Source organism: Corylus avellana, chromosome 2, assembly GCF_965113065.1.
Source record: "Corylus avellana chromosome 2, dhCorAvel1.hap1.2, whole genome shotgun sequence".
NCBI classification, from domain to species: Eukaryota; Viridiplantae; Streptophyta; class Magnoliopsida; order Fagales; family Betulaceae; genus Corylus; species Corylus avellana.
Window position 1 is genome coordinate 43,820,484 of NC_142491.1, and position 60,948 is coordinate 43,881,431.

The window sequence follows — 60,948 nt, forward strand, 5'->3', positions numbered from 1 at the left end:
GACTCAACCTATAAATATTATCATCAGTGCAGCGCATGTCACATATGCTCGTGGGAACAATGCTTTTACTATGGCTGTAGTCGGTGCCATTTTGTGATGCATATTGATTGCGCTCTATTGCCCTCTACCCAATCTAAAAGTGATAAAGAAGAGATTCTCCATTTCCTCCACGGGCATCCATTGTCACTAATCTCTAACATCAACGCTGATGAATATCACAATTGCTATGTATGTGGGAAAGGTTGTACAGATGATCCTGTTACCTATGCTTGTGGTTGGGCCAAAGCTAATTACTACGACTGTAAGGACTTTTACCTTCACAAATCATGCGCTGAGTTGCCGCAACAGATTTTCCATCTCTTTCATCAGATTCCAAACCACCCTCTCATTCTCGGTGATAGAGGTTATAGACAATGCAATGCGTGTACAAAGTGTACCTCTGGCTGCGCCTACGATTGTCAGAAATGCAACTTCTGCTTGGACATAAAATGCAGTGCGGAAATGGCTGCCGTAACATACGAAGGCCACGATCACCTTCTACAATTCAAAGAGATTTTAAATCTGGGAAATAAACTTCACTGCAACGCTTGCAATAAATCCGCTTATGAATCATATGCTTTCAGTTGTCTAGATCTGGATTGTGGGTTCGATCTCCATCATACGTGTGGTCCATTACCATATACCATTAAACACAAATCCCACGTTATACATCCCCTTATCCTTACTTCTTCTCCCCTTGAAGATGAAGAGGATTGCGAGCCGGACGAATTCTATTGTGATGCTTGTGAGGAACAAAGAGTAGACCCATTCTTACCCATTTATTATTGCAAGGAATGTCATTTTGTTGCTGAAGTTAAATGCGTCATCTCAGAGGTAATTAATTAAGCTTTTTAATTCAAATACAGGTTTGTGTCATTTGAGTTCAATAATTTTATATATCAAGATTTTCATTTTACAATTATAGGTGGTATCGTCGCTAAATGGGGAATATGGAGATGTAGAGTTGAGGAATCCTCTTGGACAGTTTGGTAAGGTTATCACCTGAAAATTCTAAATCGACTCCAATTATCACCAACTCAAACGTCTATGAGTTTTACAGAAAATAACCAGAAAGCAGATCTAACTTAGCAGTTAAAAGATCAACCAAATACTGATATGAAATATGCAATCAAAAACACAGAAATTTGGTTACGAAGAGGAAACCATTTAGAGAACTCTCTAAATGTAAAACCTCTCCGGGGCAGCCAAACCCAGGAAATCAATTCACTGTAAGAAGAATAAGGAATACAAGAAGAATTACAAAACCTTTGACTCTTCCTTGTACACGACAAGCGACCCACTTGACTTCTACCGCAGTAGCCCTTTCCAGAACATCTGGCACAATTCTTCTATATGATTTCCTTTCACCGGAACTCCGATTGGCTTCACGTATTTTCTCTTCAACAATAATCTAGAACAAATTCTCTCTCTCAAAGCACTCTAATTTTTCTAAATAAAATACGTAAGTTACAATGGCAAACTCCCGTAGCTTAAATAGAAAAATACACAACATAAGACTGCCATGTCCGGACATGGTAGATCTGAGGTCCGGACATGGCTAGGATTACTTATTCGTAACCTAGTGATGTCCGGACCTCCAATTCGTGTGTCCGGACATCTCAACAAAAACGTGTTCTCTGGAACTGATGTCCGGACCCAACTTCTGGAGGTCCGGACATCTCCTTCAAGCATCACTTTCTGGAACTGGGGTCCGGACCCGGGGAATTGAGGTCCGGACCCTGCTTGAAAAATCAAGTTTCTGGAAATGGGGTCCGGACCCGGCTTCTGGAGGTCCGGACCCGGACTGTCCATTCTTCATCAACAACTCCGATCGATGGGCGTTTGTGGTCCGATTGAGCTGAAATTTTGCAGGGACATTCATAACACATGAATCTACATTATGAACGGTGGAGATTGGATTCTGAGTATTCTATATCAGTGTTTGAGCCGTGAACAGTAGCATATGCATTTTGGAACTGAATTAAGCCAACACAAGAACTAACAAACTCCCCCTTTGGCAATTCAGTGACAAAACCAAAATGTCGAGCCAATCCCATCATCTCCCCATATTTACTCCCCCTTTTTGTCACAGAATGACAAAAGGTCTTCATGTTTCCTGAAACACTTCACAAAATACATCAAGGCATATGTGGAACAAGAAGACATAAATAAAACTCATGAAAAAAATGATGCGTGATTATAAAGAAACATCAGCAAAACTCCCCCTCAATGTATGACTCAATTAACAACAAGAAACTGGAAAGGCAAAGCATGTTTCTCCCCCTTTAAAAGTTAAATGAACACACATGATAACACATCAATGACTCATGTATTGCACAATGAATATCCAAAAGCTTTCCTTTTTTTTTTTTTTTTTTTTTAAAAAAAAAAAAACAAAACACCAAAGAAAACTTGTATAGATAAGCAATAGATCATGCATGCTCGTATGAATATCTGAACAATTCGGAGTGATCAACAAGCTACACTTACACCGTAAATGTACCATATGCATGACACAACCTTGGTCTGTGAATGCAGTCAAGTAGGCAATAATCAGAAATCTCATGTGATGGTGTAGTGTGTGAGTACTCCCATTAACTAAGATTTCATCAATGAAAGGTAAATCTAGGCAGACATTTTGTAAAGGAAGACCAGCAGTCTGATTCAAACCACAGTAAAACCTTATAATGTTAGGACCTAGATTCCCTCATCCGATACACTCCCCCTGAGACTGATCATTTTCGTTTACCATGTCCTTTAGTAATCATCTATTTCCGCAATGATTTGATCACTGATTCTTTCTTTAGGGACAGACAGAAGCAAAATGAAATCATCTGAGCTTATTTTATGCCCCTTTTTTTTTTTTTTTTTTTTGGAAAATGGTGGAATTTTTTGGAGCTAGGTTCAACTAACGAGTTGGTCAAGTGGCAAGATTCTACACTGCCTATCTTCCAAACAAAATGTTTTCTCCAAATTTCCAAACATATAACAAAAATCTAAACCTAATGGGTGCAAAAAGTGCACAATTTCGAACATGAGAAAAACTGACTCTTACTCCTTCAACAGTCTTCAGAAAAACAAGGTATATCAGAAACATATGGAGCAATAGATGTAAATTGCAGAAATATTGACCCCACTCATATGTAAAATATTCATTTGAGCACAAGACATGAGAAACTGAGTATCTAACAATTAAAACAATCTAAAAGAATAAAAAATAATCAAAGAAAATAAAAACAAAGCAAACAAAAATTAAGAAAAAAAATGCCCTAGAACAGCTATAGACAAATATCAATATGCTCAATTTCTAGGCATGGTCTATGTGCCCACCTAATCTAGGTGAGTCCATTACCACTCCCCCTCAATGGGTGAATGGTATTAATCTTCTTGACCCAAACTTTCTTCACATCAGGGACAACTGTGTGACTCTTATCCAAGACATCTAACCGTGTTACTACGTCTCTCATCATATTGAATAATTTCTCATAACTATTTATAGAATGGAAATATTCTCTTTTAGGCTCATGACTGTTAAGCTGAAAACACTTAGGACGAATATGTCCAATCTTACCACAGTTATGACACGTAGGAATAAACCTTTGAGAAGGTTGGTTTCTTAACATGTGCATACTTCTCGACTTAGAATTAGACATATAGGAATCAGTTAGAGTTCCCTTACCTTTTCCATCTTTGGAAATTTGAGGAGAAATTACCTTCTTTTCAGCCAAGCTATCTTCTTTGTTCACTGGTTTCACAAAAATCATCTTTGAAGAAGAAGCAACATTAGTAGATAAAATAGCAGATTTATCAAAACCCAATCCAGTTCTATCAAACGAATGTTTCTGATTATGTAGCATTTGATTTAGCTTTTCACTAGAGAATTTTGTTAAATGATTCTTTGATTCATTCAGTTCATTCTCTAAGGATTTCACTTTGGCAATTAGCATTTGATTTTCAGACATCAAAGTATTATGAGTAGCAAGAGAATCAGTTAAGGTGACAGAAAGTTGATCATTTTCAAGATTAACCTCATTGAGTTTCTTCAATTGCTGCTTATTCAGCTTTTTCAGTTTAGTGTATTCCACAAAGAGATTATTATAAGCATTTTGCAAATCATCTTCTTCTTCCGAATCATTATCGGACACACCTTGTTTGTCTTGAGAATTACACTCACTATTCTCATGCTCACTCTCATAACTAACTCCAAATGCTAAGTAATTAACTCCTTGTTCAGCATCGTCCTTGTCTGACTCATCACTTTGAGTCACATTAAATGCCTTGCCATTTGACTTTCTCAAGTTAGCACAGTCAACACGAATGTGTCCATGTCCTCCACATTCGTGACACTTGATACCTTTAGGTGACTTTCCTTTCTCAACATTCTCATTTCTAGATTTTTCAGAAAATTGTGAATTGCTATTTCTAAGATTTCCTTTCTTGGCTCTAAAGAATTTCCTAAACTTCTTAGCAAACATAGCAATTTCTTCCTCATTTCCAGAATCCTCATCAGATGAACCACAAGAGTCAACCTTAACATTTTTTGCCTTAAGAGCAATATTTTTGGTGTTCTTGTGTTTAGGAAGAATTAGCTCAAAGGTCTGAAGGGAACCTACAAGTTCTTCTACTCTCATAGTATCTAAGTCCTTGCTCTGTTGTATAGCAGCAATTTGGGGAATAAACCTCTCAGGCAAAGATCTTAAGATTTTTTTCACCACTTTAGCATCATCCATTTTCTTTCCCAAATTAATGGTAGAATTTCTAATGACACTAAGCTTTGAATAGAATTCATCAAAAGTTTCATCTTCCTGCATTCTAATCTCCTCAAACTGAGAAACCAACATTTGAATTTTTGAAGTTCTAACAACCTTAGTTCCTTCATGTGTGATTTCTAAAGTTTCCCAGGCTTCCTTAGCTATTTCACATCTAGAAATTCTAGAAAATTCCTCATTTGAAACAGAGATGTAAATAGCATTTATAGCTTTGTCATTCGCAGTAGCATTATTCTTTTCCTCTGTTGTCCATTCAGCTATTGCTTTTTCTGGACGTGTCCATCCAGATTCGACAATATGCCAAACATTAATGGATTTAAAATATGCTCTCATACGAATTTTCCAAAGCGTATAATTTGTTCCGTCAAAGACGGGAAGAGAATTAGGAGCAACAGTATGAGACATTTGATATGGAGTCTCGGATCACACTCAGGAAATAAATCCTTCACAGAGTGAACCCGCTCTGATACCAATTGAAAATTCTAAATCGACTCCAATTATCACCAACTCAAACGTCTATGAGTTTTACAGAAAATAACCAGAAAGCAGATCTAACTTAGCAGTTAAAAGATCAACCAAATACTGATATGAAATATGCAATCAAAAACACAGAAATTTGGTTACGAAGAGGAAACCATTTAGAGAACTCTCTAAATGTAAAACCTCTCCGGGGCAGCCAAACCCAGGAAATCAATTCACTGTAAGAAGAATAAGGAATACAAGAAGAATTACAAAACCTTTGACTCTTCCTTGTACACGACAAGCGACCCACTTGACTTCTACCGCAGTAGCCCTTTCCAGAACATCTGGCACAATTCTTCTATATGATTTCCTTTCACCGGAACTCCGATTGGCTTCACGTATTTTCTCTTCAACAATAATCTAGAACAAATTCTCTCTCTCAAAGCACTCTAATTTTTCTAAATAAAATACGTAAGTTACAATGGCAAACTCCCGTAGCTTAAATAGAAAAATACACAACATAAGACTGCCGTGTCCGGACATGGTAGATCTGAGGTCCGGACATGGCTAGGATTACTTATTCGTAACCTAGTGATGTCCGGACCTCCAATTCGTGTGTCCGGACATCTCAACAAAAACGTGTTCTCTGGAACTGATGTCCGGACCCAATTTCTGGAGGTCCGGACATCTCCTTCAAGCATCACTTTCTGGAACTGGGGTCCGGACCCGGGGAATTGAGGTCCGGACCCTGCTTGAAAAATCAAGTTTCTGGAAATGGGGTCCGGACCCGGCTTCTGGAGGTCCGGACCCGGACTGTCCATTCTTCATCAACAACTCCGATCGATGGGCGTTTGTGGTCCGATTGAGCTGAAATTTTGCAGGGACATTCATAACACATGAATCTACATTATGAACGGTGGAGATTGGATTCTGAGTATTCTATATCAGTGTTTGAGCCGTGAACAGTAGCATATGCATTTTGGAACTGAATTAAGCCAACACAAGAACTAACATCACCAAAGACACGACAAAAGAGATGATGCAAAAGAAAGATCAAAAACAACTCAAGCCGACTTTAACCTGGGGCAAATATTTACGTACTTTGAGTGAAGACGAGGAAAAGGAAAAGAATCTCTTAATGGATAGAATAAAGGAAACAATTACTGCCGAAAAGATAGAAGCTTATGACCATGAGGAAATTATAATGTTTTCTGACGAGGCTTATACACAATTCATGAAGTTTCTGAATCATTCTGGGTTCTCCAATGACAAGTTTCGTTATCCTTGGGATCTTTCTGATCATGAAAACAAAGAGGCCGTTGTCAATGTTGGGGATTACATGACTACTCGTAAGTTAACTCCCATCTTAAACCACTTGCTTTCTAACCATGGAGATATCGGTGCCCAATCCACGTTAAGTACTCCCAAGTTCAAATCGCTTTATGTTTGCATGCTATGCAAGTGCATAGATCACATGAGAAACACCATGGTTGTGGATATCACTCACGAAATACTTCTCGATTGGTGGACATGCTTGAAAATCTTGCAACTTGAAGGATTTCAAATTGATTTTGCCTTCGATCGTTTGAAGAGAGTCACACATGCTTATTTTGGTCGTTATGTTGAAAAGGAAGTTGACGATGTTTTAGATCAACTTGAAAAATTGACAAGGAAAGTCAAGCGCATAAAATCTGCAAAATCTAGTCTTATTGAAGAATGCTTGAGAGAAGCTTCAGTACTGAAGAAAGATAAAGCAGTTACATCTAGACTACTATAGATGTCAACCGTGTTAAACGTCTATTTTCATTAGGGGTGCAAAGGCGGCCGGTTTTTAACCGCCCGCTAACCGCTAACCGCTATAACCGCCAACCGCCTAACCGTTTAACCGTTTAACCGCATTAACCGCATTAACCGCTAACCGCCTAACCGCCATAACCGCCTAGCGGTTAGCGGTTATTGGGTCTACTAACCGTAACCGCTAACCGCTAACCGCCTTTTTATATAATATATTTTTATAATTATACATATAACATAATCACTTGATCATTAAATCACAATTTTTTTAAAAAAATAATTAAATCACAATTTGAGTATTAATATATTATCACTATAATTTATATGATTATATCATATAATCACTTGATCATTAAATCACAATTTTTTTTTAAAAATAATTAAATCACAATTTGAGTATTAATATATTATCACTATAATTTATATGATTATATCACATGAGATTGATTATTAAATCATTTGATTATATAATAACAAATTATACATATATAATATGACATAACTCATAAGTATACTAATTCATACTAATACAACAATTAAATATCTAGAGACTTATTTCCAATGTATGTTATAAACCTATAAGTCTATATAAGTCTACATATGTATATGAATAATATAAATGTATAATATCAATAGTTAATCATATGATTCAATGACAATTCAAATACTTTATTCAAGACTTCAAGTGAATCATATTATTAATGTACAATGATGATATGATTCGTATAATATCAAATTAAGTAATTGACATTGGATTAAACAATGACCAATGTGTTACTTATAAACATAATTTAAGTATTAATGTATTATCATTATAATTTTAGTAATTTATATATTATCACTATAATTGATATGATTATATCACATGATGACTTGATCATTAAATCATATGATTATATAATAATAAATAATACATATATAATATGACATAACTCATAAGTCATAAGTCTACAAGTTAATCATATGATTCATGTACAATGATAATCACAATTGATTCAATTGAATTAAACAATATGTTACTTATAACTACAAGTCTACAATTTAATTAAAGCATTATTAGATACTTTAGGAATTTAGGATTTAGGAGTTTGAACATTACCATTTACCATTAGATATTAAGTTCAATTCAAAGAAAAAAGATTATAAGTAAATATGATAAGAATTTAAATAATTAATCATATGAATCATATGATATAATTTAATGAGACTATATGATTATATAATATCAAATTAAGTAATTGATATTAGATTCAACAATGTGTTACTTATAATCACAATTGAAGTATTAATGTATTTTTTGAAAATTTTTTAGAAAAAGAAATTTAACCATTTTTTGAACGAAAAAAAAAAAAGAAAATTAACAATTTTGAACAATTTTGAATTATATATATATATATATATATATATATATATATATATATATATAATTGCTTATAGTTATATTATATGCATATTGAATAATATAAATGTATAAGATAAATATTTAACTATATGATCCAATTACAATTCCAATACTTAATCAATTATTCATGTACAATGACAATGACAATGTGATTCATATAATATCAAATTAAGTAATTGACATTGGATTAAACAATGTGTTACTTATAACTACAATTGAAGTATTTTTGTTTGTTTGTAAGTTTATAAGATCAACACTTAATCATATGATCCAATGACAATTCAAATATTTATAGCAATTGGGCCCAAGAAGATATTAAAAATACAAGAAAAAAAAATGAGGGTAAAAAAAAGCCCAAAAAAAAGGCCCAATTTTAAAAAAGCGGTTAGCGGGCGGTTATCTATTTCACTAACCGCTAACCGGCCACTAACCGCTAACCGTTAACCGCTAGGCGGTTAGCGGTTGCGGTTAGTGAAATTTACTAACCGCTAGGGCGGTTACGGTTAGCGGTTATTGCCACTAACCGCTAACCGTAACCGCCTTTGCACCCCTAATTTTCATGCATGTATGCTTATCTCTATTGTATTAATTTGTCTTATTTTATGCATCTTGAAGTTAATTGTGAGTACTCATTGTGCTAATTGTTATATGTTTACAGCATGAATGTGTAAGTAATAAAATTCACGATATGAAGTCATGACATGCAATATAATTAAGAAACTGTTTGTATTCAAGTATTTATCATTTTTTGTTAATTACGAGAATTAAATGCATGATTTCACCATTTTCTTTGTGATTAATCTATTACTGATCGATAGCTCATCTTTTGTGTTTTATTATTTAAACTTTAATGCCTCGTTTGGTTTACGAATGGGTATTCAGTTAAGAATGAAATAGTTATTCATAGTCTTTAGTTTGTTAACAATATATGTGTTCTAATTGGAATTAAATCACAATTACAAAAAATCAAATCAAATCAAAAACTCAAATTAAAATCAAAATTTATTTTAATAAAAAATTGTTGAATTTTCACATACATTTTAAAAATGTATGAGAAAGTTGCATGCTCTAAAGACATCAGTTGCATAGATTAGGTTAACAAAAATTTCTTTCAACCTAATTTAAAAAAAAAAAAAACTTTGTTCATCACTTATTTACTTGAAACACGCTTCATGTTACACCTACAATTATTTTACAATTTTTATAACTTGTTCATGACACGTGTCAGCACATAATTAGAATCACAGTAGCCACTAAAAAAAATTTAACAACATCCAATCACATTAATTTTGACACATGGCAACAAGTTATAAAAGAGTTATTAAAAAAAAAATTGTAATTCTAGTATTTTTTTCAAAATATATAATTGAAAAAGAAAAAAGAATATACAGCGTTAATTTGCATGTCCAAGAAGCACATATACTTCAAATTAAAAACCTGCTGACTGTTGTAACCCGTTTATTAATTATTGCAAGGAATATCATGTTTGTGGCGGAATTTCTTGCGTCATCTCTAGAGAGGTACGTAAGCTGATATATCAAATCTTATTGTTAAAGATTGATTTCAAAGTTAGAACAATAACTTATAAATAAATAAATAAAAATTAAAAAATTAAAAAAAGAAAAAGAAAAAAAGTTGAAACAGTAATCTATAGCTACTAGGATCGATCTTTTTGTTTTAGAAATGCAATCATCACTATGAGTTAATGCATAATCAACCCATATATACCCATATATATATGGGTTGATTATGCATTAACTCATAGTGAGTATATATATATATATATATATATATTGCTTTACTCTTTTTGATTAAGACAAAAAGGTAATAGTCCTCAAGAGGTAGCTCAATCGACTGGAACCACGCTTAATGAAGCGAAGGTCACTAGTTCGAATCATCCTCCCACCTCTTGTACGGACATGTCCAAAAAAAAAAAAAAGACAAAAAGGTAATGGATGGAGTTATCACAAGTAAATAAATTTTGGATACAATGTCGAATCAAATACTCTTTAACGTTAGTTTTTCGAGCCCTTATCAATAATTAAATCAATGGGCATAATTAGATAAACAATGCTTCTTGTCACGTTAAGCTGATCTTTTGGAAAATTGCTTTCAAAAACAAATATGGTTGGCTAAATCACTTAATTAAACAATCATATTCCATGACCCAAAAAAACATATGATTACTAGTTTTTTTTTTTTTTTTTTTACATGTTCACACAAGAAGAGGGAAAAGAAAATAGAGATTCGAACTAAGAACTACCGCTTCATGATGCGTAGTCTCAATCCAACTAAGCTACCCTTGAAGACAACTCTAAAAACTACTTGATTCCCAAGATTTTTCAAAGTTACATATGTTTTTTGTTTTGACATGTTCACACAAGAGGGGGAGGGGGATTCGAACTAGTGACCTCCGTTTCATAAGGCGTGGTCTCCAACTGATTAAACTACTCATTGGGGACTCAAAGTTACATATGCTTGTTGAATGAGCTTGACCTAAAAATAATTTATGTGAGGGTGTTTGGCAAACAACAACCCCCGTGACACTGTTCATATTTAAAATTATTAAAAAATAAAATAGTGATTGATATAGGAAAATGAAAAAAGTGATATTGGAAAGTGGAGAAATTTTGTTTTGTAATGATTTTTTTATTTGAATAGTAATAAAAAGTCAATGATTTGATATAAAAAATGAATGATGTGGTATAAAAGTGAGAATATTTTGATGTTGATTTTTTTAAAAAAATGAAGTGAATAGTGTGGGAGAATGTGGTGTTGTTGAACAAACATGGCCCATGGAAAATGTTGCTTTAAAGATATTATTGGTCAATTATCAAATTAGTAAGTTCGAAACGTCACTGACAATTGGTCTTTCTTATCGAACAATGATATTATTTATTTTTTTTTAAAGCTTTTTATACGGCGATTTGTCGAAAATATTGAGCAACCAAAGTAGTGACTAAATCAATTTTGTATTTCTCTCATGGTCTTTAATCTTTACACGGCGATTTGTCGAAAACATGGTCTCAATGACCGAGAATAGAGATAAATGCAATACAAGAAACAGGGGAGTCCAATTTCTGAAGTGATTCTATAAATTTCTATGGAGCTGAACAATCCTCTACAGTCTAAGTCGCTCCCATTTCTTCTACATTGGAGGCTAAAAGGCAGGAATAAGAATATGGCAAACAATTACAATGGCCTGAGATGGACATGTAAAGCAAAGAATTTGCCAGAACCAATACCCCTAAAAAGTTTCTAAAGAAATGGAGATTATCTGCTTGTAATTTAGATTATATCCAGAATGAGGTAATCTAATGAGGTGAGGGGAATCGTCGGGGACCTATGCAGTGCCGGCAAATTATACAAAAATATACAGACAAGCTGGGAGTATTGTTCATGGTGAGATGTTCAAGTTTGATCTTGCAGATTAATGTTCATGCTTGACACGTGGTTTGAGTATTCCGGGAATAGGCGGTGAGGTGGGAGGCCTAACCGCCGTGTTTACACTGGAGGAAGAGGGAGCTGTGGTTGATACATGCCAGACATGCTAGAACCTTCACCTCCATCTGACGTAAAATTGTGTGCCATATCATCATCACCCTGTGGTCTTTCACAAAATTTCATTGCCTTTAGAACGTAGTTGTCATCATGGAGCTCAAATGGGGTGCTGCAAATACGACCAAATAAAATGAAACTGTTAAAAACCATTAAATACAAGAATTTGAATATCTGGGCAAAAAAAAAAAAATTCAGTGTCTGGAGAATATGCTTGGTTGGTTGCCAACTGAAGGTGGAAAATATTTTTTGAAACTTGTTTTTCTATACTTATATTTTCGATTATATAAAAATTTTAAATCAACCATTTTAAAATGATTAGGTGTATTATTTAAGTTATCACTCACTTTTGCTTTCTCCTCTCAGATTTCAAAGCGATTGAACTAGGCGGCCAGCATGCATGAGTTTAATTAGGAGATTAAGATCTACTAGAATTTCTTTTAAATTTGAGACTCTCAAATTCATAAACCCCAGTCGTTCATCTCATCTAACCATCTAAAATAAGTCATGTTTCAGCATTTAATGTGTAAATTTAATGAGAAAGCTACCCTAAAGGAATTTAATAAGCCATTTTTTTCATTAAATACTGAAATATGGCTTAAATGGTTAAATGAGATAAACAGTTAAGATTTATAAATTTGAGAATCTCAAATTTAAAGGAAATTATAGGGGATCTTAATCTGAGTTTGGGAGGGGTGTGGAGTTATTGATTTGTTTCTTTATGGCTTTATTGTGATAATGTTTTGATTTAGAACTTAAATTTTATTTATGTCATATGCCTAAAGATTAACAACAACCATAAAAAATTATTGTCCCACCATAATTAATTTATATCAAATTAATGATTTGTTAGATTTTATTATGCCTAGATTCAATAAGCACATTTACGGCCTCTCTTTTTCGTTAAGGCATATTTGCAAAAGTCGCTTATAGAAAAATTCTCTTCTAAATTGAGTTGAAAGAAATTTCTTTAATCAAATTTTGAAAACTGATATTTGTGATTCTCACATGCAGTTTTAATTGATTCTTGCGTCAAAATCATATAGTACTCTAAGTACATAAGTCAGTTTAATAAATTAAGTTAAAATTTTCTTTAACCAATTTTGAGAAAAACTTCTTCGTCACCTAATTATATGAACGCGGTTCATATTAGCTTAAAAATATGTAATTGGAAACAAATCAATAAACTACTAAATAAAACACACCTTAGCTAAAAAATTTATTGTTCCTCCCGTTCGAAAAATAAGAACAAAATAAATAAAATGAGAAAAAAGCAGGAGACTTAATTTATTCGTCGTCAACAAATAAATTAAATAGGAAACCAGCACATGATTATCTACATAAATAAAACTTTTTTTTTTTTTGAAACATAAATAAAACATTAAAACAAGCTAAATTGACCCAAAATAATTTCTCCCCCAAATCCAATGTGCTCCACACCTTCACCATGACATGCTTTTGAATAAGTTTATAAAGTTCATCTTGTCTCAAAACTATGCCACTTAATTGTTAGCAGCAACAATTTGATCAAACCAGAAGTTGTATTTGGTGCTGGTTAATTGAGAAGTGAAAAATAAAGACGGTTATCTGGATTTGTTTGGCGACCTATTGAGTCATGGGACAAGCATTTGACAGTAATGAAATATTTGCCTCAAAAGCAAGAAGCTTCTTTGACAACATACGTACATTTGAGTGGCCTGGGACGTACACATCAAACACATGAATAAAGCACTCAATATTAATAAACACATGATACAAAAGTTGTGGATATCACCATGTATGATCTTTTCGACTGGTGGGCAAGCTTGGAAACCTCAAAATTCGGAGGATTTAGAATTCAATTTGCCTTTGATCATTTGAAGAGAGTTGCATATGCTCATTTTGGTCTTTATGTTGAAAAGCTCTTGCTAAACTCGATAAAGATATCATTTAATTTGTTTAAGAAGTATGTTACACAACCATCTTTCAATTATATTTTAACCATGTATTTTTGCAAATTCAATTAATCAACCGTTAGATTTGTAGACTCAAGTGGATCTCACACAAATTCAATGGTAGATTCATCCGTTTACTATATAGAGATGGTCGAAAGAATGAATTTTATAAATTCTCTTTCAAAAGAGATATATAATTGTCAGTCTAGTACACATACTCTCACTTCTTTATACCCACTTTTTTACGCCTATATAGATGGTATTTAAAATCACCATTGGATTAAAAATTTAATAAGCATTCATCTTAAATTTAATGGTGGTTTTAAAAGCCACCTATCAGTCTAATTGTAATAACTCTAAGATAAGTACATAGTCCAACTAAAATAAGAGTCTAGATCATAATCATGTGAATTATGGATCGTTGGATTGACGCTCATTCTTTATTTCTTTCTTTGGAGATGGACTAGCTAGCTATCTCCGATCACTCCTTGACACTATTTCTGTCCTACGCAAAGGATTTTGTTCCTTTTTTTGCTTATAACTTGTGTCGGGGGAATTGAATCCGCTCAACAAAGTTGTGATTCTTTTCCTCAAAACAGAAGGAAAGAATTACAACTGTAATTGTTTTACAGACTAGTAAGTAAAAAGAAAAATAAAATAAAAAGGAAAAATAAATCCTTTGGGATTACAAGTATTTGAGAAATTGAAGACACGTACAGGGGAAAGTTCAGCAGGAAACTTAATTTGATTTTGACTCAGAATTTTGTATGAAAATTAGGGAAAAGATGTGAGAGTATAGAGAATAAAGTTGTATTCTTAGACTAAAATCGTTGGCACATTAATGATCAGGCCGGGATAAAATTAAAAATTTAGTGCTCATAGGAATTTTGAATTATTTTTGGCTGAAATTGTTGATATCTTTTTAACCGTACGTATATCAATATTTTTATTTGGAGAAACTTCACAAAGCCTCCTGAACTTCTATGTGTTTTGAGGGACCCGGTTTTTATTTATGTTTTAATCCCTCTATCTTAATATATTTTTTTCTTCATATATATCAAGAATAATTGTAATTTTTAAAATTTAATTATAAATGGAGTATGGACAGTACGTTGAAGATTACACTTGATAAATGTGAAAAAGAGAAGGTGTGGCTAAAAAAGCAGAAAAGAAAAGAAGATCGAAAAGTAACCAAAGAGGACCGTTCGATCTGTCTTTATCTTTTTGATTTATAATATAAAATTATTTTTAATTCTCTGATCAGTCTCCAGTCTATCATTATAATTGTAAGAAACATGTTGAAGAGGCCGGCACTTACTCGATCTCAAGTCTCAACGCCAACGTACGTATATTATATATATTCTTTTTCGTGAGATAAAAAACACAAAAACAAAAAATCTCTTAGTGATTTTGGTTAGTTCAAACGTAGAGAAAGACAGAGAGATGGAGATTGAGCATTTCAGTCACGAGCATGTGTTATCGCTGGGTGAAAAGAAGAGAGAAGATGAGGTTTTATGCAAAGCATGCAATATATATTGCGTTGGTCCGACCTACAGTTGCAGGGAATTATGTGGGTTCGCCCTGCACGAATCATGTGCAAAGCTACCGCAGGAGTTGCACAACCCCCTTCACCCACACCCTCTTGGCCTACACCCACAAGGCCAGTTTCGCTGTTATGCTTGTGCCCGGGATTGCTCGGGCTTCACCTTCCGCTGCGACAAGTGCGACGTCAACCTTGATGTTAAGTGCGCTTTTATAAGGCCAGCGGTAGAAGAAAGGGAGGAGCCAGTTGGGATACATTTTAGGCACCAACAGCATCCATTGCTACTCTTCCAGAAGATTCCTGTCCATCGCATTATCTGCCGCGTATGTGATGCATACTGCTCGGACCCGACCTATGGTTGCTTCCCATGTCGCTTCTTTCTCCATCAGTCGTGTTTTAACTTGCCGCAACAGATCATCTGTCCCTTTCATCCGTACCACCCTCTCACCCTAATAATATTCCTGCATGGAGGTCGATGCAATGTCTGTCGCCGGGATATCCGCAGTGACAACCTCGCCTACGTTTGTCAGTGTAACAATTGCAGCTTTCGCTTGCACATAAGATGCACTAGTGTCATAATGCCTGCCGTAACATACGACGCCCACGATCACCTTCTACTATTCAACGACAATATCCAGAACATAGGTTACAATCTCAAGTGCAGCGCTTGCAAATCCACTTGTGAATCATATGGCTTCAGTTGTCTGTATTGTGACTTCAATCTCCATCTTACGTGTGGTCCATTACCTTCTACCATTAAACACAAATCCCACATTCATCCCCTTATCCTTACAACTTCTCCCCTTGAAGATGAAGAGGATTGGGAGCCGGACGAATTCTATTGTGACGTTTGTGAGGAAAAAAGAGTAGACCCATTATTACCCATCTATTATTGCAATGAATGTCATTTTGTTGCTGAACTTTCTTGCGTCATCTCCGAGGTACGTACGTAATCTCTTATAAAATCTTATTGTTGAAGATATGAAAGTTAAAACAATAGCCTATAGCTACTAGAATCTTTTTGTTTTAGAAATGCAATCACTATGATGAGTCGATGCATAATACATCTATATATTGAGCCCTTATCAATTATTAAATGCATGCGCATCATTAGATAAACAGGGCTTATTGTCAAGTGCTGATGATTTCTTTGGAAAAATTATTATAAAAAAATGAGAAATGCTACTAGTACACTCTCGCTCTCACATTTTTAAATGCGCACTCCTTACACGTCAAGGAAATTATTATTAGACTTTAATATATTACTATTAAATTTTGGATTAATTTAATGATAATTTTCACTGTCATATTAAGAAATATACACTTGAAATTAAGTAGTGTGGGTAAAACATTTCGATCTCTTAATAAATATAAACTAATCTTTTAACCATTTACAACATTAGAAAGTATGCAGATGGTTTAATAATTTTGCACCAGTGTGATTTCCTCTGAAAAATATTTTACAATGGGTTCATGTTGGTGACTCAAATCTTTGGTTGGTTCTCAGGTAGTATCATTGCTAAAGGGAAAGCATGGAGATGTGGAGCTGAGGAATCCTTTTGGACAGTTTGGAAAGCTGATTCGCGAGAAACAAGAACAACTCGTGATCAATCCGGCTTTAACCTTGTATGATATTTTTAATTCTTTGAGTGAAGCGGAGAAAAAGGAATTGAGTAATGCTTTAAGGGCTAGGGGTTGGAAAACAAGTACTTCTAAAAATAGTGAATACATAAAAATTTTCGGGGGTGATGACGCTTACACACAGTTCATGAAATTTGTTGATATTGGGACAGAGATCCCTACAGAATTCCTTTGCATTTCGCATTTCATCAACTTTCGTTGTAAGCAGCCTCCAAAAGAAGAGGTTGTCAATATTGGAGATTACAAGATTACTCGAAAGTTGGCTCCTATCTTGAAGGACTTGCTTTCCAAGCACGGGGATGTTAGTGTGGAGTCCAAGTTAAGTCCAAGGGTGAAACTTTATTTCTTCCACATGTTAAGTGAGTGCATATATAGCATGATAAATACCAAAGTTGTGGATATCATCATATACGATCTTCTCAACTGGTGGGCAAGCTTGGAAATCTCAAAATTCGCAGGATTTAGAATGCAATTTGCCTTGGATCATTTGAAGAGAGTTGCACATTCTCATTTTGGTCTTGTTTTTGAAAAGCAAGGAAGCAAGGCTATTGATAAACTCGATAGAGATATTGAGGAATTAAAAAGGAAACGCGAGCACTTAACATCTATAAAATTCAGTTTAATTGAAAAATGCTCGAGAGAGGGTTCGATACTGAAGCAAGGGAAAGCAGGTGTTGGACTACTATAAGTGTTTTTGGTAATTATATATATCCTCTCTCTTCATTCTCAGAATATTTTGGTGATAAATCAAGATTTATTGTCCACTGATTCATATATAGTTTCATGAGTTTCTTTTATCATCTTCATTTGTCGTCTCAAAGTTCATTTATCTTAAGTTTTAGAATGTAAACATAGCAGTTTACAATATAAAATATTCTCATAACGACTTCCGTGAGGTTGTAAAGTTATTATTCATATCGATTGCTTGTTTCAGATCAATACATGTAGATAATTACACACATATGTTGGAGTAATGTTATAAGTCTTTTTAGAGTCATCCTAGAATCTTCCAAAATGTAATGTGGCTTTTAAAATTATCGTTAAATTTGAGATGTGATGTATTGAACTATGATATATTGGTGATTTTAAAAGTCGCATCACATTTGAGATGATTTCAGGAGAACTCTAGGAAGACTTATAGCATTACTCAATATGTTGGATATGCCCAACGGCTAATTACGAACTGTCAAACTGCTTTAAGGCTCAAGAGACCTCTTCATAAAATGTGATTTGTCCGAACCCAAGACCGCAGGGATACATATGATCCTCTCCATTTATTGAAGAAAAAAAAATGACGTTATAACATATTTATTATGTGGCATTATGTACACCATTAAATGCAACAAAATATAATAATCATAAAATAGCTTATTTCCATTTCAAATGATTCTAGCCCCTCTTTTTTCGCAAAGGCATATTTTATTATAGTTGCATTTTTAAATAATTTTCACATACATATTAAAAATGTATGTGAAAATTGCACGCTCTAAAGACATCAGTTTCATAGATTAGGTAAACTTTGTTCATCACTTATTCACTTGAAACACGCTTCATATTAACTTAAAAATACGAGTAATGCTACTAACTGCTCTTTTATAATTCTTATAAACGGATTCGGCTTCGGTGGTGTTAAACAAAACTAAGCATGTATGCTGTTAAAAAATGGACTCTGCAGATTAAATCCAAGAGATTTTAAAAAGACGACGTCGTCTCTTAAAGGAACTAATAGATTCGATTTAGACGGTTCTAACGTCTGGTTGTAAATGGCTAACGTGTGGACTTCCTATAGCTTCTACCACTCAGAGACACGAATAAAAAATAATTGAAGTGCAGGAAATCTGTGATCCAACTGTAAGAGTTGTTGCAGTCACTTGCATATTTACACCCTTACTTAGTTGCTTTGCACAAGAATGCCAGAAGCACTACAAAACGCCTACACCATCACCATCACTGTAATGAGTAAATACATGTCCTCCACGCTGACATGTGATTAAAATAAAAAATAATTCATATCAGTGGCTTCAAAATTTTGGAATTGCTATTCCTATGCTGTCCTGTCCGCATTGACTCTTATAACATCTTAGGAAAAACATGTTAGCTGTGATTATATTGATGAGGAAGTGGTGAAATTGTTGTTCCTTTTTTGCATCCAATAAATTTGGAAACAAAATCAACCAGGCATGAGGCATCCAAGTCCATTTTTCCCTCTGTTCACCTCTGTTTCAATGTTCTAAAACAGAGCATTCATTCCCGCATCAATCTCCCACATATTTTGTATTTGGCTTCCTAAAACGACGTGGTCTAACTAACAGAATCCGTTAGTTCCTTTAAGAGACGACGCAGCCTCTTTTAAAATTTCTTAGATTTAATCTCAATCGTCCATTTTTTAACGGCATACATATGCTGTAGTTTTGTTTAAGAGCACTGAAGCCAGATCCCTTACAAATTACTGACACATGTCAGCACATAATTGAAATCACATTAGCCTCTAAAAAATTTTAAGCCCATTCAATCACATTTTGACACATGGCAACAAATTATAAAATATGTTACCGCAGAGTGATCAAAAGAATGATGGCGTTTACTGCGAAGCATGCCAAGAATCTTTCGATGGTACTCCGACCTACAGTAGGGAATGTAGTTGGCTCAACCTGCACGAATCATGGGAAGAAGAAAGAGACCCATCATTACCCATTTACCATTGCAAAGAATGTCATTTTGTTTCTGAAATTTCTTGCGTCATCTCAGAGGCACATAAGCTCATATATCAAATCTTATATATTGTTGAAGATTTCTAAGTTAAAAGAATAACTTACAAAAATAATAATAATAATTTTAAACAGTAGTTACTGAATTCATCTTTCTTATCGAATAAAGATATTATTCATTTCTTTAAAAGCTTTTTATACGTCGAATTGAACCAAAGTGGTGACTGAATCAATGTTGTATTTCTAATGGTCTTTATACGGCAATTTGTCGAAAACATGGTCTCAATGACCGAGAATAGAGATAAATGCAATATATAGAAGAAACAGGGGAGTCCAATTTCTGAAGTGATTCTATAAATTTCTATGGAGCTGAACAATCCTCTACAGTCTAACACACTCCCATTTCTTCTACATTGGAGGCTGAAAAGCAGGAATAAGAATATGGCAAACAATTACAATGGCCTGAGATGGACATGTAAAGGAAAGACTTTGCCAGAACCAATACTCCTAAAAAGTTTCTAAAGAAATGGACTGATCTGCTTGTACTTTAGATTATATCCAGAATGAGGCAATCTAATGAGGTGAGGGGAATCGTTGGGGACCTATGCAGTGCCGGCAAATTATACAAAAATATACAGACAAGCTGGGAGTATTGTTCATGGTGAGATGTTCAAGTTTGATCTTGCTGATTAATGTTCATGCTTGACACGTGCTTTGAGTATTCCGGGAATAGGCGGTGAGGTGGGAGGCCTAACTGCCGTGTTTGACACTGGAGGAAGAGGGAGCTGTGGTTGATACATGCCTGACATGCTAGAACCTTCACCTCCATCTGAAGTAAAATTGTGTGCCATATCATCACCCTGTGGTCTTTCACAAAATTTCATTGCCTTGAGAACGTAGTTGTCATCATGGAGCTCAAATGGGGTGCTGCAAATACGACCAAATAAAATGAAATTGTTAACAACCATTAAATACAAGAATTTGAATATCTGGTAAAAAAAAAAAAAAAAAATTCCAGTGTCTAGAGAATATGCTTGGTTGGTTGCCAACTGAAGTACAGTATTTAAGTATATGCACATGGAGGACTCCCCCCAACCCCCTCTTCTTTTCCTACTTTTCAAAGTCTAGTGGGGACTGTCCCAGCATTCAACATCCCCACTACAAAATGGCATATAAATGCAGCAGGCAGATCAATTAATGATTCATGGGGGATGAAATTGCATAGAATTTAGGATGCTCCCAGGCCTCATTTACCTGTTGAAGTCAAAATGTACCAGCTGCATATCTTCTGATATTTCCACTTCGACAGTTGCATGAGGCCGTGTCTACAGTTCAAATGTCAAGAACAAGGGAAATGAGAGACATGAGGAAGCAACTGGAATATCTATGAAAAGTTCAAATTCTCACTATGAGAAGGCACTTCGCATGAAAGATAAATGTCAACAAACTAAAAATACTCTGCAGCTGATCATGCATAAAAACAATAGCCTTCTAAAGATTGAAAACGGAAAATACAAAGAGTGAACACACTGAGTAGATGTAGTACTTAAAGATAGCCTACGTAAAGTAACAGCTTGATTAGAACATCTGTAGACCCTCACTTTCTTCAGACTAGGTGGGCTAACTCTACACTCATAATTCATCCATCTCAACATCTTCATATCATCGACATTTTTTCCCTTGCCAAAAAAAATCCCTTACAAAGGCAAACGCTGGTCAATATTCTGTTTTAACAAGCTCGAATCCCATAGAGACAGGAAAAAAAAGAATGAAGGTTAGGATCCATACCCAGTCAATCTACTCTCACCAGTAGTTGAATCATTAACTATTTATCTCATCCACTCACCAAGTGTTCTTAGTTTAGATTACAAAATAAGTTAGAACTACATTGTCATCATGATTTAGATCAATTAGAATTGATTCCATTTATTTCAGATTTACCTCGAACCAAGCATATCCCAAATTTGATTAAAAGAAAAACCCTAGCTCGGTCATGATCAATTTAACTACACAGTTCCAATTGTAGTTTGAATCAATGGACCAAATCAATTGACCGAAGTATAATCATATAATCCATACAAACATCTCATAAATATCCTACAAAGCTAAGCTGACAAGGTCTAATAACCATTAGATTTTTTCATTAACAAATTAACAATGGCTTATCCAAAACCCTGCTGCCACATTAAGCTTTGTGGGATATTGGTGTGGTATGGAGCATAACTCAATTGGATTTAATTTGTGTTCTTTACTCTACAATATGTTGAGAAATAATAATAAAGTATTAAATATAAATAAAATGCGCATCACGACCATAATAAGAATAAGTGTGGTTAGGTTTAAAAGTGACAAAACGCCAAACGTTAGAAATTAGGCTCGAAAAAGACTTGGGCTATGTCCATGATAACAACAGCATGATCCGTCATCAACTTATATTGTGAATAAACATATTACCACAAAAGAAAATTTGAAATTTTAGATCACAATATCATAGTTTTAAATCCCTGTAGCACCAACAAGAAAACTCTCAAGGTACAACAGACCACAGAAATGAGTTGAAACTTGAAAAGCATCAATCAACACATAAAACATCAGTTTAAACAGAATAAGAAAATCAAGGAAAAAAATGTTTAAACCTTAGCAGCACACCCAATCTTGGTTGAAAACTGTAGTGAAATAATAACCAGAACAAAGTACTTGAAAGGTAAGCCTGATATACAGCCTTGAGTAGCAAGAGGGTAAAACTATGGCTCTTCTAATTCGTCCAGAATACGCCAGTAAGTTATGTCAGGCAATGATCTAAATAAATCAGCAAACTAAAAACTCATCCATGAACAGCAAGAAGGTTGACATGTCTGATATCATGATTTCATGAATCAAATACAATTCATGAGCCCAGTTAAGCAACCACTGACTGACACTCTGCACCAACCAAATTACACCTACATGCTTTTTTTTCTTTTTCTGATCATTTAGTTACACACCCAGTGCCCACCTACCCCATTCTCATAGGGGAAGAAGTACCATTGGAGCAAAAGCTTATTGGCCAAACTACACCCAAACCTTAAGTAGGATTTATTATACAAATTTGGAGAAGTCATTCATGGCAAAACTTCAAAACATAGCAACTTTCAAATCTACTCACAGAACAGATAAAATTATGATACAAGGAAAATAGTGAGGAGAAATCTACCTGAACCAGAATAAAAGGTAAAGCCACACCCCCGCTGGGAGCATCTCCAGAGCTGTACAATTGCTCATTTCGTTCTATCAGGTTCTGAAGACCTATGAACTTGATGGAAGGAGATAAGAAGTTAGAGAAAAGACATAATCAGTAGTACCTAGAATCAGGTTCTGAATTTTTTTTTTTTTATTTTTTTAGGGGTTGGGGTGAGGGGGGCTACTATATTACTGAACTAGACATAGTAAAAAAATAAAAATAAAAACACGAAAGTCAAAAGTTGTCAAATAAAGCATTACGCAAAGAACAAATTCAAGCCAAAGTGATGATATACATAACAGATAGAGAGTACGAATAGATAGCCATACTTGTTCCTCCAGTTCTTGCAAATATGCAGATTTCTTTTCAATTCTATTTCTGAGTCCAAGACGCTCTGTCTGCATCCATTAAATTTAAAGCTCATATTAAATCTAGGACAGTGAGTACAGAAAAATACATTTAATATACATACAGGAAATGAAAACACAAGCTGCAGTCAGACCTTTAATTCTTCAATATCATTCAGGCTAGTACGAGGTAGACCTTTCCATTGTATCTCTTTTTTATCTTTAGATATAATATCCATCGCCATGAGAACATTCAGGGCATCATACACCCTGCGCCGGATGTTTTTCTCATCATATTGTTGCTGCCAAAAAGAAGTTCAAATTTTTCACAAAAAAAAGGAGCTACATCATAAGTTCCAGTTTCAACCTTGAGATTGCATATTTTTGCAGATTTGCAGATGGAAAACATATTTATCTAACTGGCAAAAGAATAGCAAACCTGATCTGGGGATGTGACGCCATTACTAGGATCAGCAAATTCCGCCACAAGCTCATCTGCTACCTGGATATTACTTTAAACTCTCAGAATGATAAATGAACTGCAAGATAATTAGTTACATAAGAAGATTCCAACAACTTTTTCTTTATGAATGATAAAAAAAAAGTTGTGATCATCGTCAATTTTGCTTGGCTACTGAATGGAGCTTTTCAGAGAGGTAAAAAGAAGCATGCCACAGTGCACATTAATATGACTAATACCAAGTCAATGAAAATTGGAATAATATGCTCAGCCAAACAATTAACTTTCAAATTCACACATTCCAAGTTCTAAACATAAATTTGATGGATCTAAACGCACCTAAGTGAAGATTTTCATAAAGTCACTGATTACTCAAACTTAGAATATTTCTTAAACAACTAATATCACTGCCATTTTCCTATTCAAAGACTGGATTAAGAAAATAATTGTGACACTTTGTGAAAGTGAGAAAGAGAAACTAATCCAGCTTCATTAAGCAGCGTATTCCCAAATTCCACTGATGTAACAGAAGGTAAAAAAATAAAATCCTCATCTACTAATTGTCTAGCCAAAATGAAAAGAACGAACTTAACTCGATATGCCTAACTAAAGTGTTTTTGTTAAAAAAGATCAGGGTTGTAAGGATCAAACTCTGATATGCCTAACTAAAGCAATTCTGTTAAAAAAGATCAAGGTTGTAAGGATCAGACTCTGACATGCATCAAAGGTCTAATTTCATCATCTAAAACGAAAAGGAGAAAGACGATCTAAAGGCAGAGAAGTGTTCATGTGAGTGTCTAACACGCGCGCGCACACACACACATGCATAGAGAGAGAGCACAACTAACTATATCTTCAATCTTGGATTTAACAAAATTTAAATAGACAAAATGCATGATTACACATGTTGACAAAGATTTGTTAACTAAATAGTGCAGAGTTATTCGCTCAAAATTCTTAAACAGGTCAATCAGAAATTTTCATTCTAGAGTTTAATTGATGCAATAAAAATTAAAAAAGAAGAAAAAGGAATGTCAAACAGGCCACTCCTTAAGTAAAGGAGATGAAGAACAACAAAAACAAAGTAGTGGTCCAACCGGAAGAAGTACCATAGAAAAGTACAAGTTTCAACAACAGAAAGTCAAATGAAGGTGTAATATTACTGGAAGACAAAGTTATGAAAACCGACTTTAAGAGCAAGTATATTGAATTATGAAGTCCATTTTGCCAATGACCAAAGAACAAAGAGCTCCATCTTCAGCACGTGCACATCAACACACATACACTCAAACCATATTATTACTACGATAAATGCAAGCATTAAATAGCATCCTGATAAAATAAATAGGAATAAGCACTCATACAGTGAATATCATAACTTTCACCAAACACAATAGACAAGAATAAATGAATGACTTCAACAAATCACCTCACCTCATTGTAAGTAGTTCTACCCTTGCTTTCGACTTTCTCACACACTGTAGTAACAATGAAAATCATAAATGAGATGAGTCAGAAATTTATTGCCGTTAAATTTTTTTATTTTTTTCATTAAGGTTTATAACAAAAATAAAAATATTGCCACTAACTCATACAAAACAATGCCCATCCTGGGGAAAGAAACCAAACAAGAATACTTTCCGCATGAAAGACTTAAAGCTTGTTGCCTTGTTGGGCGGTAGATTTAGAGGGACAAAGAGGGTTTACAGGAAAGGAAACAAAAACCCATTCTCCATATGTGTTTCAACTCTTTGCCCAAAAGTGGCCGATTTGGGTTGAAAGGAAAAGCTGCTAGCATTACTTTTCTACAATCACCAAAATACCCATAGCACGACAAAACGGCAAATGTAAAATAAATGACACGGTGATAAATGAAAAGGATAGAGCTTCGTTTACTTTCAGTTGTATAAAAACAAAAGATAACTAGTACATCTCCTTCCCTTCAAAACATCCAGACAAGTGGAGAAGAAGTCCCTATCTTTTCCTCTGTCTAAGAAGAGATCATATCCTCTCATCTCCTCTTTTTCCTTCCTAATATCCCAAAGATAGTGTAGAATTTGGCTTCTCAAGATTAGACATGTGCAATGAAATATTTGCTTAATGATTTCATAAGTTGCAAAAATTGCAATATTTTATCAGGGAAGACTAAAGCAATGAAAAGGGGAAACAGAGAGATGAGGACAAATCTAATACCTTTCATGCTAAATTGGCGGAGTCCTCTTCCACTCTTATCACCTCCAACAGCTCGTTGCCCTCTCTTTTTCTTCTTGCTACTGTTTAGAGACTGATACTTAGTAAGTATTGAAAAGAAGTAAAAGTTATATTTGTTCCTTATTGATAAACAATGTTAAAACTACAGCCCTAGAGAAACAAAAAGCAAATAATCATCCATTAGAACTATAGAATGAAAAAAGCTCACCTCCAGCATCAGACTAGAGAATCGTAGAAACTAATACATCACCATAAAAATATCATAGATAAGTTTAGTTTTCTACAACATAAAATCCACAATTCTCCAATTTCAAATTTCTCAAAGCTTACCCAATTATAAATTATGCCAATTAAATGACCCATATAACCAATTTATGAGAAATGAAGTTATCAACATAATTCTTTTGTAGATGCTCTGAATAAGAATGTAAAAAAGTGACACATTTTAACACCTCGCACAGTTACAATCCCAATAGCACTCAATTCCCTGATAATACACTATTTTACATAAAAACCTTAGACCCTCAGACATGAGAACTCCCATCACACAATCAATTCAGCAGCTTTATTTGAATTATCACCAAATTTCACAAACACAAGCTCAAAAGAACAATAAGATAAATGGACTCACCCAACCGCTCCTTGCGATCCGGCATCATCACCATGTATGTCGAGATGGTTTAGTCTAAATAAAGTGCTATCACTAGCGGGTGTAGCCATCGTCTGCTCGCTCCGGCTCGACGGCGACCCTACGCTACGGCTTGTTGACACCGACTGACCCGAAATCGTGGCGGCACCACGGCCTGGTGGCTCCTCTTCCTCCTCCTCTCGACTCAATTGCTGGTTCCTTGTCCCCATGACGGTTCCTTCCAGTTACAGTTCCTGCTGTACCCCAATTTTTTTTATATAAGAAATCTAAATTTTATTAAAAACGAGAGGGCGCAACGGAAAAATAAAAATAAAATCAGGAAACTGTACCCCAAAATTAAACACCAACAAAACAATAATTAAGCAAGCAATCGTCAGGAATTATTATTTTGGAGGAAAACCCAGATGAGAACTGACCTCAAAATGATGTAGGTGTTTTTAGCACACACCAATATTGAAGCAAAATAATAAATAAATGAACAAATAAATAAAAGAAAGAAAGACTCTGAAATTTTGAAAAGTGTTTGGGTTTTGGAGGGCAACCCATAAGAGAGCTGACCTTAAGGGGTAGTGGGTAACCAAGAAGCAAAAGGGATGAGCACCAGTGAAAGGAAGAGAGGCCTCAGTCTCCGTGATTGTGTAGGCACAGAGAGTGGATTTGTGAAGTGGGTTTTGGCGTCTAAGGATTTAGCAAAGGGTGGGGAGGAATATTGCGGAGGTTAATCATAATCTGGCGATCTAAGAACGGAGGTCAAAGGTGGAAGAAGATGGAGCCAACTGGGAAGAAGAGGTTAAGAAAACGCCAGGGTTCAAGCGCTCGCGAAAGAGGGAACAAAGTAGTAGGAGGGTTTGGCTTCGGTTGGCTACAATTTTTGCTACCATTTGTTGAGTTGGGAGTCAGGACCAACAAAATACTTAAATAAATAAACAAACAACAAAATGGCTCCAACTTTTTGTTTTTTTTGTTTTGTTTTTCTTTTCTTTTTTTTTCAAATGATGAGAGATTTTTTTTAAAAAAAAAAATCGTTTATTAAAACGTTTAATTAGATTGGAAATTTTTTCTCTAAACTAAATTAGAAAGAAAAAAAAAAAAGTGTCCTATCAAGTAAGTCATTGTGCTTAACAATCAAAATGTTTACTCAAATAGGCCATGTTTGGTTAAGATGGTTGAAAGAATCAAAATGAGTATTAAGATTAAGGCATATATGAATTATATTTGATCAAATATATCTTATTATATATTTATCAACCTAAAGTTTAACTTTTTTATATACATAGTCAACTATAATTTTTTGTGTAACGGAAATAGTTACAATAAGACGATGAGACATGATTATTAATGAAATATTCTTCTTCTTTTTCCTTCGTGTGTTTTATATGAATAATGCTAGACGTTTGTTTTATATCTTCAAAATTGATGTGACTTTTAAAATTACTATTAGATCAAGATATAGATTTATGTTTTAGAGCATCTCCAACAGTGTAGCTAAAAAGGAGATATTAGCTACATTTAGCTATTTTTGTCATTTTTTTTGCTCCAACAGAATAGCTTCATATTAGCTATTATACCTTAACTGCTACAATGAATAGCTTCATATTGCTATTCACTGTAGCACACTAGATTGTTGAATATAATATTATTTCCACATTATTTTCTCTCTCTTCTTTCTCTCCCTCAATGTTTCTCTCTTTTTTCTCTTCTCTGTTCATGAATTTATGATACAAATTCAAGTATTTTGAATCACTAAAAAAAAAAAAAATTGAATAGCATGCATATAATTGACAAACTAAAAATGAAAAAATAAAAATAACACACAGGTATGCTGCGTGAATCAATTCTATTACAATTTACAAGATGATGCAAAAGCGGTCGTGGATCAAAACAAAAAATAAAAGATTAAAAAATAATATTTAATAAAATAAATAATATGTTGGAGTTGGTATTAAAAAATGAGTAGCTAAAATAGAAAATTGTGCTTTTTGACTAATTAGAATACCTCTTACTGCTGGAGATGCTTTTATATGTTATGATAATAGAGAGGTTTCTATTGGTCTTTGGTTTCAATTGTTAAGAGGAATATGTGTCCATTAAGGAGTGTTTCTCCAATTAATTCTCCACTTCAATCGATTGAATACTAAAAAGTCATGCATAAATCTATCCTCAAATCTCTTGTTTGTTAAGAGGCTTAAGAATTCTTTAATTAGATAGGTAGGAAGAGGAAGCTGATCGAACTTATTTTTTCGTCGATTATCAAATTTAATTGCTCGGTTATAAATTATAATAACACCAACTTGCTTAAATTTTAGATTTTACCCGAGAAGCGTACCTATAAATTGTACATGCCTAATCTTTTTAAAAAGATGAATTGACGTGACACAATTATCGGGTTTTCGAATATCTTTTATTTTTTATTTTAAAAAAATATTTTGATGTAATGTAAATGTTGAAGTTGTTTTCATATTTTTAGAAATGTTTTGTATTTTGATTATTTGGTATCATAAAAAGCTATAATGTGTTGAAATTAATGGCAATTAAGATAATACTATAAAGAAAAAGAGAGAAAGGGGATAAAAGAAGAAGAAGAAGAAGAAGATAATACAACTCTTTTCTTTTTCCCTTTATTCGTCTGGGTTATAAGATGCCCACATAACTGGCTTTATTTCTTTTTTCTTTTTTCTTTTTTCAGAGCTTTTTTTAAACAGTAATTATCAATGTAGAATAGTGAAATCTTATATATATTCTTAATATTCTTGTTATTCTATATTAGGTTCTTAATCTTTTAGACAAAGCAAATTACCAAAAGGTATTTTCAAGACTCCAAGACCCTAAAAGATAGAAGAAAAACAAATAAGTTTGAGTTCAATTTTGGTTGAAGATTACGATTACGACACGTATCTTATAACATAACACAAAAGACACGTGTCATAATCCTATGAATCCGGTTCCCAAGCCAAACCCAAAAAAAAAAGAAAGAGAAAGGTGAAGGGGGGCATTAGAGATGGAATTTGGATGAGGAGGAGGAGATAGATCCCTTTGATTTCAGAGGAAGCTTCTGCATCACGAAAAGGTTAGGGGGAAAAAGGGGTAATGGGGTCCAAAAGATAGTACTTGAACCAAAAGGACAAGCCATGATTCAAAGTGTGACATGAGGGATACACTTCAATTATTACCATAGGAAATGAAGAACTACCCTACCTTTTGGCACATGAATACAAAGCCAAATTAAAGTTGCATAAATGTGATTATTATATAACATCATTTTCTATTCGAATGTTGTCTTGTAAAACTGGGAACTTGAATCATTACTGCACATTCTTCTTTTATTTGTGTGAAGACAGACAATCAATATTATTGAATTCTCAAAAAGTTGAGCTTCTTCCCAAAATACACTCACCATTTGGGGAACTTGAAAATTTAAACTTCAATGGCCTTTTCAAGGCTTTCTAGTCTTGTCAAAGATTAACTCTATCAGATGGGCTATGGACAGTATTAGTGGCCTATAACTTAGGATAAAGTTTTATTATAAACTGGGCTTTGAGAAATTTCTTCTAATTTAATTTATTAAATTGATATGTATCTAAAATGTATATACGAATTATATGCTCTATTCAAAATATATATAAGAATAAAAAAATGCATATAAAAATTGAAGTACATACAACTCAAAAGGTCAATTGAGATCTAAGGATTCCAACCTATCCAAATTTATTTCCTCAAGGGTACAAGAGCAATGGACCTGCTCCAGTCTGCAATGGGCCTCTAGCATATATTCAACATATAGTGTTGGACTGTCCATTTGTAACAATTATTTGGTAGTTTTCAGAAATCAGCCCATTGAGGCTTTCCATAGGCCCATTCCCTGCTAGCCATTCCTAGGTGCGAAATTCAAATCTATGCTGCTGTTACCATGGACCAACTTTGGCTGCTGACATTTGCCCTGAAGTTTCCAAAACTTTGAAATAGGTTGCTTCTTTCACAACAGCCCAAATTGCAATGGCCTCCCAACTTCACATATAAAAAATTAAAAAGCCACCTCATGGATGGTTGGGGTGGCCCGCAGACCCCCTGGGGTGGCCGCAGGGTGATTTGTCCACCTATGGGGTGGTTTGTGGTCACCCCACGGAAGTGGGGAGTGGCTAGGAGTGATAGCTGCTCCTTTAATTTTTTTATTTATTTTTAAATTTAAATTTTAAATTTTAAATTAAATTAATAAAAAATTAATATTTTAGTGAGGTGAAATAGTTCGTTTTGATTGGGACTTACGGTTGTTAAAAAAATTTAACGGTAAGAATATTATTGTCATTTCGATTAACTCAACAAGTAAAATTTGAAAATAAAAACTAAAATATTTTTAAATTTTGAAGAGTTGGTTCATAAACTTATTATATAATTATCCTTTTAAAAAATATATAATTTTAAAAATTAAATTATAATTTTAAATACTAAATTATAATTTTGTCATGCACTTAACTTCTTTTAAAATTACTATTTTTAAATCGTAATTTAGAATAAGCAAAGATAGATGAGCAGGGATATTTATCTAACTCAGTGGATAAGTGAAATGCGTCTTTGCTTCTCGGAACTGAAAACTCTGCAACTTCTTCACTGTCTCAATGACTATGAGACTCCTTTGAACCAGCAAGACTTTCACGAGAAAGTTTGAACTTTACCGCGGACCAAACACACTACCAGCACCAGCACAAGTGAAGAGATGGACGCACTCAAATCCTCCTTCCTTCTCACCACCACCCCACTCCTCCCTTCTCCAAACGCACCCTCGACAAAACCCAGAATCCCCATCCACTCCTCGGTCACCCCGGACCCCTGGTCCCTCAGCGACGGAAACGACCCGAGCAAGCCCAAGCCCAGGTCGAAGAACTCCAAGAACCCACTCTCCGACGACAACGCGCGGCGCATAATCAAGGCCAAGGCCAGCTACCTCAGCCAGCTGCGCAAGAACCAGGGCTCGCGCGTCCAGACGCCCAGGTGGATCAAGCGCACCCCGGAGCAGATGGTGCAGTATCTCCAGGACGACCGGAACGGGCACTTGTACGGGCGGCACGTGGTGGCGGCGATACGGAAAGTGAGGGCCCTGGCAGAGAAGGGTGAGGGCGAGTACGATATGAGGCAGGTGATGGCGTCGTTCGTGGGGAAGCTGAGTTATAGGGAGATGTGTACGGTGTTGAAGGAGCAGAGGGGGTGGAGGCAGGCCAGGGACTTCTTTGATTGGATGAAACTTCAGGTTGGTCATTACTTGGATTTTTCGGGAAAGTTTATAATTTTGGCTTGATGTGGTGAATTTCATATCTGGGTTTTTGTGAATTTTTGGAAAAGCAACATTTGACATTTTGTTTGGGAATTATTTTGCTTTGTGGGCGGGTTTGTGAGTGGTTTCTTTTCAGTGGGTCTTTGAAGTTGTAGGTAGTCTTGGTGAATTACTCACTTTTGGTAATAATGTAACTGTTGTATTGAATTTACTCAATAGGTTTTATTTGTATTGGATTTGAAAGAACAGCATCTTTTTTTTTTTGTTTTTGTTTGCTTGTTGGTCGGGTTATGTGTTGTTTTTGGTTATGTTGTGGTTTTATTTGTGTCAATTTCTCCAATCCAATATGCAGTGGTTTTATAGCAATGGGTGGTCTTAAATTAATGGTTTACTGTAATGAATAGCTGAAACTCGATGCCTTTAGTATTATTTTCTTCCAAAGCATGGAGATTAATGTAGTGTAATGATAGATTTGCGCTCAAACAGTTAAGCTATCGCCCTAGCGTTATTGTCTACACAATTATCCTGCGTATATATGGGCAAGTTGGAAAGATCAAGCTGGCTGAAGAGACCTTCTTGGAGATGCTTGAAGCAGGATGTGAAGCGGACGAAGTTGCTTGTGGTACCATGCTCTGTACGTATGCCAGATGGGGACGTCATAAGGCTATGTTGTCATTTTTTTCTGCTGTACAAGAAAGGGGAATTATACTCTCTGTTTCGGTTTTCAATTTCATGCTGTCCTCCTTGCAGAAGAAATCACTTCATGGAAAGGTCGTAGAGGTTTGGAGGCAAATGGTGGATAAAGGGGTAGCACCCAATAATTTTTCTTATTCGGTAGTCATCGGCTCACTTGTTAAAGAAGGTCTTCATGAGGAGGCTTTCAAGACTTTTGCTGAGATGAAGAATGCTGGGTTTGTTCCAGAGGAGGTTGCATATAGCCTACTTATTAGTTTAAGTAGCAAAAGTGGTAACCGAGATGAAGCCTTAAGATTGTATGAGGACATGAGATCCCGGGAAATAGTTCCAAGTAACTACACCTGTGCTTCACTTATAACGTTGTATTACAAAAATGAAGATTATTCTAAAGCTCTTTCTCTCTTTTTGGAAATGGAAAGAAAAAAAATTGCAGCTGATGAAGTAATCTATGGTTTGCTCATAAGAATATATGGAAAACTTGGTCTTTATGAGGATGCCCAAAAGACATTTGATGAGACTGAGCGTTTGGGCCTGCTTAGTGATGAGAAAACATATTTAACGATGGCACAAGTCCATCTCAATTCAGGGAATGTTGAGAAAGCTCTGAAAATTATTGAGCTAATGAAGTCCAGCAACATTTGGTTCTCGAGATTTGCTTATATTGTCTTGTTGCAATGTTATGTTGTGAAGCAAGATTTGAACTCTGCCGAAGTCACATTTGACTCTCTATCCAAGACTGGACTTCCTGATGCTGGTTCTTGTAACGATATGCTCAATTTGTATGTAACACTGGACTTGATGGATAAGGCTAAGCATTTTATTGCTCGAATAAGGAAAGATAAAGTAGATTTTGATGAAGAGCTTTACAAGACGGTTATGAAAGTCTATTGCAAGGAGGGAATGCTAGAAGATGCTGAAAAGCTAATAGAAAAGTTGGGTACTGATAAATCGTTCAAGAATAATTGGTTCATTCAAACATGTTTTAGAACTGTGTGTTACCATAGAGGAGATGAGCAACTTGATGAAAAGGATTCAACCTTTGACCATCCTGACAAAATGGCTCTTGTGCTGATGCTGAATTTGTATTTGGCAGATGGAAATTTCAAGAGAACAGAAGAAATACTAAAATTGTTGCTTGAGACTGCTGGTGGCTTGTCAATTGCGTGTAAGCTCATTAACAACTATGTTAGAGAAGGCAAGTAACTCATATTAATGTTTTGTTGTAAGGATAAATTTTAATTATTTTATGCAAGTCGCTTTATGATTTTTAATCTATGTTTATGGTGAAATTGAAGTATGGCTGAGATTGATTTCTACGCAGGTGATACAATTAAAGCTGAAACTCTTACTGGTAAATTGATCAAGCTTGGCTACAGACTGGAGCCTGCCACAATTGCTTCTTTGATTAGTTTATATGCAAAGCAACACGATCTGAAAAAAGCCCAGGAAGTCTTTGCAGCAGTTGCAGATTCTTCTACGAATGAGAAATTAATATATAAGTCAATGATTGATGCATATTCCAAATGTGGCAAACCAGAAGAGGCATACTCACTTTACAAACAGTTAGCTGAGGAAGGGCATGATCTGGATGCTGTCACCATCAGCATAGTTGTGAACGCTTTGACGAATAGTGGTATGAGCGGAAAACTTAGTCAGCTAACTCCTAGTTTGTTCCTTTCTCTGTATACTTTGGGGCAATCAGATAAAAGAGCCCCCAATAATGTGCAAAACTCTTGGATGTTTCATGAATGATGCACTCTCACGAATGTTTTTTTTAATAAGTAATCAAAATATCTTTTAAAGTGCAATTCAGGTACACATGAAGTATACAAGAGAAACGCCTATCTAGAAAGAGAGATGCACTCTCACAAACTACTGCGCATGTTTTGCATTTGGTTCAAAATTATACATAGCTTTATTTTTATATATTCTAGAAAACTTATCTTAATAAAAATGCTTTTATCAATCAAATGTAAGCAGTTAATACCAGTTTCTGCATAAATTTGTACGTTATAGCAACTGTAGAGATACATATGATAGACTTCCGGCAGAGCTTAGCTTATATCAGCTCTTTGAAATTATACCTTGTTGACTTGAAGGGCCAGTTGCCAGATCAAAAAATTCCTCAAAATTGTAATTAATATCTACGACAGTTCAGCAAAAAGCGCTGGCCTCTATTGACCATCTGAAGTGCCTGTCTGAATATGACTTTGTACCAACTTTTACGTTTCTGGAATAGCCCATTTTATTTGAAATCAAATTTCAACCATCATATTAAAAGGCATACAATGACCATAAACAATTAGGAAGTATAGAGTGTGGCATCCAATGCTTGGTTTCCTTTGCATTTATTCTTGTGGCAGTTCAGTTAGTGATAACAGTAACCCATCGGCAGGCAAACATCGAGAGGCAGAAAATATTATCCATGAGAGTCTTGAAGGCAGCTCAAAGCTTGATACTGTGGCATACAATACCTTTATCAAGGCCATGCTAGAAGCAGGTTTATACAAATCATTTAAATTTGTTTTTGAAGCAACATATCCGGAAGAAGGCTTGCATTGAGCCATAAACTTCATTTTGCAGGTAAGTTGCATTTTGCATCTAGCATCTATGATCGCATGCTTTCCTTGGGGGTTTCTCCTTCAATTCAGACATATAACACCATGATCAGGTACGAGTTCAATGTTCTTTTGTTTATTTGGAAAGTAATTCAACAAGAAGGTATATATGCGTCATATCAGTGATATGTAGCAGTTCATACTGGTTAACTATGTGTGCAGTGTGTATGGACGGGGTCGGAAGTTGGATAGGGCTGTTGAGATGATCAATGCAGCGCAAAGCTTGGGTGTATCTCTGGATGAAAAGGCATACATGAATTTGATTAGCTATTATGGGAAGGCTGGTATAGTTCTACTTCTAACTCTGTTTTGAAGGAAAATAAAAAATAAAATAAAAATTGTGGACATTGTTAACGTGTCAAAAAAAACTTCATTGCTCTTGAATTGCAATACTTATATTGGTTTAGTTCATGGTGAGAAGAACATGAATAGAGTGATGCTGATTCCATTACTTTTGGTGCTGGTAACAGTTTGTGAGATACACAGATACTGGAAAAATAAGATAAGTTAGATTGTTTAAAATTCTGATTGTATCTAGAATTGTATTTGTAATGGCATATGGCGGATTTTCCTTTTTTTTTTTTTTTTTTTTCCTTCTCTCCTTTAATTTATAGAACAAAAGGTTGTGATACTGCCAAACCTCATAAATTTATCCCCTTTGCAGGTAAGAGGCATGAAGCTTCTCTGTTATTCACCAAAATGCTGGAAGAAGGGATAAAACCTGGGATGGTATGCACATATGTCGTATATATTGCCCAAAACTTATGAAATCATGATTAAAAGGAAATCTAAATAGCACATTAATGGTAGTTAGAGAAGAAAACAAAAAGATTTGTATTGCTGGTAAAATGATTTTATAGTTTTATAGGGTGAGGTATGTCATAATGTTCCTTAATACTATGACTCCAATTCACTGTTTGTAATCTTATTTGACACTGATTCGAGATACATGATGTGTTCTCTCTCTCTCTCTGTCTCTTTCTCTAGCTTCTAGAATTAGTCTATATTGTGGCGCATGATGTTTTTTCTTATTTTGAAAAATGGCAGCATTTCAAATTGGTAACAACTTTATTTATCAGTCACAATACCCTCCACTTCTGTCATTTATCATTTTTGGTTGGCTACAATGCTGGCAGACATTCAATAAGGTCATATATGCATATGGTCTACCAATGACCCCTTTCCCATTTTGAACTGCTCAATTTAATCAATTAGTTGAACACTTGAACAGTTACATGATATGTTGTCTGCAATAATTTGTATTTGCCATCACATAAAATTTGTGAGAAAATTAGACATATAAAGTAGAGTGCTTATTCCTTTTCTTTGCTGGGGAAATGCAGGTCAGCTACAATATTATGATCAATGTATATGCTACTGCAGGACTTCATCACGAAGCAGATAAACTTTTTCAAGCCATGCAGAGAGATGGTTACTTGCCCGACTCCTTCACCTACCTCTCCCTCATTCGGGCTTACACTGAGAATTTGAAATACTCAGAAGCCGAGGAAACCATTGATTCTATGCAAAAAAGAGGCATTTCTCCTTCTTGTGCTCACTTTAACCTCTTACTCTCTGCTTTTGCAAAAGCAGGTCTGATAGGGGAAGCCGAAAGGGTTTATAAAAAGATGCTCACAGCTGGTTTATATCCTGACCTTGCATGCAATCGGACTATGCTGAGAGGTTACATGGACTATGGGCATGTGGAAGAAGGCATCAAATTTTTTGAACGAGTTTTTGAGTCTGTGCAAGGAGACCGGTTCATTATGAGTGCAGTTGTGCTTTTTTACAAGTCTGCAGGAAGGGATCTCAAAGCTGAAGGTGTGTTAAATTCAATGAACAGTTTGGGGATCCCAATCCTTAAAGACCTTGAAGTTGGGTGGAGGCTTAAAACACCCTAACATAATAGTAATAGGCCCTCATATTGTTGAGTAGAGCAAAGGGATAGAGAGATGTCCAAGTATTTGGTAGTGGAACTGGGTTACAAACAAATTCCACATTTGTATATCGGCAGTGCCGTTGGTTAAGTCAATTGATTGGTAATCGTCCCTGCCTTGATTGAATAGCAAAGAGTTCCTCTAGCCTATCAAGACTCAAATTTGGGGGAGATGCTGAATTATTGTCTAAACGACTATGGTGAACAAATGTAACATAGTTGCATACCAGCAGTATGCAGCAAATGGTTTAGGACTGTTATATTGCTAATCCTCTATGATCGAGTAGCCGAGAGTTTCTGTTGTATGAAGACTTCAAATTAGTGGCTTGATGACACTTCGACCATGAAATTTATGTTCAGTGAGTAGGGGAACTTGGCAATCTTGCTGGGAGGGCCATCGTTACTTAAATGTCCATCTTGTATGTTGCATGGAACCCAAAATTGGTGGCATGAAGCTGAAAGGATATACAGAGAACTATTCTCCACTGGCTTTAATTCCTGACCGTGCATGTTATTGGACCTTGCTGAGAGTACATGGACTACTGACATGTAGAAGGCGGCATCCACATGTTCAACGACACCGGCACGCATGCGGAATGCCGGAAGCATACAGGTTTGTCACGAGTACAATTGAGTATTTTTTGTAGTAGCAAGGAGCAGCAGTGGGATGATGGTCGTTTGAGACTGTTGTGTTTTGCTAATCCTTCTCATGCTAGAGTGGCAAAGAGCTCGTCTCGTGCGTGAGGACTTGGAATTTTGGTTGAATGAGAAATGTGTCGACTATGAAATGTTCTTGGTTAATTATTATGGGAACTTGACAAGCGAGTTGGCAATTTCTGTGGCTAATGGCCTTTGTACAATTTCCTTCTTTACAGATCTGTATGAACTAGTGTCTCTCAGTCTATTTTCCTTCTCTTTTATTAATAATTGTCGTTGCATACAACTTCTGGGAATTTTTTTGGAAATAAAACCAAATGGGGGCTTCTCTTCATTTTATTGTATAAATGCAACAAAACAAATTCTATACTATACAATGATTCTTCTCCATTTCATTTAAAATTGAGATAATCTTCTTAGTAAAAATATATTAGTGGGTCTCTCTTATGAAATGGAGATCTTTAGCAAATTTATTATTTAAATTGTTAGCCGTTCGAACAACAAATATAGAAGAAAGCTTTTACCAGATTCACATGTCAGAGCATATCTTGAGCAATTTGGTGAGCAATTTGGAAAAGTGGCATATATGGGTTTTCTCACATCTAGCAATCCTTATTGGAAATCCGGATCTCTCACGTGTGATACAGTAATTATCCCGTACGTGTACAAAGATTACACGTTTCTGTAATTGGTTGGGACTCGTTAACCATGGATCTGGTATTTTTGTGGGCTTTACAGTAAGCCCAATCACAAGCCCAACTCTACCATTTCCTGATCGTAGTCCCCGTTGTCTCTCTGACTATACAGATTCCACTGGTTTCTCTCTCTCTCTCTCTCTCTCTCTCTGTGGGAATGGCGTCGAGTCTGTTCAAAACCCTAATCAGATCGTCGAATTCTCCATCATTGGCCAGAAATCTCAGCCTCGTCAGGGTACAAGTCGGCAACCACACCGCCAAATGGATGCAGGTACCTTCTAATTCCCCATTGCCAATACCTAAAATTTCTGAACCGAAAATTGTATTTTCGTTTTCTCAATTTATTGTCAGATTTTTTTTTTTTTTAATCTCTCTATTCGGTATTACCGAGGTGGTGCTTTAGTTTGTCGGCCGAGAACATGTTAAGCTAAAAAAATATTCGAGTATTATAATTTTAATTATAAAATTTGGATTCGATGAGCTTAATTTTTAGGTTCTTTTATTTGTTATAATATGTAAAAGGAATTTATAGTTTTGGTTAATTTTTTTTCGTTTGTTAGTTATTTTTCAGAGCATAATTTGGTTTCAAGATAGTTTGGCAATATAAACACTGCTCTGAGTGGATTATTGATTAATTGAGGAATATTTCTCTAAGCTAAGAATATCAAAATCGATGTGAGATTTTTGCAGAGTTTGAATTACTAATTTGGTGAACAGAGGAAGGTTGTGAACCACTTTTTAGCCAGATTCTACTGGTTAATCAGGTAGTCTTGATGTAGCTGGCAGTTTTGGATGGTAGACTTAGATGTCTATAAAACAATGAACAAACAATAAAACAATGAACAAACATTACAAACAATGAGAAAACAATGTGTCTTGCATTACCCTTTGGGTAGTCTCCTGCCTGCTGCTTTCTTTGAGAGCCATGTTATTGGGGTTTCGATCCATTTAGGGAGGTTCAATGTGGTTTTGATTAGAAAATTAAAATGAAATTATGTACTGTTGTGATTTAGTTTCTTTAGCAATTATGAGAGAGCAGTAGTATCTTATGAGTGGCTCAATTCCAGTTTCATGGTGATGGTATTTTATTGAGTAGTATAGATATAAATCAATTGGGACTCTGAATTATGCAAAATTCAATGATGGCCAGTTCCTTTTATTGATGCATTTAACTGGCTTGTATTTAAAGTTGATCCCACCATTTTATGTGAAAACGTGAAATAATCCTTCATGTTGGGCTGCTGCCCCATATAGATCATCATTATAAATGGTAAGCCAATTTATGTGTTCTTCATCATTTTCTTAATTGGATGTTTCTCTTGATATTAATTATATCAATTAAATAACTTAATTAAAAATCATTTTTTTATTAAATGAAAATATATACACGCAAAGTAGTTGGGTTGTGCCCCTTTGCGTTTCTTAATGAGAATGGATTACTTATATATATAAAAAAAAAATGGTAGGCCAGATATTCAACAAATTTTGGGATGTGTTGATCTATGGTCAACCATAGGAGGATTCAAAATTGAACTCAAAATGTTTCCAAGGATTCTTATTAAGATAATTGGACATTTCCAAACTTCTGCACACTGGGCGTCACCTATATGTGCATCTTGTACATCCCTTAAGCCTGTAAATATTCATGTAATTGGTTTTTTAGTTAAGTACTTGAGTATGCTGTTCCAATAAATCATTTGGATGGTATGATATTATAAGTTTCTTCCTCTTGGCCGATTCAAGACATGCGTACTGCGTAGTATATAGTGCTTGTGTCTTGCACAATTTTGTCGCTTATAGTTTTTGAATATTTTGTTTCTGTTGGTATTGTGGTTTTCTTTGGTTCTTCTTTACTGGAACATGCTGTCTAATTGGATGGCGTGCGTGCGCGCGTGTGTGTGTGTTTGAGAGAGAGAGAGAGAGTTTTGATGGCTCTCTGATTCACAAATCATCTTTGTTTTTTTTTTTTTTTTTTTTGGGAAGTTTGATTTTACCTTGAATTTATGTGAAAAAAAAAAATCCTAGAGAAAGATTTCTAGAGAGAGAGAGAACCCTACAGAAAGATTCAAGATTTGATAATAAGGAACTAGTGGCCTATGGAAAGATTTCAAGATTTGATCATAAGATTTCAATCATAAGTTGGTGAATTTCTTTGCACATTTAAATTGTTGAATGGAAGTACATGTGTTAGTTCTCAAATGTTATCAACAAAGCCTACTATATTTAAGTAACTTCCCTATTGTCTATCCTATTGAAATAGTAAGTTTGATGATCCTATTACTTATCAGGACAAAAAAAGAAGTTAGATTACCCTTTCAGAATTTGAAAATTAGATTGCTTGATTTTTTCCGCAATGCTCACAATGAAAATTCTTTCAAATGTGGACTTCCTCCATCTTTTTTTTTTCTTCAATTTTTTCATATACTCTTCGTTTTCTTTAGGTTTGAACATGTTTCTTTCAAACATTTCTTCTCTTTTATTCCATCTCTTTCTTTGTTGCTATGCCTCCATGTATGAACATGCTTGCTCTGTCTTCAAGTCCTTTGAAGGTTAGAACTTTTTGATTACTCCCACATAGGAAATTTGCCGGTAGGTTTTAAAAACATTTTCTATGGAGCATATGAATATTCATATCACTTTTATTTATAGGATACGAGTAAGAAGTCCCCAATGGAGTTGATCAATGAAGTTCCACCCATCAAGGTTGAGGGCAGAATTGTTGCTTGTGAAGGAGGTTAGCTTGTACTCTGATTGTTTTAGCTTGTATCACATATTTTTCACTGAGGCAGCTATATGTGGATTCTCTGTTCCATGGCCAAGTCAATTCAACACTTAACAATGGATATGATTTGTAAGGGATTTACTTGTTTCTGGTTGCAGACAGCAATCCTGCGCTTGGGCACCCAATCGAGTTCATATGCCTTGACCTGAGTGAGCCAGCTATCTGCAAGTATTGTGGCCTACGCTATGTTCAGGACCATCATCACTAGGATTCTGAAGGTGATTATTCTGCAACCTTACGATCTGCAGTGATGAGTTCCTAGGGGATACTTGTGACGTGGCAAGGTTCATGTTTGTAGTGCCAATATTGTTTTTTTCTCAGACAGAATCATGGTGTAATGATATCCTTTCTTGTGCCTAACATTTCGCAAAATAAGGATTTGACATGCCCTTTCATGTTTTTCTGTGAGGGTCTATCTCTATTAAGAATATCTGAAGTGCATTTACCATTTATCAATGTCCATTTACTGTTCTATGAAACGTTGTGATTAATTTCATTGTTGTAAAACTACCATAGTTCATTTCAGATTTGATAGTATTGGGTTTGGTTCTGATTGGTAGTGCATTTACCCTTTCTATTTGGGGATTGGAAGCATCCTGTATGATATCTTGATTATTGTTCGGCTTTCAGGAGGTCATTGACGTGGAGGTGCTTCAATTTTTTTTAATTTTTAATTTTTCATTTTTACCGGAGTTTATCTCATCCACTTGCTGATCTTGCGTGACGACTGGAGGCATGGTCAAATGGGTTAGGTAATGAACTACGATAAGATTGGTAGGATTTACCCAAATTGATGACTATTTATTACATTGAACGGTCACGATTTGACGAATTGCAAGTTTATTTTCTTTTTAACATTTTATCAGAAGAAAGGAAAGCTTGAATAATTCAATTATCACTAGCATCAAAATTTTTTATTAACGAAAACCAAGATGGCCAGATGGGACAAAGAGAATGCCCAGAGCTATACGGACAGCGCGAGACTATTTTAACAGTTATGCCTATGAATATAACTCACTGTTTAATATCGAATAAAACCTAAGATGTGAGAAATATCAAAATCCCCAAATCAACAAGGGGAAAATAATGATAAGATCATGATGCCCAAAAACCAAAAAGCATGGGCCGTTCCTAACTAAGCCAGATAAAAGACCCGCATATGTATGGCCATGTGATACACAAACCGCCTGCTTGTGATGCAACACATCATACACTACCTTTATCAGCTGCGAATTTCCTTCTCTGTTGATGCTCTGCAACCTTATAATCTACCACCTCTCGGAACAGGCTTGAATCGAGCACACAATTCTCACTCCCATAAACAGCCGCTTGGACGCTTGCCATCAATTTTGCTATTTCTCGTCCAGAAAATCCCTCGGTTTTAGCAGCCGCTTCCTTCAATATGTCTTCCGTCACACCCTTAATCTCAATCTTCTGCTGTTCCTTCCTGAACAAGTTTGGGAGCCAGCTAGATTTCTTTGGTCCAGCATTAGCTATATACCTGTCCAGATACAGTTTTAGAAGCTTGAAGCGCTCCTGTTCCCCAGGCAATGGAAATTCCAGAGCTTCATCGATACGGTCCGACACAGCTGAATCAAGATCACCGGGGCGATTTGTAGCAAGAGCAAGTACTATGTCCTTGGACTGGTCACCTGTGCGGAAAAGGAGGGCATTGAGTGCACTTCTTTGAGCTTCACTCATGTAGGTTTTGTTCCGCCTGCAAGATTTGGTCAACGCACACAAGTTATCAGATACGGTTTCCAATGAACTAATGTGTTGAATAACACCATGTATATTACTGATTACCAACTAGTGTGGATAAAGGTTGGAAAAAAAAAAATTGGCAACTTACTCGCACAAAAATGCATCGGCTTCATCAATGAAAAGCAATAAACCTTTCCGTGACTTCTTGGACCAATCAAACAACTGGTGTATCTTGGTGACAGCCTGTGGTCCCAGCGGAGCAACATCTCCTCCAGTCATCAATGCATAATCTAACCCCTAAAAGCATGAGAATTAAACATCAGTAAGATGATAATAAAGAAAATAATAACAATAATGATCATGATGAAGCAGCAGAGGCATTTTTTCATAAATATATAACTGTTGTACAAAACACATGGAACACCCCATAAGCAGGGTGCCAACGTCCACATATTCACCATCCATTTCCATACCACCCAAAATTTTAGTACGATATGTTGTTATTCAACTGATAGACACAGATAAACTATTACTCAATTTTAGTTCCCAAGTGTCCACATTTTTCTGGGGCCTGATTTTCCTTTCCAGAATGCCTAAAAGTTCCATTAACATCAAAAGTTATCAAAGGTTTAAAGAGTAAATAACAATTATCAAGCGTTTATATAGCTCATCCATGGATAAATCAATTGCAATTCCAAAGTGTATCAAACTAAATTCAGGCTTCAATTTTTAAGAGCAACCAAGTTGTGCATCACTCTGATAACAACTCGACCATCCTTCCCATGTATTCCTGTGTGCATGTATCTATGTTCTTGTACATAGATAAACATCCATATCTACATAACTAAATTAAGCTAACAAGGACATAAAATTATATAGTGGAAAGTAAGATCTCATACAGATTTACGAGCCAGCTCTCTAGCAGCCATTGTTTTTCCTGTTCCTGGAGGACCATAGAAGAGCATATTACGGAACGGTGCCTGATGGGATTTTGTATTGGCAGTTGCACCAGCCAGCTGCTCAATCCTTTTTTGAAGAGAAGGATGTAAAATTACATCACCAAACCCATTCCCATTTTTTAAAGCAGATCCCTTATCAGCACCACGAGAAAGAATGCTCATGGAACGAGAAAACAAGCCTGACCAAGGGTATTTCCCTCTGGAGGATTCTCTAATCAATGATGGTTGTCCCAATATTCTATCGACATAGCTCCATATCACCCTTGCTCCTTCTCTGTAATGGAGTAAAGGGACCTGCATGAGCTATAACTTTGCAGATAGAAAATCACAAACAAAATAATACTACTAATAAGTCCAATCAACAAAGTTCATATCAATACTACAGTTCAAGCAGATAGCCCGAGATCTGTAAAATGCAAGTCCTTCCTTCTGAGTTAAACAGCCTAATCACTAGGATACCAAAGTTAAAGAGCTTTACCAAAGCAAAATAACTAAATGAACATCAAGTTATATTGGCACAACGTCTGAAGAATTGGTGCATGTAGATAAAAAAAAAAAATCTATTTTTAGCAAATACGCGTATACATTTTTTCCCAGCATTATTGATACTTCAGTAACCATTATTACTCTCTCAAACAAATCCCAACTGAACGCAACAAAATACTAACTTCAACAAGCACATCACCCCCCCACACAGCAGACAACACACCAAACTGATTGGCTAAAAGACCTTTGTTCTTTTTCTTTTCACTCTTAGGCAAATTAACACCAAAAGCAAACATTAAGATCCTTCAAAAAAATTCACTATAAGATGAGCAGAAGAGCTTCCAGATAGCCATCTAAATACAAAAGATTAAGAGAAAAAAATAAAAAGAAAAGAGGAATGGCCAATAACAAGTCCAGATCATGGAGATCACCAAATAGATAATCTAAGCTGTCGAAGGCAACAATGCACAAGCAAAACATAAAAAGGGCAGCATATTCAAATCCTATACTATAATTTTAACACATACCTTGTTGTGTAAACCCCTGCTGCCAGAGCTGTCACTCCCCCAACAAATACAACCAACTTATTTTGATCTGTTAGAATGGCTCTAAAACCCCCTGCAAAAGATAGATGACTCTGCATTATGCCACACCTTTTCAAGAAATGAAAAGGCAAAGGAAAAACTGACAGAATTTTAAGTGCAATTCTGCAAAGTCCTCATTCTGTATTTTTGGTATGCCATACGTATAAGGAATCAAGGATGCAAGAAAACAAGATTGGCTCATTCACTCATAGGCCTCGTCTCCCTCAGGAACTACTCAAAACCAAACCTTATTTAGTAACTTGAGTGCAAGGCATGAGGAGAATTTCAAACAAACTAACAAACTAACAACCTAGTCACTACTTAATGACAATTATTCTGAATTTTGGGACATCAGCCATGGCATATGATGAAAAAACCAATATTGAACCCAGACATATTTCAAAGTTACTGATATTGTTAAACATAAGTCTAAATGTGGCTGTGTCAAAAAAAAATCCAACAATCAAAGAAGACCAGTTGAACACCACAAAAAGAAGTAATATGATTCGGTTTTTGCAAGTACAAGCAGAATCCATATATGGCTGAGATAAAGGAAAAAATGCTATTTGTCCATTTTGATGAATTATCCCTACTGGGTAGAACAAAATACCAAATAATGTGAACAAGTCTTTCTTAAGCAGATTAAACAATATAACTACGTCCATACCTCCAATATGGTCAAAAGTAGTATTTATGGCAGCCACCCATTTTTCTCTCTCTGCATTTGCACGATCCACTAGCATTCGCCTGTTAATATCTTCAGCTAACTTCGCTTCATGGGCTCGCCCTTCTGCTTCTGCCATAGCTCTTACTCTGATCGTTTCACGTTCTATCTCTGCCTTCTCCCTCTCTGTTTGCCGACGTTGTGCTTGAATCTGTTCTTCTGTTGCTCGTCGAGCTTGCTCCTGCCTAATTGACGACTCTTCTTGCAGTTTTACAAGCTCTTGATTCCTCGCTCTCTGGTACTCATTTTCTGCCTGCCACAAGCATAAAGCAGATTTAATTCTAACCACAAATCAACATCATAAGAACCCATAATAAAGTACTTACCTGCATCCTCTTTCTTGCCAATTCATCCTCATAGCGAGCCATTTGAGATTTTGTTTGAGCTTGATGCTGAGCTAGCTTCTTCTGCTCATCATATATTACCCTTTGTCTCTCCTATCAAGCAACAGAATAGAAAATTTACACCAATCACTATACCACTGAAACACAGTTCGATATGATATTTTCATCATCTAGAAGAAAGTATTAAGCAAAAATCTTTTTGCATGGATCAAGTCAAACAACAATTAAGGGTACGTTTGGTACACGAAATGGCTATTCAATTAAGAAAAATGAATAGATTTTATTAAGAATGGAAGAAGGTGAAATAGAATAGCCTTGGTGTTAGAGAATGATAAGGATATAAATCCTTATCATATACTCCAATACTTAGAATAGCCATTCCCATGGGAATGACCATTCCATTCCACCTTCCATTCTCAATAAAGCTATTCATTTTCCTAATGGAATAGTCATTCCGCATACTAAACGTAACCTAGGAGAGAGCTCAAAAGCCTTCTTCATTGCTTCTTATTTGAGTGACTAAAGCCAACATCTCACCGAGCCACTTTATTTAAAAGGTATATCACACACTCTGACTATATGGAAAACCAAAGCATTATTTGCTATTGGGTTTTCCATATAGCAAATTATGGTTTTCCAATTATATGCTAAAAACTAGCAATGATTATGCACAACAAGCTGCTGGCTGATGCAGCTCACAAAGAAAGGGGCTTATCAAATGGAAGCTCCAAAACCACCCCAAACATGATCCTCTAGAGACATATAATAAACTGCTAATGAGCTAAGATAGAAAATCCAAGTCAAATGACTCTCATTAAAACTAAGCAAATTAACTATTGCTTTGTGAGAAGGGGGACACAATCCCTTTGCTCTTTCAAGGTTCCCTAACAAAATGCATTCTTAAAGGATCTATGCTTGCAATATGCATCTAATCAAGTTCATGACTCCATATAAGTCCCCCACCCACAGTTGTATCAGCAGATTCCAAGCACACATTGATTTCGATCCATTCAATAAACAGGCCATTAAGATTGGTCTTTCCTAAACAACCGTAAGCAGAAACATGCCACCACCAGATAGGGCAAACCAAGCCAGTTATGCATAGACAGAACAATCACTCAGCATTCAGATTGCTCCCGCCAAAACACTCTTAGTCTTTGTCAATGACAACTAAATATACAAAGACAGAACAATGAATCTTAACAAATGAGATCGGTATGGCCAAAACATTCATAATCAATAATCAATGACCTGCCACCACAGACTAAGTATGCAAAACTTTTTTTTTTGATAAGTGTATATATATATATATATATATTGTATTTTAAAGGAAAAACGGATATACCAACTTTTTTTCTCCTTATTTTTAACAAAGAATATATGAAACCTTTGAACCACAAATAACATACGCCCCACAATAAAATGTCCACATTTGTTTCCTTTTGTTTAACAGGCAAATATAGTACAATCCATAGACATATAGGATTGAACCCTTGACCTCACCCTCCACCTTGTTTATGTGGGAAGGAGATACCATTTGGTCCACATTCATGTTTAACATAATTTTTTTTATCAAAATTTTAAAGCACCAAAAGATATTAATCAGCTCTTTTTGGAAGGCAGGGTTATCGCTTTGACAAACATGCGACATAATCACTACATGCATATATCATTGACCTCACCCTCCACCTCGTTTATGTAGGAAGGAGATACCATTTGCTCCACATTCATGTTTAACATAATTTTTTTTATCAAACTTTTAAAGCACCAAAAGATATTAATCAGCTCTTTTTGGAAGGCAGTGTTATCGCTTTGACAAACATGTGACATAATATAACTTGAGAACTTTTATTGGCAGATGTCAAGGTTATATTATTAAAAACGCATTTCTGATCACTGGAACTGATTTAACTTCAGTCAATCAAGTAATATCCTTGATCAGCTAAAAAGTTGCGATATGTCATGGATTACCATTAAACTAACGAGATTATTATTATTATTATTATTATTATTATATAAATAAAGTCCTCATCAGGCACAGAGAAGTCCCCAAAATTTGCTAAAATAATTAAAAGCTAATACAATATAGATAGAAGAAAACAAAAGGGCCCGATCAGAAGAGCACATACTCCATTATGTGGTGGATTTGAAATGAAGGAACTAGAAAATATTCAAAAAGTGCATGTACATATGGGCTTACATTTTCATTTAGCAAAAAAGTACAGAAATCATGAAGGAACAAAGAAACAGGGTCTTACAGTTTCAGATTGAGCTTGCATTGCTTTGAACTCTGCAGCCTTAGCTTCCAACTCTGTCTGCCTCGTCTCTTCTTGCTTCTTAATAACTTCAAACACCTATACCAACAAAAGAAACCACTAAATTCCCTCCACAAGTCATCAAATTCTAAGCAAGCCAACAGATAAAATACCTATTTATTGCACTTTCCAAAACATGTTTTCCACTTCTTAAAGTATGAGAAACCAAAAAAGAATATGCATTTGGTGGGTGAGAGCTTTTGAAATAACCATGCTCCATCAAAGTAATAATATTGGCTATGTTTGTTTGTTAGTGTCTTCGGATAAGTGTTCTTTGTTTTTTGTTTAAAAAAGTATTTTGACGTGACATAAAAGTGAGAAGTATTTTAGAAGTATGGTGGGTCCACATTTGAGAAAATGTTTTCTATGAAGCACAGCTGCTTACTTTAAGAAAACCCAAACAAATGTAGTATTGACTTCTTACTTACAAAAAAAAAATATATATTTTAGTCATGTGGCCACCCTAAGTGAGAACCGTTGTTGTGAGTCCACCTCTGGCCTATTATAGTGGTCGTGCGGCCACCCCAACCAAATCGAGGTGGTTGCACAACCACCCCTCTCTACACGGTAACCCTAACATTTTTTTAAAAAATTTAAAATTTGTTAAATAATTTAAGTAAACTCCTACATGTGCAAAACTTAAGCACCCATTTTTTCAAAATATTCGAGGTGTGAAAGTTTTATAAAAAGTGTTTTGAATTTTGAATTGTTTGATAATGTATTTGAGACAAGTGTGTATTTTCAAACTAAACACTTGGAGAATACCCATTGTTAGTCAGAAGCGTGTACTTTCTTCATTTTGGACAAGGCAAAATTGAACTTCATTATTTCTGTCGCCATTTCTCTCGGAAACCAAACAGAGGGTATATGCTAGGCTCTAAACCACTAATAAGGCAATTTGTCACTATACCATTCTTGAACAAGCCTTTTACGAAAATTTCCCACTAGCTCTCCTTTGTACAAGATAAGTTCCTGTAGCCTTAAAATCGTCTATAGACTAACACACGCCTTACATGATTGAACCTGTGCCTTCACGCTTCACATTTTTGTTTATCGGGGAAAGAGATGTCATTTGACCCAAATACCGTTGGGCTTAGTTTTCGAAAAAACATAGGAAAAGAATAGAGTCATTACATCAGATATTGATCTTCCATTATTGAATCCAACCAAAAAAAAAAAAAAAATCTATAAAAAAACAATGAAACCAAGAAAAAAGTCCCACCAGTCAACTGAGACTGAAACCATAATTTGACTTTACTCATGTAAATTTTCATTTCTAAAAGATCAAAACATTGTGACACAAAAAATGAAATGAACAAAATTTTAGACTTTTTTTTCTTGCTTTCCTCAGCTCATTAGTAATAAATCTACCTGGCTTGACTTGATATCACTTATTCATTCCATCAAATGGCCCAGTTGTATTTTTTTCTTTTCTCTCCTTACCTTTCCTTTCCTCTCCTCAGTTTCCTTGCCAACCAGCCAGGGCCTAAGAATACTTAAATTAAATTATACATGAGAATCCAAACCCAAATTCAAAAACGAAAATAAATAAAACGCCCATAAGAAAACCAATTTCAACTCATAACCACAAAACCCCAAATCTCATTGGAACCTATAAAATCAAACAAAATCCATTTGCAGAAACTGCACAAATCCACAAATTCCATCAACAATGCATCAAAAAATGACAAACCATCGACAAAACCGAACAACCAAAAATTAATAAATGAAAACCTATTTCAAAAAACCCAACCTTCTTGGCATGAGAGGAACTGGTGATCTCCTTCAACGCCTTGGCCCCCCGCTCCAGCGCCTCCGGATCGAACCCCGCCGACGTGGTCCTTGGATTATCATTCCGAACCTTTGAGGGAGACGAAGACGAAGAGTCGCTACTAGCTGCCGATGCCGGAGGATTGGATGGCTGAGATTGCCCAGAAGAAGGAGAAGGAGAAGGAGAAGAAGAAAATGGAGAGAGTTTGAAAGGCCCATCAGCATAAGCTACGTGGGTTTGTGATGATAAGGACGAGGAGGCCGAGGCTGCTAGGGCTGAGATGAACCCTAGTGCATACGATTTAGCCATTTCTGCTTCTTCTTTTTTTCCCTCTTGGGTTCCTGCGAAACCCTAAGAGGTGGATTTTTGTGAGTGTGAAAGAAAATGTGATAAGATTTTGGAGCGGTTTTAATAGTGGAGGGTTGGCTTGCAGAGCAAGAATGCAGAAACCCAAAGACCCCCCCTATGTTACCATAGAAGGTCTGTAGAGAGAGAAATGGTGTGTGAGGGTTCAGGGTTTTGGTAGGGTTTGTGTTATTTGCTTAGGGTTTTTGTGACGGTTTTGGGCGAGGCAGGGATTTTGGACCCGGAAGGCCATACCCGGCTCGATTTGGTGGGCTTGGGCTTCAATCTGGATTTTTGTATCTATGGGTTGGATCTCAGCAATTTGATGCCGGATTATTAGGCCATGTAAGTGAATTTCTATTGTGAGATGATCCGACAAGTAGATTTTATAGTCTTTCATTTTTTATTTTTTTTGTTAAAATGTCCACACAAAAGAATGGGGATAGGGGATTCGAACTAGTGACATCTACTTCATGAGGCATGATACACAGCCGATTGAGCTACCCTGTAGGGACTATAGTCTTTCATATTATTTGTGTGAACTGGACAATAAAATTGTTAGAAATAAGATTTCTCATATATTCTAAAGTATTCTACCCAATATAATTTTTCAAATTCTTACCATTAGTTTGGAACTCAATTATTAGGATTTTGTCATATCATTATCACCCAAAAATTATTATTTATTGAATTAAATTTCAAACTAATGGTTGAGATTTGAAGAATTTTGTAAAATACTTTAAGAATTTAAGGGAATCCTAATCCACTTTCTTTTGGTTCAATATAGAATGATCTTTTTTTTTTTTTTTTTGTTAACATGTCTGCATAAGGAGAGAATGATTCGATCTAATAACCTCCGCTTCATAAAATATGATTTCTAGTCGATTAAGCTATCCCTAAAAGACAATATAAAATAATCTTAGCCACGAAAAAGAAAATTACAAGTAAATAATTGGTAGATTAGGGTATCAAGAGTTTTAATTTGAAAAATCATGGTGATTTTGTGAAAACAAGACTAAATTTGAGATAAAAGCCATCATTTGTTTCGGGATTGCTATTACTTTATTTTTTTTTTGTTGATATACTAATTGATATAATATAACCTGTACTTTGTATTTCTTGCTAGTTTTATTATTTTTTTCTAGGTACTTTTTTAGATATTTTTCTGTAATAAAAATAATGGTTAATTTCACAAAAGCCTCATAAACTTGTACGCGTTTTGAGAAAATCTCTCAAATACTTTTAATTTTACCCATCAAATTTCTAATTTGATATAATCTACCTAACCCTTCCATTAAGATTTGACGTTAAATCCTAACGAAATCTATAAAAAAATTTCAAAATACTCACAGGAGTATAAAAGTCATTTAATCCATTTTAACAAATACATTATAAACATAAATAACTTCAACATTTCTTGTCATCGTCTCAAAATTAATTTGGAATTTGGCAACATTCTTTAAATGAGTTGTACATGTTATTTGAAGCTTTGTGATGGCTGTAACCTTTGCTTTTAGTTGCTCTTAACTAGAAAGAATTTACCTTTAAAAAAAAAAAAAACTAGAAAGAATTTCAAGCACACATTTATTAAATTACTAGTTAAATCTCCCAAAAGTAATTTAAGCTGGTTAAAGGTTATAAATTTAATTATGTAATTAATATTCGAATACTCTTCCTCATCCGTGGCTTAAACTCTCTCTTCGTAAGTGGGGCTCTGTCCTCAAGAGGTAGCTCAATCGGTTGGGACCACGCCTAATAAAGCGGAGGTCACTAGTTCAAATCTCCCTCCCCTTCTTGTGCGGACCTGTCAAAAGAAAAAAGAAAAGTGGGGCTCTAAAAATTGAGTAATTATAGAAGTCACTTTTGTGTCCCTCTTGTGTTGTTATAAGAATTAGGTGTTTTTTTTTTTTTTTTTGGACATGTCCACACAAGATGGTGGAAGGGGATTCAAACTAGTGACGCCGGCTTCATTAGGCGTGATCCCAACCGATTGAGTTACCTGTTAGAAACGAATAAGGTGGTTTTTGAAAACAATATTTTATCAAAATTAAATAATAATCAATTGTAAGACCAACAATGATTTTAAAAATCATGTCATTTTTTGAGTAATACAAAAGGGACACAAGAGTGGCTTCTAGCATTATTCTTAAGAATTATTTGTCAATTTAATCAATTTTTTCCAACTTAATTTGAAAAAAATATATATATACTTTAAAAATTATGATATATTAATATTGTAAGATTCCAATGAGACACAGAAGGAAAAGAATTACTTTCATTCACTCTTATTATGGAAATAAATATAGTGAGTACAGATCAAAATTACAGTACATGGAGAGGGGATAAAAAATAAAATAGAGAAGAAGGGAGAAGACATTGCTTGAGATGGATGATGAGTTGGAGCAAGGGCTTCTTTGTCATGAATCTAAGACAGATGACTCAATGCCTTTGAAAAGATAAAACCAGAATCAAGAGAATTCTAAGGAACAGGGGAAGCTGCAGCCAACTTAGCTCTCAGATCTTTTCTTAAAATCTTTCCAGAGGGAGACTTTGGAATTGCATGAACAAAGTACACCTTGTGCAGTCTCTTGTAAAATACCACCTGTTTGGTACAAAATACATGAATTATTAAAAAAAATTAATTAATTTAATAATTTAATTAATACTTTAACGCATTTAGAAAGGCAAAGATCTTTATACCTGTTTTGCTATGAATTCTTTGATCGACTCTTCGGTAAGTTCTAAATCATTTGACCGGACCACGAACGCGACGGGAACTTCACCGGCTACATTGTCTTTTTGCCTGTTAACACGAGGAATTTAAACTTTTTTTTTTTTTTTTTTTTTGCCTACAGTAGGGGAATTTTGCACCTTGTGACTGCTTAATAAAGAGTAATGTAATTGAGCTTACGGGACAACAGCTGCATCTGCAATTGATGGATGGCTCACAAGAAGGGCCTCAAGCTCAGCTGGTGGGACCTGATCACAGAAATATAGAAGGTTTTATGAGATGAAGAAATAAGTAATGGAAAAAGGATTCTAGATTGGGTGTGGAATGTGTAGGGACTCGTCTTGTCGGGGCCGGCCCAACTGCTAGGTGAGTTAGGCCGGTGCGTAGAGTCCCGATTTCATAAGCCCCAAAAAAAAATTTTCTAAGGCAAAAAAAACAAAAAAAAAAAAAAGCATAAAAATTTAAGACCTTCAACATGCTTAAAAAAAAATATTATTACTTGTTTATAATATAAGGCAATCAACATGCTTTTTTGAGGCCTTCAACATGCTTTAAAAAAAATAATATTATTTTTTTTATAATATGGAGGTCCTAGCATGCTTCATGCAGAATGGCCACAAGGCCCTTAACATGTGTTTTTTTTTTAAAAAAAAATGTTATTTGTTTATAATAATAAGGCCCTCAACATGCTTTCTTAAGGATTTCAACATGCTTTAAAAAAAAAAATTATTTTTTTTATAATATTCAGGCCCTCAGCATGCTTTCACTGCACAACAACCACAACTCACAAGGCCCACAACATGCTTCCTTGACTGTACAGTAAAAAATAGAACAATAAAACCACAACTCAGTTTTATTGTTCTATTTTTTATATATATATAAATCGTGTTTGTTTAAATTTTTTAATATTTTTAATCAAATATTTCTACCAAAAAATATACATCTGAATATGAAAAACTTAATAAATAAATAAAGTAGAAAAGCTTATTGAATCTCAAAGAAGAGCTCTAAATAAATTTGTTATTAGCAATAAACAAAATATAGACGATAATTTAGGTGAAAAACTTGTAAATGAACAAGAAATTCATCAAAAAGAATTAGAAGATAATGAAAATACTATTGATATATCTAAGTCTTTGGTACAAATATTTGAATAGTATCTAACTCTATCCCTTTCCTCATTTGAATAGGAAAAAAATAAAATAAAAAACTCTATTGTTATAAATATTTATGACCCAGGCTAATAGAAAAATATTGATGCAAAATTAAGGGATTTATTAGTAGAAAAGGAGTCTAATAAATAGTAATATAGATTTTCTTAAAGATGAGAACTCTAAGCATTTTTTTAGTACATATTATATACGGAAATTATCAAATGGGGAGAAGCATAATAGAAAATAATTAGTTCATTCAAAAGGTTTAGATAGAGTATTTTGGGGAGAATAATGATTTTTAAATAAAAATATAATAACAATAATATTAAAATAAATATTATTTAATTAATATTTAAATATTTTAAAAAATAAATTTACATTTAAAAGTTTCGCCTAAGGCCCTAAAAACCATTAGGCCGGCCCTGCGTCTTGTTTGGGTAGGTGTTCGAGTACTTATTCGGACTACATACCCTAATACCCGCTCACATGAAGTTGCTCAAGCAAAAATGATTGCGGAAAATAAGGCGTGTTATTTCAACATGCAAAACGAGTGAAAATTCATAGAGATGTTACGAAGTTTTTCCAAGAAAAAAACAAAAAATAGGGAGAAAAATTGGGACAGAAACTGTGTATAGAGAGAACATGCCTGGAAGCCTTTGAATTTGATGAGCTCCTTCACCCTGTCAACAATGAAAATCTCGTCGTCGTCATCTACGAAACCTATGTCACCCGTGTGAAGCCAACCCTCAACATCTATGGTGGTTGCTGTGGCCTCGTCGTCATTCAAATATCCTGAATATGTTTGTGGAATATTAGGCAACTAATTCAAACTGTTATGAAATGCATGGTTCTTTGTAAATATTAATTGTTAATTAAAATATAAACTAAATGATTAATTTATTATTAATCATACTCTTAGTTTAATTTTTTGTTTAAATTCAAGAGTAATGGAGATATCTATTTTCTTCAAACTTGGTTGGAAGAATTTTTTCAAATCGTCTATAAAATTATCGTGTGTCTCTTGGTAGGTGAAAAACACCGGATTTACATGACGGTTTTATAGATTGAATTTGAGAAAATTCATATCCGTATAATTAGAACTAATAACTAGAATGGAAGCCACTAAACCTTTCATGATCTGAGATCCACGGATGCAAATCTCTCCAGGTTGATTATGGGCAAGGGAGCAACCGGTTTCAGGGTCAATGACCTTGAGCTCAGCATTTCTAACCACCGTACCACATGAGCCTGACTTGGTTGGAAATGGCTGCTTCGCAAATGCCAAGCACATCGATAGCACTGGCCCGGCCTCCGTCATCCCGTAACCCTGCAGTTTTACAACACAAAAGATATCACTTGCCATGGCCAATTTAGCATACAATTCCTATGTATGAAGATAATCAATTTGATCACAAAGACCGATTCAGGGACAAGGGCTTGAGATCCCAGTCCATAACTTTTTAGTTGGTTCACTCAAATGCAATCTTAATCAATTCTTTAATTTAAGGTGATCAAATCATAATCAAATTTTTTAAATTAGACTAATCTAATCTTCATCAAATTCCTAACTTTAAGATCATTCAAATATAGTATCTTCATATGAAGCAAAAATTAGACATGTAGACCGTACGTGCAAGTTAGATGACTCTGGGTTGGGCTATCTGTTGACATTATACATTCCATCATACGGGCCCACATGGGCCTTACCAGAATACACCAAAAAACATTAACAGTGATCTGTTATAGCTCAACGAGGGACGACTGCTTGCTGGGCTTCAACTTCAAGTGCTACGGTTTATGCATAGCACCGACATGAATGGATCTTAGGTGGGACACGTGAAGAATGATAAGGACAAGGATCCTATTCCTACGAGTAACTGCTTGATGTCTGTGCGGTAAAGCTCAACTGAAAAGAATCGTAGTCAAATTCGGTAAGTTACGGTGGGCCCTTTCAGCTTCAAGTTAAGAAGTTAGTTTGACTGCCATTTTCGCAAAAATTATATGTACTTTTAAAAAACTTCTTGTTTGAAAACATTAAAAACAAAAAGTGTCTTAAATGGCTGGTAATGAAATGTATTTTTAAAAATATACTATTTTAAAAGTTAAATTATGATTTAAAGGCGAAATCATAATTTTATCAAATGTTTACTTGTATTTTTAAAATTTATGTTTTTAAATCACACATTTTTAAACCGCCATTTTTCAATTGCTATTTTTCAAAGCAGCTTTTTGTTTCGTTGAAAAATGTTTTTCATTTTTCTTATTTTTTAGTGTTTGGTAAGATTGAAAATTGTAGTCAAATTGAAAATATTTTCAATTGATGAAGAAAGTCTTTCTTAATTTTTCCATAATATTGATTTTTTTTTTTAATTTATTTTTAAAGTAAACTATTTTTCGAGTTAGAGCATCCCTTTATTGTACGCACTTTCTCGCATTTGGTAGCACGGAATCTGGCCACCAAAGCTCGCTATAATTTATCAGTCAACTGTGTGAATTTCGTTGAAATCTAACTGTCAGAGCTAGCCAGAATACGGGTGTTGACCATCGAAGTTCACTGAAATTCTTTGTCGGTTTTTGTTGTCAATGTTAGCTAAAAGTTGCCGACTTTTTTTGTTGCCATTAAAGGTTGTCGGCCATTGTCTGTAATCGCTAATTTTTCATACGAGTTAAATTTTGAAAAATTCATATTTTGAGCATAAAAATAATGTTAAAAACTATATTTTGATATAAGCGTTCTATAATACTGTTACTTGGCATTCACCCCATCATTTTTTATTAAAAAGGCCAAAAAAAAAAAAAAAAAAAAAGTTAATTGAGACTATGTCAAGATTGTGTCACAAGAAGGTGCGGTACAGTGCATTTCCAGTTCCGAGCGCTTGGTATACACAAGAAGAAGAAGAAAGAAAACTATGGGATTTGTATGTACGAACCTGACCCAAGATTGCCTGAGGAACCCTATTCCGGAGGGCCTCCTCCAGCTCCTTTCCCAGCGGCGCCGCCCCAGACAGCACCACCCTGATCGAGCTGAGGTCAAAATTCGCCACAATAGGGTTCTTCGCCAGCGCTAGCACCAGCGGCGGCACAACTGCTGCCACCGACACTCGATGCAGCTGTATCAGCTCCAACAACGCCCCTATCTCGAACTTCTGCATCAGCAAAACCGCAGCCCCGGCTCTGAGCGAGCACAGAAGCACGCTGTTCAACGAGTATATGTGAAACAATGGAAGCACGCATAACACCACGTCTTCCGGGTTCAAATACAGATTCGGGTTCTCTCCGTCGACTTGCTGAGCCACGCTGGTTATCAAGCTCTTATGCGTCAGAATTACACCTTTCGGAAGCCCCGTTGTCCCCGAAGAGAACGGCAGCGCCACCGCGTCATCCGGGTCGATCGAAACCGTCGGAAAGTCGGCCTCGTTGGCCTCGGAGATCACCGAGAAGTGCAAACATTTCTCTGGCGGATCATCCACTGTGATCACCGTGAAATCTTCCCCGAGTACGGGGAAGTTCTCGCCCGTTTCCCGAAGCTTGTCGACGTACTGCGACTGGGTAATGATCAATTTGGCTCGGGAAGAATTGAGTTGCTTGAAAACTTCCGCCGAAGTGTAGAACGGGTTCGCGGTGGTGGTGACGGCGCCGAGCATCGAAGCGCCGAGGAATGAGAAGACGAACTCGGCGCAGTTTTGGAGAAGAACCATGACGACATCTCCTTTCTTGATGCCGAGATTGGAAAGCCCAGCTGCGACTTTCTGTGATACGAGGTGGGTTTGGGCGAAACTGTACGTTTTCCCGGTGGAGCCGATGATCAGGCATGGTCTGTCGGCGAAATCCGCGAGGTGCTCGAAGCAGTAGGTGTGGAGTGGGAGGTGGTTGGAGATGGGTATTTCCGGTAATTTCGATTTGAATACACAGGCGGCCTCAGAAGGCTGTGCGGGGGATATTGTAGGAGCCAAGAATTCTTGGTTTTGGGGTTCAGTGGAAGAAGCTACAGATATCATGGTGTTTGTTCGATTCTTGTTTGAAAGCGTGTTATGTGTGTGTGGTGCAGAGAGAGAGAGGGTACCGAAAACTTAGAGAGAGAATTGAGGAAAGGGAATTGAGAGAGTGAGAGAAGGGGAATGGGTGATAGTCATAAATACAGGGAGAAACAGAGTGGAAAGATATGGGGTTAGGTAGGAATGGTGCGGTGGAAATATGGAGAAGGGGGGGTAGCTATTGGCTCGTGGCTTCTAGTTGTTGCAGATGAGGAATGAGGATTCGGGTTGGTTTGGAAGGGAAAGAGAGGGAAGAAGCACGCGTCACCTCACGTTCAATCACCAAGCCTTCCTCTCCCTCTTCAAAGCTAGCTCCCACCTACCCACCCCTCTCAATCTTAATAGTTTCAAGATTAATTCTTAAATCATTTCACTAATATTCCACAAAGTTAACTTAAAATGACACAAATATCTCGTAAAATTAACTTAAAGCATAGAAAAGTAATTTTGAATTCAGCATGTAATGAAAAATTACCAAGTAATGCTATATTCACGGCACCCATTATGGATCGTTTACCGATTTTTTTGCTAGTCTCCTAACATTTTTTGTCATTGTTATAAGAACTTGGCATAAACTAGATTTTTTTCCCTTTACGCAGAGATAGACACAACCTCCTATAGCACAAAAAAGGCTTAAGATGAAAACATTGTATTCTAGCTCCTCCACCGACCCATTCTTTTATGTCGGTTCCTTTTCTGTTATACGTTTTATTAATAACATATAAGAAGCACACGCAACAAATTTAGCTAAAATAAAAATAAGATATATAGCAAACTTGAGCTCCTTGCTAACGGGTCTTACGTGTGGACTGTTGTTGCCACTCTTTCTACTTTCTTTCTTTAACTTTCTATCTCTTTCATGTTTGGTTGTCTTGCTAGGAAATATCATTGCCATGCCGGCAGAAAATGAATGAGGTGGGGTAGGAAATTAAAAACATTGAAGGAAATATGTCTACGTGGGCAAAGAAGGCTCTCATGGGGGCGTCGACTTTTTTTAAAAAAAATAAAAAAACAAACATGTCACCACATGTCCACAACGGTTTTTAATTTGATAAATTTTAGATTATTATTATTATTATTATTATTTTAAAAAATATGTCACCACCACGGCCTGCGTTTTAACTTTTTAATTTGATAAATTTTAGATTTTTTTTTTTTTTTTTTGGAAAAATATGCCACCACAACAGTCCGCATTTTAGCTTTTTTAATATTGAAATCCTAATTTTTTAGTTGATAAATTTTAGATCAATGCTTTTGGACATTTTTAAATTTAGACCTCTATTAGGCTTTATATTATCCCCACCAAAGAAAAAGGAGAGAATAGATATCTATAGATGGAGACAGCAAAAGGAAAAATGAATGGAGGTCTAGGTTGTGGTAGTTTTTGAAGAATTAAGGAATATGCGAAAATATGGTGGAAACAATATAGAAAATGAACACAAAGAATTATAGGTGGTTTGGTGTTAGACACCTACGTTTCCCACTCGGAATACCCATAAATTAAATGCTACATTGTGCTCATTAATTTTTTTTGTCTATAATACAAAGGTCCTTATTTATAGGATAATATCTAAATATAAGTATAGTAATCAAATCACATTCATTTGATTACAATCAACCTATAAATAGAGAATATTCGATATTAACATAATTATAGAATACACGAAAACTAACAGAAGTTTTGACGTGAATATCAAGGATGCTAAGGTTTTAAAGAACTTAGCTAAAAATTGCCTATCAAATTTTTTGTCTTTTCTTAGGTGAGAGCTCACAAAGGAGCCTCTCTTACAAATTCATGTCCAAAGAGAATGGGGCATGCAAAGGACAGGAGTCCCCAATTTTAGAGGATCTCCGTCTTTAAAAATAGATTTAAAAAAATTAAATTCATCAATTAGATTAACCAACATTTATATGTTTTCATGCAACAACGGATTACTATACACAAGAAGTAGTTTTTTTTTTTTTTTTTGAAAGGACAAGTAGTTTTATTGGTTGGGTAATTAGTCACACTTTGTTCATTGAAATGAATTATGTTATTCTTTATCTAACATTCAATCCTAATGAATGTTAGAATTACGTTGGTTTATTATATACTTAATTCCATGCACGTATTACAGGGAATGCGAGAGACGTGGCTTTTAGTTTATGGAACAACTCTACATATTCTCTCTCTCTCTCTCTCTCTCTCTCTCTCTCTCTCTATATATATATATATATATGATGGGGACGTGTGATATTGTAGCGGGTGGAAGAAAACGTACCCTCCTGATAGAATTCAAGTCACGATTATTGTGTTGTATATCTAATAAAACAAGAGAGATGACTTAATTAATGGGTTAGACTTAGATGGAATGATTTCAGCTTAATATCAGCCATGTTCTTGGGAAGAATCATCTCAAGTTGTTGGAAT

At 35.2% G+C, this 60,948-nt stretch overlaps 7 protein-coding genes across 10 annotated transcripts in view; 4 read left to right on the top strand and 3 right to left on the bottom strand.

The window, feature by feature from the left end:
• Positions 1-1,045, top strand: part of LOC148587770 (uncharacterized) — a 1,621-nt gene extending 576 nt beyond the window's left edge. The window contains exons 1-2 of the mRNA XM_088512811.1: positions 1-873; positions 965-1,045. The exon at positions 1-873 is cut by the window's left edge and continues 576 nt beyond it. Coding sequence (XP_088368937.1) covers positions 1-873; positions 965-1,045 — 954 coding nt within the window. The remainder of the gene's footprint in view (positions 874-964) is intronic.
• Positions 1,046-15,401: 14,356 nt separating this feature from the next.
• Positions 15,402-17,830, top strand: LOC132164591 (uncharacterized). Its single transcript, XM_088512812.1, has 2 exons — positions 15,402-16,442; positions 17,009-17,830. The coding sequence occupies exons 1-2, from the start codon at positions 15,402-15,404 to the stop codon at positions 17,828-17,830; spliced, it is 1,863 nt and encodes a 620-aa protein (XP_088368938.1).
• A 2,333-nt stretch (positions 17,831-20,163) lies between these two features.
• Positions 20,164-27,611, bottom strand: DPB (Transcription factor DP). Of its 3 annotated transcripts, none has more exons than XM_088513374.1 (10): positions 27,296-27,611; positions 26,720-26,970; positions 26,071-26,150; positions 25,312-25,355; positions 23,857-23,919; positions 23,573-23,719; positions 23,400-23,468; positions 23,044-23,142; positions 21,105-21,175; positions 20,164-20,777 (listed from the first exon to the last, which is right to left on the bottom strand). In XM_088513374.1, the coding sequence occupies exons 2-10, from the start codon at positions 26,944-26,946 to the stop codon at positions 20,540-20,542; spliced, it is 1,038 nt and encodes a 345-aa protein (XP_088369500.1). In that variant the 5' UTR covers positions 26,947-26,970; positions 27,296-27,611; the 3' UTR covers positions 20,164-20,539. The 3 variants fall into 3 exon arrangements, with proteins under 3 accessions (XP_088369500.1, XP_088369501.1, XP_088369502.1); XM_088513375.1 differs by having other exon boundaries at positions 26,720-26,973; XM_088513376.1 differs by having other exon boundaries at positions 26,720-27,003.
• Positions 27,612-31,299: 3,688 nt separating this feature from the next.
• EMB976 (Tetratricopeptide repeat (TPR)-like superfamily protein) lies at positions 31,300-38,244 on the top strand. 2 transcript variants are annotated; one of them, XM_059595834.2, is made up of 8 exons: positions 31,300-31,979; positions 32,490-33,894; positions 34,021-34,332; positions 35,095-35,199; positions 35,283-35,370; positions 35,480-35,601; positions 35,982-36,046; positions 36,661-38,244. In XM_059595834.2, exons 1-8 carry the CDS (start codon positions 31,449-31,451, stop codon positions 37,216-37,218), a joined length of 3,186 nt encoding a protein of 1,061 aa, XP_059451817.2. In that variant the 5' UTR covers positions 31,300-31,448; the 3' UTR covers positions 37,219-38,244. The 2 variants fall into 2 exon arrangements, with proteins under 2 accessions (XP_059451817.2, XP_059451825.2); XM_059595842.2 differs by having other exon boundaries at positions 36,701-36,897.
• Positions 38,245-38,727: 483 nt separating this feature from the next.
• Positions 38,728-41,839, top strand: LOC132178182 (NADH-ubiquinone oxidoreductase-like protein). The gene is made up of 3 exons (XM_059590635.2): positions 38,728-38,876; positions 41,255-41,339; positions 41,486-41,839. The coding sequence occupies exons 1-3, from the start codon at positions 38,763-38,765 to the stop codon at positions 41,593-41,595; spliced, it is 309 nt and encodes a 102-aa protein (XP_059446618.1). The 5' UTR covers positions 38,728-38,762; the 3' UTR covers positions 41,596-41,839.
• Positions 41,840-42,279: 440 nt separating this feature from the next.
• LOC132178174 (uncharacterized) lies at positions 42,280-50,816 on the bottom strand. The gene is made up of 8 exons (XM_059590628.2): positions 50,257-50,816; positions 48,447-48,542; positions 46,171-46,281; positions 45,788-46,097; positions 45,064-45,154; positions 43,991-44,324; positions 43,240-43,388; positions 42,280-43,104 (listed from the first exon to the last, which is right to left on the bottom strand). The coding sequence occupies exons 1-8, from the start codon at positions 50,581-50,583 to the stop codon at positions 42,594-42,596; spliced, it is 1,929 nt and encodes a 642-aa protein (XP_059446611.1). The 5' UTR covers positions 50,584-50,816; the 3' UTR covers positions 42,280-42,593.
• A 2,064-nt stretch (positions 50,817-52,880) lies between these two features.
• LOC132183285 (4-coumarate--CoA ligase 2) lies at positions 52,881-58,651 on the bottom strand. Its single transcript, XM_059596691.2, has 6 exons — positions 57,435-58,651; positions 55,633-55,831; positions 55,151-55,296; positions 53,531-53,598; positions 53,320-53,422; positions 52,881-53,221 (listed from the first exon to the last, which is right to left on the bottom strand). The coding sequence occupies exons 1-6, from the start codon at positions 58,500-58,502 to the stop codon at positions 53,099-53,101; spliced, it is 1,707 nt and encodes a 568-aa protein (XP_059452674.2). The 5' UTR covers positions 58,503-58,651; the 3' UTR covers positions 52,881-53,098.
• Positions 58,652-60,948: the final 2,297 nt, after the last annotated feature.

What these genes read in the sequence shown, in the direction of transcription:
- DPB (XM_088513374.1), bottom strand. Translation starts at nt 26,946, where the DNA reads ATGGGGACAAGGAACCAGCAATTGAGTCGAGAGGAGGAGGAAGAGGAG. An exon ending in TGCAAGAACTGGAGGAACAA is followed by an intron (nt 23,143 to 23,399) that starts GTATGGCTATCT and finishes CCTTCCATCAAG; the next exon opens with TTCATAGGTCTTCAGAACCT. An exon ending in TACCTTTTATTCTGGTTCAG is followed by an intron (nt 21,176 to 23,043) that starts GTAGATTTCTCC and finishes TTTGAACTGTAG; the next exon opens with ACACGGCCTCATGCAACTGT.
- LOC132164591 (XM_088512812.1), top strand. Translation starts at nt 15,402, where the DNA reads ATGGAGATTGAGCATTTCAGTCACGAGCATGTGTTATCGCTGGGTGAA. An exon ending in TTTCTTGCGTCATCTCCGAG is followed by an intron (nt 16,443 to 17,008) that starts GTACGTACGTAA and finishes GTTGGTTCTCAG; the next exon opens with GTAGTATCATTGCTAAAGGG.
- LOC132178182 (XM_059590635.2), top strand. Translation starts at nt 38,763, where the DNA reads ATGGCGTCGAGTCTGTTCAAAACCCTAATCAGATCGTCGAATTCTCCA. An exon ending in ACACCGCCAAATGGATGCAG is followed by an intron (nt 38,877 to 41,254) that starts GTACCTTCTAAT and finishes TTTTATTTATAG; the next exon opens with GATACGAGTAAGAAGTCCCC. An exon ending in AATTGTTGCTTGTGAAGGAG is followed by an intron (nt 41,340 to 41,485) that starts GTTAGCTTGTAC and finishes TTCTGGTTGCAG; the next exon opens with ACAGCAATCCTGCGCTTGGG.
- LOC132183285 (XM_059596691.2), bottom strand. Translation starts at nt 58,502, where the DNA reads ATGATATCTGTAGCTTCTTCCACTGAACCCCAAAACCAAGAATTCTTG. An exon ending in CTCAGGCAATCTTGGGTCAG is followed by an intron (nt 55,832 to 57,434) that starts GTTCGTACATAC and finishes GTAAAACTGCAG; the next exon opens with GGTTACGGGATGACGGAGGC. An exon ending in GCAGATGCAGCTGTTGTCCC is followed by an intron (nt 53,423 to 53,530) that starts GTAAGCTCAATT and finishes TCGTGTTAACAG; the next exon opens with GCAAAAAGACAATGTAGCCG.
- EMB976 (XM_059595834.2), top strand. Translation starts at nt 31,449, where the DNA reads ATGGACGCACTCAAATCCTCCTTCCTTCTCACCACCACCCCACTCCTC. An exon ending in TTGATTGGATGAAACTTCAG is followed by an intron (nt 31,980 to 32,489) that starts GTTGGTCATTAC and finishes GCGCTCAAACAG; the next exon opens with TTAAGCTATCGCCCTAGCGT. An exon ending in AAGGGATAAAACCTGGGATG is followed by an intron (nt 36,047 to 36,660) that starts GTATGCACATAT and finishes GGGGAAATGCAG; the next exon opens with GTCAGCTACAATATTATGAT.
- LOC132178174 (XM_059590628.2), bottom strand. Translation starts at nt 50,583, where the DNA reads ATGGCTAAATCGTATGCACTAGGGTTCATCTCAGCCCTAGCAGCCTCG. An exon ending in GTTCCTCTCATGCCAAGAAG is followed by an intron (nt 48,543 to 50,256) that starts GTTGGGTTTTTT and finishes TTGTTGGTATAG; the next exon opens with GTGTTTGAAGTTATTAAGAA. An exon ending in TGCAAGCTCAATCTGAAACT is followed by an intron (nt 46,282 to 48,446) that starts GTAAGACCCTGT and finishes GTTGCTTGATAG; the next exon opens with GAGAGACAAAGGGTAATATA.